The 63,093-nt window shown below is 46.3% G+C and overlaps 15 protein-coding genes across 15 annotated transcripts; 7 read left to right on the top strand and 8 right to left on the bottom strand.

Moving 5' to 3' along the window:
* Nucleotides 1-9,218: 9,218 nt before the first annotated feature.
* CDV56_106442 (ankyrin repeat domain-containing protein) lies at nt 9,219-9,677 on the bottom strand (the record flags this gene model as incomplete). Its single annotated transcript, XM_026760061.1, has 1 exon — nt 9,219-9,677. The coding sequence occupies one exon, from the start codon at nt 9,675-9,677 to the stop codon at nt 9,219-9,221; it is 459 nt and encodes a 152-aa protein (XP_026612727.1).
* Nucleotides 9,678-10,166: 489 nt separating this feature from the next.
* Nucleotides 10,167-10,535, top strand: CDV56_106385 (uncharacterized protein; the record flags this gene model as incomplete). Its single annotated transcript, XM_026760004.1, has 1 exon — nt 10,167-10,535. One exon carries the CDS (start codon nt 10,167-10,169, stop codon nt 10,533-10,535), a length of 369 nt encoding a protein of 122 aa, XP_026612726.1.
* Nucleotides 10,536-18,030: 7,495 nt separating this feature from the next.
* Nucleotides 18,031-18,513, top strand: CDV56_105864 (cell wall cysteine-rich protein; the record flags this gene model as incomplete). Its single annotated transcript, XM_026759483.1, has 1 exon — nt 18,031-18,513. One exon carries the CDS (start codon nt 18,031-18,033, stop codon nt 18,511-18,513), a length of 483 nt encoding a protein of 160 aa, XP_026612725.1.
* Nucleotides 18,514-20,731: 2,218 nt separating this feature from the next.
* CDV56_105676 (uncharacterized protein) lies at nt 20,732-21,160 on the bottom strand (the record flags this gene model as incomplete). The annotated part of the gene is made up of 1 exon (XM_026759295.1): nt 20,732-21,160. One exon carries the CDS (start codon nt 21,158-21,160, stop codon nt 20,732-20,734), a length of 429 nt encoding a protein of 142 aa, XP_026612724.1.
* A 4,363-nt stretch (nt 21,161-25,523) lies between these two features.
* CDV56_105199 (DUF1996 and WSC domain-containing protein) lies at nt 25,524-27,221 on the bottom strand (the record flags this gene model as incomplete). The annotated part of the gene is made up of 3 exons (XM_026758818.1): nt 25,524-26,204; nt 26,259-26,811; nt 26,872-27,221. The coding sequence occupies 3 exons, from the start codon at nt 27,219-27,221 to the stop codon at nt 25,524-25,526; spliced, it is 1,584 nt and encodes a 527-aa protein (XP_026612723.1).
* Nucleotides 27,222-33,455: 6,234 nt separating this feature from the next.
* Nucleotides 33,456-37,064, bottom strand: CDV56_104376 (CocE/NonD family hydrolase; the record flags this gene model as incomplete). The annotated part of the gene is made up of 8 exons (XM_026757995.1): nt 33,456-33,810; nt 33,918-34,152; nt 35,067-35,709; nt 35,762-35,915; nt 35,972-36,161; nt 36,222-36,484; nt 36,550-36,715; nt 36,782-37,064. 8 exons carry the CDS (start codon nt 37,062-37,064, stop codon nt 33,456-33,458), a joined length of 2,289 nt encoding a protein of 762 aa, XP_026612722.1.
* Nucleotides 37,065-37,885: 821 nt separating this feature from the next.
* On the top strand, nt 37,886-38,815 carry CDV56_104205 (uncharacterized protein; the record flags this gene model as incomplete). Its single annotated transcript, XM_026757824.1, has 4 exons — nt 37,886-37,973; nt 38,034-38,362; nt 38,430-38,547; nt 38,613-38,815. 4 exons carry the CDS (start codon nt 37,886-37,888, stop codon nt 38,813-38,815), a joined length of 738 nt encoding a protein of 245 aa, XP_026612721.1.
* Nucleotides 38,816-39,201: 386 nt separating this feature from the next.
* CDV56_103912 (uncharacterized protein) lies at nt 39,202-41,706 on the bottom strand (the record flags this gene model as incomplete). The annotated part of the gene is made up of 2 exons (XM_026757531.1): nt 39,202-41,519; nt 41,577-41,706. The coding sequence occupies 2 exons, from the start codon at nt 41,704-41,706 to the stop codon at nt 39,202-39,204; spliced, it is 2,448 nt and encodes an 815-aa protein (XP_026612720.1).
* Nucleotides 41,707-42,966: 1,260 nt separating this feature from the next.
* Nucleotides 42,967-43,290, top strand: CDV56_103745 (uncharacterized protein; the record flags this gene model as incomplete). Its single annotated transcript, XM_026757364.1, has 1 exon — nt 42,967-43,290. One exon carries the CDS (start codon nt 42,967-42,969, stop codon nt 43,288-43,290), a length of 324 nt encoding a protein of 107 aa, XP_026612719.1.
* Nucleotides 43,291-44,627: 1,337 nt separating this feature from the next.
* CDV56_103508 (uncharacterized protein) lies at nt 44,628-45,550 on the bottom strand (the record flags this gene model as incomplete). Its single annotated transcript, XM_026757127.1, has 2 exons — nt 44,628-45,153; nt 45,192-45,550. The coding sequence occupies 2 exons, from the start codon at nt 45,548-45,550 to the stop codon at nt 44,628-44,630; spliced, it is 885 nt and encodes a 294-aa protein (XP_026612718.1).
* Nucleotides 45,551-47,562: 2,012 nt separating this feature from the next.
* CDV56_103219 (flavin reductase family protein) lies at nt 47,563-48,332 on the top strand (the record flags this gene model as incomplete). Its single annotated transcript, XM_026756838.1, has 2 exons — nt 47,563-47,616; nt 47,670-48,332. The coding sequence occupies 2 exons, from the start codon at nt 47,563-47,565 to the stop codon at nt 48,330-48,332; spliced, it is 717 nt and encodes a 238-aa protein (XP_026612717.1).
* A 6,790-nt stretch (nt 48,333-55,122) lies between these two features.
* On the top strand, nt 55,123-55,643 carry CDV56_102310 (cupin domain-containing protein; the record flags this gene model as incomplete). The annotated part of the gene is made up of 2 exons (XM_026755929.1): nt 55,123-55,228; nt 55,279-55,643. The coding sequence occupies 2 exons, from the start codon at nt 55,123-55,125 to the stop codon at nt 55,641-55,643; spliced, it is 471 nt and encodes a 156-aa protein (XP_026612716.1).
* Nucleotides 55,644-56,256: 613 nt separating this feature from the next.
* CDV56_102075 (amidohydrolase family protein) lies at nt 56,257-57,375 on the top strand (the record flags this gene model as incomplete). Its single annotated transcript, XM_026755694.1, has 3 exons — nt 56,257-56,326; nt 56,385-57,155; nt 57,218-57,375. 3 exons carry the CDS (start codon nt 56,257-56,259, stop codon nt 57,373-57,375), a joined length of 999 nt encoding a protein of 332 aa, XP_026612715.1.
* A 985-nt stretch (nt 57,376-58,360) lies between these two features.
* Nucleotides 58,361-60,495, bottom strand: CDV56_101653 (uncharacterized protein; the record flags this gene model as incomplete). Its single annotated transcript, XM_026755272.1, has 7 exons — nt 58,361-58,748; nt 58,807-59,406; nt 59,458-59,485; nt 59,533-59,845; nt 59,968-60,168; nt 60,220-60,245; nt 60,330-60,495. 7 exons carry the CDS (start codon nt 60,493-60,495, stop codon nt 58,361-58,363), a joined length of 1,722 nt encoding a protein of 573 aa, XP_026612714.1.
* Nucleotides 60,496-61,441: 946 nt separating this feature from the next.
* Nucleotides 61,442-62,714, bottom strand: CDV56_101330 (CRAL-TRIO domain-containing protein; the record flags this gene model as incomplete). The annotated part of the gene is made up of 4 exons (XM_026754949.1): nt 61,442-61,795; nt 61,884-62,267; nt 62,346-62,487; nt 62,578-62,714. 4 exons carry the CDS (start codon nt 62,712-62,714, stop codon nt 61,442-61,444), a joined length of 1,017 nt encoding a protein of 338 aa, XP_026612713.1.
* Between the last annotated feature and the right edge of the window lie 379 nt (nt 62,715-63,093).

Here is a 63,093-nt window from a genome sequence, read left to right as displayed (position 1 = left end):
ATCTCCAGGTGGCTTTTGCGTTTCTCGCTGAGTCTTTTGGTAGGCAAGCCATTCTCAGGTAGTGCCGTTGCCATAAAGGGTAATCTAATGGGAATAGTATCTATAGTTCCTAGTTTCGTCGCTCCTCTTTTGGCGTGGCAGAAATCCCAAAACCATGATAACGTGCAGTGTGCAAAGCGGGGCAATTCATTTTCCTACTCTATTGATGAGCGTTGTCGTTTGCTGTTCTCATGTGTACAATGTTGGTAGTAAACTGGCATAGTAATGATAGCTAATCAACCCAAAGATACCATTAATCTTTGGACTAATATGTCCGCACCCTCCATAAACATTGTTAGAGTATATCTGCACGCCATTTTTGGAGTAGCAAGGTCGCTCCCCGTAAAACTATTCTCCGCACTGCTATCTTAGTGACTATCTTTCTGAATGAGAGACAACACAATGATTAAGAAACAAGTGGATATTCCATAAACCCTTTATTTTTTGCCTTGGTCACCTGAAAAAAGCGGTTTTTTTTTCTATTTTTTCCGTACTCCCATTTTCTAACTTTCAGTGACCACAAGGTGTCTTTATTGCGCCATGAGACACCCTTCCCGTACTACGGCTATATAAAACGTTTTCATCATCCCTAGATTAGTGAATGGAAAAGTTTCTTGTGCAATGTAATCAATTATGGTCTATTACGCAGCTGCTATTGCAGCAGTTGCCGCAATATTCATATTTAAACAAGCCTTTCACACTGTCTCTAATCTCTTCTTTTTCCATATACGCCCCTGGTGCCTCGTAAATTTGGAGTATGCGCATGCAAGCTTACGGCTTTTTAGCATAAAGATGGTGCTTTGATATTGACTTGTTTTTCCCTTTGCGTACTTTACGGGCACCGCGGTCTGTAATTCTGTGGGTGTGCACTCTATCTCCGAAGCAGGGGTGCGTGCCGCCTAAATCTCGATGATAACTCTTCTGTTGCTCTGCTGGACCGGAGATCATGAGATTAGAGCTTTTATTCTGGGCATAGAGCTTATAATGTATCATTTCATCCACTGCATTGCTGCTTTTGTGGCGGTCATTAAAGCAGCCATCCATGTTATCATTACAGCTTAATAGACCCATTTCTCTGCTTCCAACTCTTCTCAATTTTACGGTCTGCTTGTATGCTCGGTCCTCTCTAACTATTCTTAATTATGGACTAAGTCTCACAGGCTGGCTGTATGTTTCTGTCACTATTTTTCCTTCTAATGGTTAAGTGGCGTATATATGAACTTTTTTTAAGGACTCATCAAGGATGCGCCATCTTTGCGCTATATGTGATTTAGAAACATGTCTTATCTTCACAGGGCAAATATTGGGTGCTCCTTCTGGCAATACTATCTGCTGTGACTGGTGCACTATAGTTCATCTGTATCATGTACCGCAACATCCCACATCGCAGATCCGTGAAATTCCTAATAGAGAATTGTGGAGCTGATGCACTCCGGCTGACTTTGTCTTTACCGCGCCCTTGGAGAATTCGCGCTGGATAATGCGTCTATGTTAGTATACCCAGAGTAGGGTTACTATATATGTTCCAGCCGCATCCATTCATGATTGCCTGGTGGGAGGGCGATGGAAACGGCAGCATGTCTTCAATCTCATTGATTATTCAAGCTCAATCAGGCTTTACTAAAAAGCTTCTTGATTGTACTGAATGTGGTTGCGAAGGCTGGGCCTGGATTAACAGACCCTATAGACCCTCGTCTGCCTCCATCTTTAGCTATTCTCCTGAGGTCGGAGATTATGGCCACATACTTATGGTGGCGACGGCTATGGGCATCGTTGCCCAGCTTCCTTATATTAAGGAGCTTGTGGATGGGCAACGCCAAGGTCAGGTACGAACATGAAGGATATTGCTCGTTTGGCAACTCGAGCAGGAGGGCGACTATGAACTTGCTCGCGATTTGCTACAAGCTCTTGTTAAGCATGATGACAGCTATGTCCATAGCTCCTATAATCCGCCTTTTCTTACTCTGCCTCCGTCCCTGCTCACACATTTCTCCTTTGATGATGTCACTTTCCGTCTCGCACCACATCCTTTCTGACCCTCAAAGTCCTGACTTTGGTTTAGAGTACCTGAGGCTAACGAACAAGACAGATGCTTAAGGTCACCGTCTATAACAAGATGGGATCTCCATCAGAGGCCCCAGGAGCAGTTGGTCAACACGATCTTATCGCGGTATACAGTGGGGACGTCAATTGGGAAGACGAGCTGTCAGCTGAGCTAGAGAAATAAATTGGCACGCTCCTCATCACAGGTATTACTTCCGACGGGATTTGATCAATATTTTCGCCGTACTGGACTGACATAGTACGTCGATAAGTTTCCGCGCGGCATTCCATTCAAGATAGCATGAGGAGTATCGTGAAAAAGTACGTGCAGCGGAGGGTAGAGTTCTATGAACTCAAATTCCAGCCGTAGGAGAAGAGCCGCGATTATTTATCATTATTTTAGCCACAGAGTGACGGAGAAGTCGACCGTGTATACATAGTATAGTCCAGTTATCGGTTAACCAGTCAATATATAGCAGCGACTGTCTTTCCGTTTCTCTCAATAACCTCAAGTAACATTGACCATAGACTTGCGTAGGGGCCATAGGACAAAGTATAGACAGTACAGCTAGGCTTGGACTAGGGTCGCCAAAAGTTACTTTGTACACACGTTCTTATAGTAGTGATAACGATCTTTATTAACAGCAGGTCCAAGTCACATTGAACTTCATGTCGATACGATACAACTCGGGGCTTTCCTGTTATCACTAGTCGGCTTACTGGGGAAGGGACGTCTATGTATACTGCGTACCTTGCAAACGGTTGGGCAAATATATTCAGGTGGCAACAGGACGATCCCAAATACCTGCCGCTGCTCTATCATAATCTTTAACATATAGGCTTGGCTAGAAGCCGAGCGTCCAACAATATTGGAGTTTCTTCGAAGAAGATATGGAAAGGATCTGCAATCGCAGGAACCGCTCAAATCTTGATACGGGCGGGGCTGAAGATCAACTTTCAACACCAATAAAGTCGGCTGCGGAAGCCGCGCCAAAAATGGCGTGGCAACCAACACTCAACTAGAGTGGGTGACCTGTCCTGGTATTGAGCAGATGCTTCTCAGGGACAGGCCAGCTTCTGATGTCGGTCTCCCGAGTCCTGGACCGGGCAGAATCCGAGCCACTGTCTCCTACCAAGCGCTACCGTTCTATGGCATTCAAGGGGACAAATTCCTTTCTAGGTATGATATACGAATATATGGCGCAACTTAAGAGGCTTGCACAAACATGAGTTATAGCGCCATGAGCGAAACCTCTCAGAGCAGTTGACCGCCTGAGAGACATTTCTTATCTTGACCTACGGAATATCTAGACCTTTCTATGTAGTATGCCACATAAGGTCATTCATGATTAGATGCTCATGGCTATGTCCTCATATGAAGGGATCTGACATGGGGAGACTGGCTCAGAAGGCATCCAACAAGAGGAAGGCCTTCTTGTGAGAATCACTTGAGAGGGAATCAGGCACGTCAGGTTCCCATCGAGAGAGAATGCCAGATAAGAGCTATCCATCATCCGTCTGAATGCGTTCTAGAACATTTGTCTCATGCCCAATCTGCCAATGATAGAAGCGCATGGGACGAGAGTCCGAGTCTTCTCTAGATACCCGCCTTAGGTTCTAGGTCAAGAACGGCCATAGGTTTCGGTTTCGGGTCTGAACACCTCGAGGGTCTAGAGCGAAGGGCTAGGGTCAGATGCCGACGACCACGGGAGTAAGACAGATGCGTAGGCATTGAGATGTATGACCAGGAGCACGCGACCTAGTGCTTCCGACCTATATGATCGAAAGATCGCGGTCGTACGACCGGCACAGGCAGAGGACCGCCAACTGGCGTCCGTAGGAGGTGCAAGACCAATATGGTGTCAAACATTGACTCCAGCTGGATACATTGGTCCGCGCGGAGCTTCTGTTCCAAACGGGACCCTCACTCCGTAGGGAGGATTGACTCCAGCTGGATGCATGGGTCCGCGCGGAGCTTCTGTTTATACCAAGTGCAAAGACACTTACAAGGCATCGTCATTGATGGCTTGCCCATCGTTTCTAATACTCTCGAGCAGTTGCTGACCGGGAACCCTCGGAGCCCACAGAAACGTGCATTTCGTCATGGTCTCGCACATAACAGCCTACTATGCTCTGCTCTTCAGTTGGATTGTGAGAACTCACAAATACTGCCCCTGTTCTCCTTAAACACAGTTCACACATCCAATAGAATGATTCTTGTTGTTTAAATCATTTTGTGAAGAGAACGCTCTCGGAGGCATAGTTCACAGTTGCAGGGACGCTTGTTAAATTGAACATATCCTGAGGTCCAGCCTAGTACACTTGCTTGGTTTCAGGTGAGTAGAGACAGCTTTCGTACTTTACGCCAGACCATTTGCTTTCTGTCAGACCCACTAAATATTTCGCGAAATCACAGCTCCAGGTATTTTCATGCGAAGCAGCCTTAAAATTAGAGTATGGGCTCCCTATATCTTCTCATCCTGTTATTTCCTTCTACAGCCGTTGTATATGCTCTTTCGTTCATCTAAAATCATCCGCTCCTTTAGTTCAGACAATGGATCAACGTGAGAAACGGTCCACCCGCTTGCCACACGAACTTCAGAAAGCCTCTTGTCCAGGAGATGCTAAAGGCACCTTACAAAACATATTAGAGGAAAAGCTGTCCTCCCTGCACGCCAGCAAAGCCCGATTGACGCAGCTTCAGGGTTCTACCGGACAAGAAAAGGCCAACAAGATTACTAAACCCTACCGTCACACACAAAATCAGTCTGCGCCAGAGCCCATCAAGAACAATGATTTCCTGAAGCGGGAACACCCCTCCAGGAAATATCTCATGACATGGGAGGTGAACCAGGCTAGTATAGGCCGTTTAGGCCTGGAAAATTGCGCTGGTTATAAATCAAGGGTGGTGGTCACAAAAATAATGGCGGGGGCGCAGCATTAATCCAGAAATCTGAGAGCCACCGATGATCAGTATTTGGTCAATTTACAAGAAGTATTTTTCGATCAGGGCTATTACTTCCTTGTCTATCCGTTCCAAGGGTTCACAGTAGACCTGGTGGTCACATGCGCCACACCTTATGTCCAATTCAGTAAAGCAGACATTGCAACAGTTTGTAGAAGCATTCTGAAAGGACTAGACTATATCCATAAGGTTCTTCAGGTAAGTCATGGAAACCTGGACCTCAAGCACATTTTGCTCTCCGAAAACAGTTGCATTAAGATTGGTGTGTCTGCCACCTTTCTCCTTTTCCATTTTTTGCTCACACCACAGGTAGCTAACATTGGAAGAAGTCTGCTGGAACACCAAAGTCTTAAAGGCAGAAGAGACGACATCAAGAGTATCGAGCTGTTTGTGGTCCATCTGAAGGAGCTGGCGACAATCCTGGAAGATAAAAGAACACATCTCTACAATCCACAAAATGTTTCAAACCAGGCAAAGGGATTCATTGAGGAGGCACATACTGCTTCCTGCAAACTTCTACTGCAGGTAGATCTCCCTTCTATTAAAAAGACTTGCGGTGATCACTAAATCTAAATTTCCTAGCATGATTTTCTTCTTCAAGCCAACCCCGATAATGAGACATGGAGCCTCATACCTCATTATTACAACGCCGTACGTTATGCACCATGCACTCCACGGATGATAGAAGGAAGTCGAAAATTTTAGGCCGACCGAGGAGTAAAAGAGGAAAGAGGTAAATAGAGAGGGTGGGGAACAGGGTATTGGACGGGGTCGCTTGTCCGTAAAATCATTAGATTATATGTAGCAATGGCGTTCTGTAAAGGAATGAATATATTTGATAATATCTGAAGGGTGAGACCAGGTGAAACTAGATAAATATGGTCACCGAGACTAAAAAAAAGTGAGGAGAGGATATTTAAGCCAGCCATCTCCCCTCTTTGTCTTTTACCACTCGTCACATGCTGTGATTATGAGTAATGCAGTCCAATACAGATGCCTCAGAAGGAGGAAGCCCGGCCAATAGTCTCACAAACTACCTATGTGGCTTTGCCAAGATAAAACTCCGACACCTATCTGGAGAATATCGGAAGAAGAACATGCTAAGGTTCAAGAGAGCTTTGATGGGAGGCCAATGCTCTCTGCTCGATCCAGAGCACCATATCACCGCCCTCATTGATATGAATACGCTCAATAAGGGTTTGGAGAAATCAGGCATAAATGCTGCCACACTGCTTAATGCAATCGATCCACCACATCTTTCTCTGGAGGACGCCGTCGTCCTTGCGTGTTTACGAGGGCGAGATCTCCTGGAGGCGGCTAGGCGCGTACTACCACCGGGCCAAAGGTGGGTAGTAGTAAAATTATATGTTGACAGTATGTCCTCTCATGCTAGCTTGAGTCCCAGTCCTGGTTGCTACTCTGAAGGTCTTCCTGTCATTTTACGCACCGAAATCACTGAAAGTTTCTCCTGTGTTGACGGAGTATCTAATATAGAGATTTTTGGAACCCTTCTACGTGAATTTTCTGGAATAAAGTTAACTTTCTAGCGCAGCAGACTGCCTTCTAATTCGGATTTCCAATATGTCCAAAGAGTCGCTCAGACCCCCGAGTTACAGGAATCGTTCATGGCTCTGATTCAATTTCCTGGGCTTTGGAGAACATTTACTTTTCGCAAGCTAGAGCATGTTGTGTCCCCTTGGTGCGATGAGGTTAGCCATCTTCCCGGCCTCTTCCATTTGTTACTTTGACTGGAATCCTGCTGAATGAAATGCAGGTAATGGTTCACTACCTGTGGGAGATCATTCGTATTTGGTCACTCCTATTGCCCGGTAGAGCAGGTGAGGCCAATACGCTGTTAGTAGAACTCATTAAAGGGAAGATGCTGAAATACTCCACCCAGGACCGCTCAGATATTATGCGTCTAATTAACGACGGCATGCTCTTCCCGGATATTTCAGATGTGGATAAGCAGGATAGAGTACTGCAGGTCCTGTTTGAAATTCCTAGCAGGGTCCTGTCCCTGACGCTCTTCTTTAATGACGCGAAATGCTTCTCCGGGCCCTCCAAGGCTATGAGGGACCTATTTTCTGTAGGCCCTAAAACATTAATTTATAGCGCGGCTCTATACTGTTGGGACGGAGGTACCCAGGCTTATAACGTCCAATTAACCAACAGCGAGTACGAGACTGTCCCTATCAATGGTATAGTGCCACCAGATGAAGCAGAAAGAGCCATAGCATTAGTTAGCTTGCTATAATTATGGCTGACAGCCTTTCAACACTTCATTAATCCTCGGACGGGGAGAACAAGAAAAGTAAAGAACGTTCAGCCTTTATTTGAATTACGGGGAGAGCCTAAGCTTGCTAAGTCGGCTAGCAGATTGGGTTTTATAATTCTAAGGAATGTTTCTACTGCAGTCGACTCAGTTTTGCTGGCTTTTCATTATACCTTTAAAACGCTCGCAGGTCCTTCTCACAATGATCTTGCACGGAAAACCTTGTATATGTCAAAACGGTTTCTACATATCTTCAGCGACGGGCCTAGATCCCATCAGTCAGATCAGAAAATCCCTGAGCTCTCTGTGAAAACAGATAGCTGAAAGTCAAGTTTCCGAGCTGGATGACCACTCAAAGATGAGTACATAAATGACCGGTCGTTCTTCTTTCTTTGACATATGGTTTTTGATGAGGGAGAGATTTTCCTTTATCCGAGCTCATTTGCCATCATAAGAGACATCTTCTGCTATTTTTTCGGCCGACAACATCTTAGATCTCTCTTGGATCACAACGCCTCCGGAGCCTCTAATAAACTCATATTTGCTGAGGAAGCTCCGGAAGGAGCTATTACGCCTGGGGCCTTGTTACCAGAAGAACCGCAAGCATTGGCAGATAATACAGATCTTCATACTGACTCCGTTGAAAAAGGTGATTCAATAGCGACAAGCCTAATAGAACTTGAACTGCACCCAGATCCAGGGCCCTCTACTCAGATTATGGACAGTGTACAGCAGTCTGTACCTTTAGCTGCAGGTTTTGAAGATGAGCATAGCAAAGCCCTAGTATCTTGGAAAGTCCTAATATCACTCCATCAAAGCGCCATTCATGAGATACTACCATTGTGGTATCAGTCAGATGTCACAAATGTCTTCTACCTGTTCAACTCAAGGGAGTACTACAAGTTTTTTACTGACGCAGAAATGGAAATGCGACTCGTCCTAAACGACCTCGCCCGTGCCCATTATTTCCTCATTGTCGATGAAGAAAAAGTCATCTCTCCAAATATGGCAGATCTAGTCACTGAGGTTCAGCAGACATGACTGCTCTTTATTAGAGCAAAATCAAAACCAGGGGAGCTGGAGACCAAGGCAGGGGGGATTAGCAAGGCTGCTTTGGAGGATTATATATCCAAATATGACGTTCATACAGGGAAACGACGGTTCGAATTCGCTCCTGGTGACACTGATGATGGAGAGCGACCACACTCAACTAAAAGAAGAAACTGACTTAAACCATATGGTCGAGCATCATCGACCTATAAGGGTTCCTCAGAGTTCAGACAGTCTTGTCGGGTCTGGTTGTCATTTCAGACAAATTCATAGATTCTAAGCAGTGCCAATTCCAGGTTTTTCACTAAAATAGACCTAACTGCAGTGTATTTAACGGTTCAATATCAGGCAACCCTTATCAAGCAAAATCCTCTGGGACCAGAGAAACACTTTTGGTAATACACCACAGCGCGACGGCTTTGCCGTATTCCGCTCATTCTTACATAAAGGGCTCTGCTGGAATGCTTGAGAGTCTTATCGAGTGAATTCAGCTTTGGGATTCCGTTTTTGTGATTGAGGTCTGAAGCCGGATAGACAATCTAATATAGGTAGAAAATTTCTCCATTAACTCCGGACGTGTTACGTGTTCTCGACACTGGCGCTGATGCCCTCAAATTTGGAAAAGGATCGAAAAGGATCTATGACTCCCCTTAAGGTTCCCTAAGAGAGTCAAAAAGAAATTGCAGTTCCTCGAGTCCTGGCATCAAAATGAACATTGAGAATCAGGAAAACCAACTCGTGTAATCACAATCCATCGTGTTTATTGGCATGGAGTAAGAATAGTCTCACAATAGATCACGGCCTCAGAATCTACATACAAAGTCCATCAGGACATTCCAATCTTCCTCAAGATCCAACGGCGCCGTTCTTCCTCAGGTAGACTTCAGTCGCTTTTGCTTGATCCGTATGTGGACCCGCATGAATTAACCACGACAAGGGGGTGGAATACATATCATCCGTGGAGTTGATTTTCGCTCCGTGTTCCAAAAGAATCTTCACAGAATCTAAGGCACCATATTCTGCAGCCCAAGAGAGAGGGGTACGCTTGTTTTGGTCGCGATCGTCTTTGGCAGCACCAGTTCTTAGGAGATGACGAAGAAGCTCAGGGCAATCTCCCATGGCCGCGTAGTGAATGAGAGACCTCTTGTAGGGGCCTCGGGGATTTGAAGCGCCCTTTGACTCCATTGAGGAATGCGCATTGTTTAGAAAGGCCATGATATCATCGCTTAGCCTAATCTCCGCGATATTTTTCAAGCGTCGGAATTCGCCATCGATAACGGTTTTGTAGTTGAGGGGGATGCTCATTGCGATAGTTCCAGTACTGAATGCTTGCAATGTGTAGCTGCACATATATATATAACCGCAGGAATATGCTCAAAATAAAATGATGAAAGCGGGAGAGGACCTTAAAAGTAGCGGATACTCCCGGCGAGTACAGCATGTAGTTCATGAGATTCTCTTCATTAGAGCTGAAATGTATTTCCCGTGTTGGGCATCGAAGGGGCAATTTAAAAAACATCCTGCGAATCACGTTCACGGATCTTTGGCAGGGAATAAAGAGCCTTCGGATGTTCCAAGACTGGTAGTGATCAACAGAATCAGAGGGTCGATGGGTACTTGGGCGGTCTTTGACCCGGGGTGCCACGCCATTTTTGGCTCCCCACACGACTCAAAAGCGGCGCGGCACGTCCAGCATTAGATAAAAACAGGCGCGATGTACGGGGTCTAATCATGCTGTCAAGAACAACCTTCAATTTCTTGTGAATTCCGTGAAACTCAGTGATACTGCGAAAAATGGTAGTGACTCCTAAGTTAGGATCTCCAATCGAATTGCCAGTTCGAGGAGTCCCGCGGCATATGACACTACCCCAAACTCTAGACATTCAGTCAGATTTCGTGAAGTCTGGGTCCCCTTACGACCAGCTAAACCGCTTCTTCGTCGGCCTGTCACCGACTTGGGGACCTGTCAGTGCTATTAAGTTTTCTGAAGGCTCCAACTTGGCCTACGTGTACCAAGAACGGATCGAAGAAAGGGACCTACAGGCTGGAGACTTCAAAGAAACATCTCATCTGAATCTGGTCAACTTGAAAGAGGTATTCATTGCGAAACAGAACGTCTTTTTCCTTTATGATACCTGGGGTATCTCGCTAGAGGAGATTTAACAATCATCATCAAAATTTTGCTTGGGCGAGGTGGAGATTGCAACTATCTTAAAAGGGGTATATAAACTTCAGACAGTCCTTTCAGAGAGGAACTACGCTGACATCCCTAGATCCTGTAAGCTTTGAAGTACGTGCATGAAGTGCTTGGCATCTGCCATGGGAATATCACACTTTCCATAGTCTTAATCAACCAAGACGGAGTAGTCAAACTGGGTCAGTACAATCCGAAACATATGCATTGAAAATGACCTGTTATTGACAGGCTTCATAGCCGACGTCAGAAGCAGCCTGATTAGGGAATTAAGGAGACAGCAGAAGAGCAAGGACCTTTAGGCTGTTTGCTTGATAGCTTGCTCGCTATTAAGACTAGATGAGACATCTGTAATTCATGGGATAATGGGACTGCTTGCAGAGGACTTCACCGGGTGCTCTGGGAGAGCAACCGCAGCGGACCTTCTAAAGGTGAGTGGCACTTCAAATAGATCACTGGCAGCCAACTTATCAAGATTAGCATCCTTTCCTACGCATTAGCCTGGGACCGTGGTGTCTGCGTCCAGTAAGTGTCCTCTGTGGGATCGCTCAATGACGAGTCCTAGGAAGGATGATACTGGCCCCACGGCAGGATGAAGGCATAGGAATATTTGAGGGGGACCATGCATTATTTCTCAGTCATAGATTCTTTAGAGTCTGTTTAATACACCCTTGATCATGCTATGTATACTCTGAGAAGCATGATCAACTGAGTCAATAGAGTATATAGGTCTTTTGCAAGGAGAGGAAATTAAATAATTTCCGGTAGAAGCAATCTCTAGATTATGATATCATACCCATAGCAGAATATTACAGGTCACCTTGGGTGAAACACGCACAATAAAGAAGGCTGCACGCCTATTTTGGAGTCATGACTATCTACCTATCCAGCAACATATAAGAAGATCAGAAATTGTGTACAGGTTCTATCGCTATTGCTCATTACAGGCCAGTATAGGTTAAACACAGCCATTTAATAATTTTGAAAGAAACCTGCCCGAGGCTGAAAGTGCTTCAGTTATTAAGACTCATTATGTGCGCATGCTTCTCAAGCTTAACTATATTCTATGGTTCTATAACACCTTAGCTAGTGCTGCGCACTGGGCACTACTTGCTAGATATCTAGTTATTCTGGGAACATTTACTTCTCTTCAGAAGTCCGACTTTCTCATGGAAGGTCTGGAAATGAACCGCACCAGAAAAGCCATCCTCAGCATGATTCAGAATCCACCCCTCCTTGCTATTGCTTGCTTTTTGATGGTTCTGGGCTCAGTAATGATTTCTTAGCTTACCTAGGAGTGAAAGGAGAATTACATATGGCTTATAAACCGGTTGTTTATGTCAGTCTTAGTATCTCTTATTAATTTAAATGCTAATCATTTGATAGACCAGTCCTCTTAAATGTAATAGCTAGGTTACTCACCACTTTCATCAATGTGTATACGGCGCAAAATAGGGAATGGTCAATAATGGCTGTTTTAACCGTTGTTGTCACCGGGGTATCTACAGCAGTCTTATTAAGCTTGACCATAATATACAAGTTCGGAAAGCTAGAGAGGGTGAAGAGAGAACATGAGATGGAAATAAAGGCTGGCTTCCATGTGGTTTCGCACAAGGCTAGCAATCCATCTACTGGCAAAGTGGGACCTGGCGATCTAGAGAAAATCAGTGGCTAGATTTTCATCTCGACTTATCAAGGAATCATCAGCAGGACTGCACAGCACATCAATGTGCTAGGATTGCTGCGTGGTCATTGAAGGATAGACTGGACCTGCCATTTATGAGCAGCTGCTTTGGGGCGAATTTTACTACTAAAGCCAAGCCTGTGTTGGTTAGTTCATTAGTGATTAAGTAACAGGCTATAGGAGTCAATATAGCAACTACTGAGTATCACGCAAGTGCCTTCCAAACCTTTCAATCCCTCCGCTCCAAGAGACTCTTCAAGACCCCGGAGCACACTTTGGCTTGATCTACCAGAAGGAAAATAGTGGGGCTCAACCGTGGCTTGTGAAACTAGGATATTACATCTAGCCAATTCCAACAAATATTAATTTGCTGTCAGGGGTCCTTTCGAAGAGGTGTTCTGGAGATAAGCAGTCATTCTAAGTTCAGGTCTAATAGTGCTCAGATCCCAACCCACGCTGGAATTTACGCGGGGTCACTCAGCATCAGGACACCACCTCATAGTAGTGAGTATGGTATTAAACCTTTAAAAAGACGATTCAATCTCCCTAGATCATAGGCCCAGACCATAATAATAATTTCTTCTTCGCGCTGCGGAATGGGGGCAACCTAGGAAAGGTAAGTCTTATGCCTCTTTATCAAAATAATAGATGCTAAAGGACCTATTTCTAGCATTATGCATACGGACATGGTGACCATTTATATAGATGATGGTGATTTACTATTTTTTGTTCATTCAGGAGCGCTTCAGGCATCTCCACTAGCTATCAAGAAATCCATTAAGGTGTCTAAAAATAAAGAGAAGAATACTTTTGTGCTTCTGGGTTGGATGGATGAGCTCATGTTTAAGCTCTGCTATGAGTTTGTATACACAGGCGATTTTTTTATGCCTGAACCATTCTTAGCAACGGTCGCTGGCTATGCGAAGACGTCATCATCAGGAATAGTCATGTGGCCATATTCAGGCAGTTTCATGGCACAGAATTACCCTCCTAGTTCGGAACAACAATTTCCGCTATTCTCATGGGGAGACATCGAACTCAGTGTTTCCTGCGATGATACTCTATCCAACATACACCCGGATGAAGTTTGCAACAAAATATTCCTAAGTCATGCTCGCCTCTACTAATTAGCTCTAAAATCAGGCTGGTCATCCTTAAGTGCAGCGGCCCTCCAACGTTTAATAATCGCATTGGCATGCTTTACTTGTTCTGAAGAGCACATCTGCAGCATTGTGGAGCTGCTACATGTGTTTAATGGAGATACTGAAGATATAGACAGCTTGCATCACTTGCTTCAAGCATATGTAGTGTGGAATGTGTCTACCCTACAGCCAGACCCTGGCTTCCAGTGATTTCTGGAAGGATGGACAGGTTGACTGTCCCAATGCAAAATCTGATGACAGACTAAATACGAATTTAGTGAAGAGTATGGTAATTTATCCCTTTCAGGCATTTAGTAGTCTCTTATTCAAGTGATATCATGGTGGTAGAGCTGTCTTATCGGCCTTCTGTATACACTTGCCGGCATTCAACAAAACTGTGTAATCTATGTAAGGCCATTCCTTTCCTTAAGATTGGAATATAGACGCTTCTAAATAAAGTATAGTAAATTCTTCCCTAAACAAATAGCATATGACATGCAGTGTTCATAAAAGGTAGAATATCGGCCTGCATTCTCAGCTTCGTCTCCCCGCGTTACCACCACCCTCCATGTGGTATATACCAGATTTCCCATCCTAGGTTCAGAACGTACCCCTTTTTTTCCCGATTTCTTCTGTTGTTGTAGCAGTAGCTAAGTGGACACCCATGGAATCCAGCTCGGATCTCATTTGCACCTTCCTCCTTGTAACATTATGCGTGGTCTCTTGCTACGGACACTTAAAAGACATCTTTTTGATGAGCCCATTACTTGGGATGAAAATCCCACTCCGTGTAGGCATGACTTCTTAGCATTTTTTTCATTCTTCATATTCGCTCCCATGGGTGTCCCATGCCCATTGATCAAAGAACTTCAGATGACGCCAGTGATAGTAAAACTAAAAACTGTGACAGGATAGCTTGACCCTTGCTATTGCCCCTTTAGCCGTAATGAGAAAGCAGTTGTGATCATGGAGGGAGATTTCAGTCGTCAATGCCTGTGCATCAATCAGAGGGATAGAATGCTGCCCTTACCTTACTACCCTGGCTTCATCATCCGTCAGCCACTCAATACTGTAAGCTAGGCTTTGTAGTCCAGTAGCAACCTTGACCTGCACTTCTAGACAGCCCGCAACGTAGAAAGGGGATACTCTATTAGAAGAGACAGTGCCATAGAAAGGGAGGCCTTGAGACAGATTGCGCGTGTCACAATCCTTGATGCTCATAGTTTCAGATCTTGCTCTTTCGGACCCAGTAAGTGTCAGGTGGGAATCTGTCTCGGCAACAGTAGTCTTATGTGCTGTAAGTACAGATGTTTTCAATTCGATTGTCTGCTTCTCTGATGTCATGGATGCTTCACTTGTCAGCGGGAGCAGGCGAATCCCTTCTTCTGATCCATGGGACGGTGGCTGCACTTCAGCCCCATCTAATTAGCATTATGAGGTGGCCAAATTTGTGCTCACGGATACTGGCAACATAAGTAACGTGCTCTCATTAGGACATGGGTAGGTAGTCTGTTGCTGTCTTGAGAAAAGTGTAGACAGGCTCTGCCTTATGTGGGCCTCAAGCGCCTTATTAAAACTCTTTTTCGCTGTGTTCAAAGGCAGGAGAACAGGGAGTTGCCAGCCTGGATATAGTCTCCCATGAGATCCAGGTGTATAGATCTTGCCGTACGTCAGGATGAAGAGATTGCATAGCAAACAGGCTTTTTTGCTGGAGCATATCACTCATGGCGGCAGTGTTGGCATCTGCAGCTCACAATAAGCGATCAGCTGGACCTCAGCGTGGATCTTGCCTTCTTCTAGGATCCTCTGCCGCTGCGCCATAAATCAGGCAGTGGCTTCTTGCTCGGTCGTTTTCAGAAGAGTGAATATCCGCCGAAGTCTTTCCGGCTTGCCGTAAGCCCGATCAATGCGCGATAATGTGCAGCTAAGGTCGCGAGAGAACGCACGGGCTGGAAGGGCAGGGAAAGCTGCCTGAGGAAGGTCAACGAGGACTATCCTCATCTTCCGAGCTATGGCCAACTTTCTCAACGTACGACAGAGCAGCCTAGCTGCTCCCGGTATCTCGACACCTTGCCGATTATATTCATCATAGTGGATTTTGCCGATGGATCAAGCATCCGGTTAGGAATCAAGCCGAGCAAGGGGTTGACGCGTTCGATTTGTCGCAACCGGTTAATTCCCTCCACCAAATCCATCAACCGCGTCGCCGTACAATGTCGAGACCACGAATCAGTCAGGCGCACCATATCTCTCGACCTTGTTACAAAGAGTTTTGCGACTGATGACAAGTTCATTTCTGTGAGTCTCCTAGAATCGATCCCTCTGACAAGTTCTATCACTTCCTGCAAAATGGCTTTGAATGACTTCTTCTTGGGCTTTCGTTTGCTAGGTAACAATCGAAGTCTCTGAAGTATGCAGGTGGAACACATTGATACAATAGCAGCAAAGACATTCTTTTCAATATTCGAGGGTTCCTCCCTGTCTTTTCTGGCTTAGCTAGGTAGTTATGCACCTCTTCGGGACACGTACTCTCTGACATTCTAAGAATTGTAAATATATTCTCAAATCCACGCTTCAAGTCATTGAGAATGACAATGCCATCAGCTTTCTTGGTTTTGTTGATAGCAAGGATGATATTCAGAGATGCAGAACTCGTATCTTGTTCGACACAAACAGCAGGTATGTGATTCGGATCATCTTCGGTTTGTGCGAGAAACGCAAACGTAGCAACCAGGACTTTCTCTCTCTCAAAAGACAGCGGATAACTAGTCAGGCAACTCTGCGGGTACACGGGCAGCGGATTTTTTGAAGGAGGGGTAGGAACCGCTTGGACAGGAGTGGAGTTAGGCACAGAATGAAGCAAGGAAAGAAGGGCGATATTCTCCGCCCAAATAAGGGCAGACACACTAGAAGGCTCGGACATCGAATCACGCTTATAGTTTATAGGGGAATCCTTGATAGTCCCAGTAAAATCGTTCTTTCCGGGGTCCGGCGAGCAGGCGATGCCCCTTGCTTGTGCTGTACTAATGGTAGCTCACAACTGACCAGAGCATCAACTTCGGGCCGCTTTCATTGAAAGATAGAATAGTCTTACTTTTCTGGGGGAGTCGGTCGTTTACATACAGTTTTACTCCTACCATTCCACCACTGTCGATAGTGCGACAATGTCGTGGAATCTGGAGGGATGGGGTACAGGAACCTCTCACATTGAATGCAAGTTCACCAATCACTTCTAGGCGCCGAGCGCCGACACATGCAGCTGAAGTCACTCATCGTCCAGATACTTTGGACTTATTTTGCGCCGATGATTTTAACAAAAAAAAGCTCGTTTTCGTCGACTTTTCGGGAGACACACTGTATTCAGAACACCTTTCCTGGTTGAGACATTGTCCGCATATTCAACTGTCAACGATAAACTGATACTGTTCCTTAGCTTGAATTGGGCAATCTATTGTGATACGCAAGGCAAGGGAGGCACGAAGCTGAACTCTGTAATGCCACGTCAACATTTTTGAGCCTAGACAGGGGTCTGTGAATGCTGCAGGATGATTCCGGACCATTCCCACTTCCCACGCATACATAGCCAGCATACAACAGGCTGTCCTGCTCGATGGCACCTTGTGGACAAGTCCCTGAGCCATAAGATCTGGTCCTAATTAAGTAACGCAAAGTCAGCAATGATGACATTTCTGCCCTCCATTTTTGAGGATGAAAATTGATATGGATGGATATGCGCACAACTAATCATTTTTATGCCTTTGAGGACGCCTTTTTAAGCTTCATTGGTTGGACTTCAGGGATGCTTTGATTTTGTCTAATGTGTGAACTACGTAGTGATAGCTCTTGTACTAGCTATAGCTAAATCGAAGTGATCCCGGAAAAACCGGAGAGATTGAAAGTATTAAGCAAAGTCAAACAAAGTCCATTGCAAGTTATAGAGACAATGTTGAATTATCACAGCAAGGACAAGCCAACAAGAGCCAAATGAAGGGCTAGTATTGGGTCACCTGCAGGTAACAGGAGCCAGAAAAACCGAAATGTGAGCGTGATGTTGAATCACCATAGATAGCGAGAAGGAAACCAGAGCAAGACACCTGGATGATGATGAATACCCATCCATGACATGTAATCAGACCCAGCCACGGAGTGACATTGATTGAACATGACAAATACGACTCTTCGAGTCAGACTAGCAGCAATCAGATACCAGCTTGCCTAGCGATATCTAAAGCTCGATGAAGCCTATCCATGCGGCCTGTAGCTCAGTTCTGGCCGAAGATGTTTGAAAGTTCTCACTTGCGATATCAGCGCCAATGAAAGCTCCTTTATTTCAAAGACATGGCAAAGACAGCATGTGTTCAGGAAGACCAAGTTGGTACTATTCTGGTAATTCATTGCAAGCCCATGGCAGTTTTAGATCATGGGACAGTTCTATTTGCGTCCTTAAACCGCAGCCAGGCAAGCTCTGCCCACCATGGAGCAGTTTTGACGACGACAAATGCTCCACGCCGATGACGGAGCCAATCTCCCAAAAATCACGAACTTCAACGGCGAAGACTATGTCCCGTCCAGCCTGCCTGTGTGTCGCCTGGACATCGCATTGAACGGTCACGTCTACATTCGCAACGACCGTCGGTCATGCCCGCCCAACACGAGCTTCGACGGCCGGGACTTTGTGTCCACGAAGGGGCCGTTGTTCCCTTTGGAACGGCCATGAAGGGAAGCGACTGCATCTCCTCCGATCGGCCCTGGCGCCCGTCTATCAACATCTTCAACGGCCAGCATTGCATGTTCACCAAGCCCCGCAGTGAACCCCCCTCGTCAGCCAAACATGCCGTTACCCCCACCAGCCAGGCTGCCCACCAAACTACACCTACGATGGCAGCAACAGAGGAGCTAACTCCTGCCCGGAATGTCCGGCGGATATCTTTTTGGACGGCCATGTTTGTCCCACCCAACACCTCCTTTGATGGCACAAACTACGTCACCAGCGTGAGACCGGACCGCACACCGGGAATGAGTTTGAGTGGAAAGAAGTGCGTATATGGCAAATCGTCCAACTGCCTGCCAGGCTCCATCTTCGACGGCACCGAATGCGTCTCCTCCCAAACCCACCTCTGACCGCCCGGTACAACTTTGACGGAGAGCACTGTGCAAACCAGCAGCGGCCGGGTTGTCCCACGGGGACAAGCTTCAACGGCCACGCCTGCGTCTCGACAAACCCGCCGCAATGCCCACCAAATACCTCGTTCGATGGCGCAAAGTGTGTATCGAAGGATAGTCCATCTTGTCCTCCCGGGGCGAGGCTGGAGAGGGGAACTTGTGTCGTTAATGATAAGCGAATGTCCTCCCAGAACGAACTTTGATGGCCAGATGTGTGTTATGGCTTTGAGGTCGAAGTGATATGAAATACATATTGGTCCACCCATGTCGCTGGTTGGTCGGCCTAAGCCCGAAAGGGATACGTTCTTCCAATTCCCCTCCCCCCTCTGACCCCTCTTCCTGAGAAGTGGAATATAACGTGGCTTGTTGGTATTGCTCGGGATGAGTGGCATAAAAAAGGGAAAAAGAAACAGCGCAAGATCAACACGACAGTACTTTTCATTTTCGCCCTGTACGACTGACTGCATTGGGGTTGAATTTCAAGTGATGAGAATAATACCTCTATACCTTTGGACCTACTTCAACACGAAATTTGCGAATGCGAATGCGAATATTCCAAAATCTTATGAATATGTGTTCATGCCGACCCCTACCTGGTTTTTAGTAATAATGAAATGAAAATGAAGGGTACCTTAAGATCTCTATCTTAAGCAGGATTGACAGACGTTGTCTGACATATAGCAGCACATTTTTGACTTAGGCCCAAGTTTCTATTACATTGCAGCGAAGGATCAAATTAGCAAGCCAAGCTTTATTGCGTTTAAATCATGTCCTAGCAGAGAGGATTGTCTTTAACTGAAATAACGCAGCCGGCTTAGTCGGCTACTAAATAGACATAGAAACAAGGGCGAGACAGGCAGATAGAAGTCAGCAAAATTGTGTGGTCTTCACTCTCTAAATCTCACTGGACAAATTTCTGGTCCTGGATGAAGCAGTTGCTCCAAATCGGTCACATTTCTGCCATCCACTCCGTCAAATTTCTTCTTAGACTTCTGAAAAGCCTCTGAGTCCATATGTTTTTCAAAGAACTCCAGCATCATTGTAATTTCCGCCGGGGATAATTGCTTATAATCTACTACCTCGCCACTCGAGCTAAACTGGCGGTACACTCCGTCGCTAGCAAGGTGGGAGAAGCCTTTGCCCGATGGCGAGCGTTTAAGGGATGGCCAGGCCTTCGATGCCTCTTCGTCTTTCTATTGCAGTGTCAGTATCGCACAGTGCAAGCTGTCAGAAATACTCTTACTATGCAAGACATGATTTAAGTGATCTGTCTGTGTGATATAATGAAACTCTTGATTGTATTGTATAATAGAGAGAGCGTAGTTGAAAGGTGGTGAAGACTTCTCTGAGAGGCGTGGTGAGGGGAAGCTGATACTCGAGCTAATGCAGAGAGGAAATGGTGATGTGATGACTAGTGGTCACATGCCCTGAAAAGGGGTATAAGAGAGACTTTAAGCTACTCTGTGAACTAGTTTCCTTGTAAAATGCATGACCACTTCAGGCCCATATGTCACATGTGCGTACTATAACCTTCCCAACAGGTTCATTGGACATCTGCTGCTCATCTTATCACTAAAACCCAACTTTTTTTTTTTTTATTTAGAATTATCATGTCCAAATCCATAGGATTCTGATACATTCCGTCTATCATTCTTAGGTGAATTATGTGAAATCACAACACCTCAGTCAAGTATAATAAATAACTTAGCATTGGTAGGTGAGTCAACTATCTAGAAAACAAAGCATGGGAACAGGTGAACATATTCACAGGTAGCTGCTTAGCTGAAGTGCGCACTTGCTTGGTTATGAGTATGTAACCAGTGAGCAAATAATTTCTGCCTCAGGCACTAAGGTGTTGACTGGGAATAATTGTCTCTCATGTAACCTATTTTAATCTTGACAATCTGACACATTGAACCTTCACATCTAAATATTCAGCGTACACCTTTTATAAATGTCATTTAGGCAGTTGCGCAGATCCGACGGCTCTGCTTTGACTAAACTTGAGGAAGGCTTCGGCAAAGAGATGAGTGAAGAATGAAGATAGGTCTGTACCATCTAGGATGTGTATAGACTATCGTTCATGAAGAAGGAATAAGATGAGGGAACAACTGTGGGAAGCACTAGCCTATCTCTGAAGGTGGCAAGGTGCGAGGGCAACAGAAAGTATGCTTCACTAATAGCAAAGACCCGGTGCTTCTGGATAGGTCAAATCCACCCTATAACAACCTCTGCAGCCCATGAATTGGCAAGCTGGATCATCATTGCAGAGTTGGCCTCTGCAGAAATAGTCGGACTGTTGGAGAGGGTCGGCGGCGCGCTTAGACTGAGGTGCCTGACGAGGCATGGGATTTCGAAGCTCAGCAGGAGGGTCAAGCAACTGTTTCTCATCCGTAACTTGACGTCCGTCGACGTCATCAAATACAGCGTGCAAATGATCCGCTTCCTTCTTCCATGGTTCTGGAAGGTTCGCGAGCAGCTGCTTAAGCTGGTCATTGGTCAAGGGAACATAGTCGATAACGGATTCGTTCTCGTCGTAAGCTCGTGCCACTCCGTCATCCGCGATGTGGACATATCCCTGAGGTACTGATTTCAACTTGCTCATGGCCTCGAAGACACTGATGCCCTCCTGAGCGGCTTTCTTGGGAGCCGGTTTCGCAAGATATCCATCTAAATGTAGTAAGGGACTTGGTATTCTCAATTGGGGCGAAGAAAGTACTATCTCTGGCCCTTAGATTCTTAAGACAAACTAATAAGACTATTATGATCCAGGCAATGATCCTTGCCCTTTTGTATACTGCCACCTATCAGCCAATAATGGATCCTTGCTATTGTTGGGGGTGGTAGTGGAGGTTAAGGGTTTTTAATGTTTGGAACACAGCAGTGAGCGGAGTTTAGTATACAGTTGGAAAATAAATAATAGTTATGCATGATCGACATCGAACTTTTCTGGTACGCTGTAACGCTGGGCCCAGGAAGCGGAACCTGGAGTGTCAAGCACTATGCTAAACTAGGTAATGTGTCGCCCCAATCATAACCTGGGCAGGAGGTGCGTGCTAGTCCCAGGGTCTAGAGCATACGTCAGAGCAGGGGGCGAAGTGATGGTTCTTGCCAGAATTGGTTTAGAGAAACCAACACATATGTACAATAATGGTGCCACAGCCTCATTTCAGTACATACTCCTCCACAATTCCTACTGGGGTTATAGGCTTATAGCATGGGTAGTTAGATGAGGCATTTTCCATTTCCTCTTCCTGTTTCTCCCAGGGCTCGAGAGTACACGTCAGAATCCGAGTAGAAGTGTTGGCTCTTGGGAAAATTAGTGTAGAGAAAGCAACAGATCTGTATAGATAGATGAGGCAGTTTTCTTCTTCCTCTTCTTTCTCCCCCTGTATCAGCTGTTTTGGGATTGCATTTTGTAAGGGATTATTCTTTCAACAAATACGATCACGCCACTCCATCGTCAGCGACGTGAAAATATCCCTCAGGGGTCCATTTTCATTTACCAAGATAGCCTCCCAAGGCTCCCCAACTTAGCAAGTACCTTGGGCACTATAGTGATGATGTCACTCTTAAACCTAGCACTGCAATTAAAATAAAATGCATATTAGAAGATAGTACTTTTTTATTTAAGCTTAATTTTGTGTAAAAAGGTTCTTAGATTATACTTATAAAGTCAGTGTTTATATAGGCTCTGAATAAGATAACCACGCCTCCTCGCATATCAATCAAAGTATTATACATATATTGCCTAGTATATGGAAACACGAGGTTTGCTAGGAGCAGCTTCGGATCGAAGGGAAACGCGAGCACTCATATAAAGTACGTAGCCATTGCCATGGGGTGTTTGTTATGTTTCCTTTTTAATCCATACTATAGTCAAAGATCGGAAGCCTCAGGAACTCGGTAAGAGCAATTGGTTCGTCATTCCCCGGGAATAATAGGATAGAATTAGGTCATTCTGGCAGTAGCTAATTGTCCAACACAGACACATTCTAATTGGGTGGTTATGCGACTAACCTCGGGGCACTAGGCTTGAAGGGGGGATATATTTAACTAGAATGAGAATAGCAGAAAAAGAACTCAACAAAGGTCAAGACCAAGCGCTAGCATCCTTCGAGCCTCATCATTAAGCGTCTGTAGATATTCCACCAGGCTGGATAGATTTGCGCCTCTTGCAATTGACAACATACTCTTGGGGAACAAAAGGGAATCTTCAGCGAATTGCGCTGCACATCCAATTTTTTGGATAGCATAACACTCTGCTGTATTAATACTTCCGGGCTGACTCTCTCTGCTATGATTGCAAGCACCCTGAATGGCCTCAAAAACAAGTTCCTGAACCCAGTTGACGGGAAATGCTGGAACTCCCAATGATATACGCTTCATGGTCATCTGAAGTATACGGATGCTGCCTGCTGTCTGACGCCTAGCCGCGTCAAACGCACAGCTCCACTGCTCGCTCATATCAGTGCTATGAAATAAGAGCCAGCTTGTTGCCTCAGCTCGATCATGTCGAGCTGCAGCAAGTAGTGGTGTGTCTAGAGCGTTTTTAATACACGGCAGGCAGTGTCCTTGGCGCAGAACCATTCAAATAGACCTTCTGGACTTAGGTGATATAGAGCAATTTCGGTCCAAGCATGTAAGGGATCAATTTTGAATATGGATGCCAAGTCTAGCCCTCGAGATAGCATGCGATCTGCGAGGTTAGAGGTAGCAAACCGGCAAACATGGGTAAGATGACGTTGGTCGAGAGTTCCCCACAACATCTGATCCAATAGTGACTCAAGCTGTGTCCAGCAGGTATGGAACATCTGTTCATTCCTAACCGCCAGTTCGAAGATCGTCTCTTGGCAATTCCCAGAGATGATAGAAGCCGGGGTCAGGATTTGCTCCGGCGTCATCATCGATACTAGCTCACAAGCAATATTGATTTGATTGTTGCCAACCGCAAGATAGACAAGACTAAGTCCGGCGCTGTTAAAGCAACTTGGGTAGATGAGCCCATGAAGGAGTAGCTTCCTGAAAAGCTCTGGACGGTCACGTAAAGACATAGAAATAACATCAGGATAATGTTCAGAGTGTAGACCGTGTTGGTGGATGATAGTGTGATTGAAATCTTTATACAGTCTCCACTGACTCAGAAGCACGTTACAGGAGTTCTACAGAAGATATTAATTTCCTTTTTGAAGCTTAGGTGGCACTACTGCACACTGTTGCAGGGCAATAAGAGCGTTTAGTGCTCTATGCGAGTTTGAAAGTTCGGGGAGAAGCTTCCGGTATAGTTCGCTCAGAAGTTCATGGCTCAGCGCATTGAATTTTGTGAAGGAACTGTTGTTAATAGCTGAGAGGAGGGCTTCAAGATGGTTTTCATTCATAGTGGAAGTGCAGAAATAGAAGAGGGTAAAATGTGGGAGGACATGTAGTCTGGGGAGACGGGTTAATTAATCCCACTTTCAGGTCATCTTATAGCTTTTGCGACACAGTGACTTATTGTTGGCAACTTAAAAAATTAAGAAAGGCCCTCCTAGCAATCAGATATTCATTTGCGATCTATTACTCCAATTCCTTGAACTTATCGGCTCAGTAGCAATACCAAATCGCTTTTGTTTGGCTGTGCACAGCGACAATAATCCACAATATACACTGTAGCCCCAAAATAGAACTTCCCAATATCAATTGCCGAAGGTACTTTAGATTCCCAATTGATGCATGCTTAAAAAGCATAAAGGAAACTTGCATTATGCTCTGGTCGACATTGCTGCGAGTCAATTCAGTTTGTGAGATCATGAGTCGACCAGGCGAGGTTGTTTCCAAGATGGTAAATGGTATCAATATGTTTTCAGGCCCGTATTTGATTTCACAGTAACACAATTTTCCTTTCTGGGTGTTGTTGATAACTCGCAATCTGTTGCTGCCATGTATTAATTGCCATTCTGTATTACGACAATTCTTCAGGGTATGCAAAAGTATGCTCCAGAAGTATCCACCATGGACAAAAATTAGTAGTAGCACCAAAGATGCTACCGTCACTCACGAAGTCCAGGAGCATCTTATTCTTCCAGAGTACCCGGACACAGACGAGGATGGCATTTTACATATCATCCACGCCTCAGCAAACCCACTCCAAGATATTGAGAGCACCTCTGTGTAAAGGGCAGTATACTGGACAAGGGTCCATCAACTAGGTAAGAAGAAGCAGATGTGATTGAGAAAGGAACAATGGGATCAGATTCAGGACAAGACTGATTCTTGGGGATTGTACTGCACATCTCCCCAAGGCTATTTAACATGGCCGAAGCACAACAATAGCCAGACCAAGGCCGCAACACTACTTGCAAGGAGCAAACATGCAATAATCAGCAGCGGTGGATTCTGTATACATAGGATCTGGAGGGAACGGCGCAAGCCTGCAATTGAGTAATATTGAAGGTGTCTGAGAAGTCTAAGATAACCCCTGAGTAGAAGCGTGCTTTACACGCTTCCCAAAGGTCCATATTACCATACAAAGCTAACGTGTCTCAGGGAGGACGGAGAGCAACAGAAGCTCTCAGTCACCTGATATCTATCAAGGAAGCCTCAGCAGTATTGAAGACTGATGAAACCTCAACAATATATAGTTGCTGTAGCCTGCATATCGCTTTGCGAGGGGTCGGGGTAAATGAAATCATCCATCCTGTATAGACTGAAAGGATGAGGGCAAAGTTCCCAGGAACAATGCTGCTCGCTCCCGGGAGTAGGAATCACGCTCCTAGAGGACTTATAGCTCCCGGCAGTGTATAGCTTGGATCCTGGAGACGAAGAATGTGTTCCTGGCGCAGACTCTCTGAGAAGGCTCCACTCAATTAACACTACCTTACAGTGTAGAAGTATGATTGGTCCGTTTTTACTCCTTTCTCCACTTTAGAGTGCTATTTGAGTCTACGCGTAATTTAACATACCAGATACTCGCTCACGCAAAACTGAAATCAAACATGTTTGCCGTGCACATGTTGAAGAAAGTCCATGCGAGATCTCTTCGATGCAGTCTTCTTAGCCTTCTCAAACACGCTCAATGCCAAGCTGCCACCGCAAATCTGAGAGGTGTCACCCTCGCATTTCATATCGCATTCGTTTGCCGCGATCTTAGAGCTGCCTTCCATATTGTCACCACAGAAGCATTGTCCAGCGTACTCAGTGCCTGCCAGGCTAAAGCCTGCATTTCCGCAATACTCCATACAGCCAGTTGAAGTCACATTGCCAATGCCCAGATCCGCGAATTGGATCCCAGTGAGCGCACGAGTAGACTCATTGTCGGAATAGCAGCCAAGATATGACCAGCCGATGATACTGTTGTCTGTAGTAGAGACTTGAGTAGGTGTGGTAGACAAGGTCTGAGATGCAGACAGTATGCTGGTGGCAGTCGAGGTACTTTCTGGATCGGATGAACTAGAGGATGCGCTCTCGCCTTGACCCCATCCAGTTGGGGGATTGTTGCCTGGCAGCTTCTCGAGAACACCGGAAATCTTCTCGGGGACCAGGTTGGCGATGTTGCAGCTGTCGGAAGAGTCGTTGATTGTGCCAGCGTCGGCGCACTTGTCCATGCCCGAATCGCCGGCATCACAGTTATCAATAATCTTTTGCAAGACGTCCACATCCCAGCCAGAGATCTAGATAAACTTATTAGCTATAGTACCAAGGACTCATCAGGATAAAAAACCCACAAAATCCCCGTGAAGAGAGTACCCAGTGCGGTCGCCATTTGCCAAAATAAAGGGTTGCGTGCCATTCCCTTGCTCCCACATGTCCACAAACAAAGGGGTGTTCCAGTAAACTTCGTACAAGATATGGGGGAGGTGAGTCCATCCTGTCGGACAATTCGCTTTGCCCCCTGTGGTTCCTTTGCTGCTCGGGAACACCATATTGCTCTTGAAGTCATCGAGGCCAGCCTCGGGGTTGTAACAAGAAGGAAAGTGAATATCAGCACGCAGAGGGGATGCATATCCGTCACAGTTCATATGCGGGAAGCCAGCCCCAGCCCCAGCATTATTCGGGTCTTGAATCCCAACACCATGCAATCCATCGGAATCTGCAGGATACGAGGGAGGATCATAGGAAGTCCGTGGGCATGTCCACTGAACTGGTTGAATGACGCCTTCATTCGTGTCCAGGACATTGGCAGCTCCGCCCGGTGGGGGAGTTCGAAGGCTATTGTTCCCACTGACCATGCGGAGGCCGACAGGGAAGGCTTTGATATCATCATCGGTCGGTTCGAAACTGTTCTTTATTAGTCGGCAACTTGATTTCTCAAAAATGCGGGACTTAAAGGCTACGCACAAGTAGTAGACATTCATGTAAAACATGGGAACTGAGATGAAGCTTCCATTTGTGGGATCTTGGAAGTATAATGTCGGAGTCCAGTAATTGCTCTTGTCCGCCTCCACGAGGGAAGAGGTGCAACGTGAGTCCAACAGAACATCGTTACCCATAGTCAAATTGAAGTTACTCCCCCCCTGGATCGCGTGCACATGACTGGATGCAGTACCGGGACTGATGATGGGATCCATACGGCCCATTGTTAGCGGACCCTGGCCATAGAAGTGGTTCACAGCGAATGTTCGAGAGTCCTTGGCAAATGCTGTTGCAGAAAGGGCAGCAAACTGAATAGCTGTAGCTTTGAAATGCATCTTCGTATAATTCAGTCGAAGTACACCGTGAAATCAGTGAAAAGAAAGGGGCCGCCACAGCGGGTAGTACTGTAAGGAATGTCAGCGAGGAAAAATGAATGAACTCGTGAGTAACCAGACTCATGAGAGAAGTGAATGGAAGGTTGTGGGGAACGACTAAATGCAAAAGAAAGAATGTAAGATGAGGGTCCTGTTTTATATATTTTCAAATATCCCCTATCGTGATTTCCGGGTCGCAATTTGTTGACGATAGATGAAGCTCGCTCGACAGTTTCCTTCGACGAGGGAAGTTAGATGTCAATCATATTTTAGGCTTCAAGCCCGAAGCTCTGCGCTTGCTGTGAGTGGGTTATTTCATGCTCTTAAATTAGCATGGTGACGCCAGGGGTAACACCACCAAGATTTCAGGTTAGCCTGCTGATTCTCAAGCGCCATCGCCTGGATTCTTTGAGACCAGAAGGCTTAATACTACGTAATGATAAGTCGAGGTTATGAAGATGTTTCAGAAGCAATTAACTTGAAACAAGGGTCTCCTTTACTCATTTCGAGGAATTGCCCTTTTGTGTACTAAGCAAAACAGGATCTTGGCATGGATCAGTCAGGTTCGTCAGAATCTACTGTGAACTAGTAGTCCCCATAATGAGCTGTCGAAGAATTCTTCAAATTTGACCTGATCCATAAAGGGAGGCAGGGCTCCCTCCCGAGTTCTTTGCGTTCCTATTGGTCCGCGCCAGCCCCACCCCCGCTGAGTTCCACGCACCATCACCATTACCCGGAATTGCCACACACGCGCACGTGACACGCATTAACCAGTCAAATAACAGGAGCACCCCCCCGATTGAGCTTTGTTGACGATCCCCACCACTAACTCCCTTTTCCCGTTTGGCACGTCCGATCCCACGAAAAGGCCGCAATGGAGAATTTTCGCTATCTCCCTGAATATAGAGTGCTGATATGCAAGCTTTGCGGTCGTGCTATTCTAGCTGCGCACCTTCACAGTCATCTACAAGGCCACTGCAAAGAATGGCTAAGCCTTGACTCCGCTGCAGCAGTATCTCAGCTAAAGAAACAGCTCCAAGAACATGATTTAGCCGATCCGTCTCAGGAACAGGTCCAGATCCCACCCCCCTCTGCGTCTGCCTTGCCAGATCTGCCAGTAGAGCAAGGGCTTGGATGCAGGTAATGCCCATTTGTGACTTGCTCTGAGAATTGGATGCAAAAACATGTCCGGACCCATCAGCCTACCCTATAACAGCAAGGGCGACCCCGGAAGTCTACCAGCTCTATTTCATTAGCACAGCGAAAGCCGGGTCCAAATCTCTGGGAAAATATATATTGTCAGCGCTTCTTTATCTCGGGTCCCCAAAGCCAGTATTTTCAGGTTATACCGCCTCTTAAACCGACAGCAGCCCCCGAAACCAATCTTATTCGCGATCAGGTTTACGAGCAGATCCAACAATTAGAGCAGAATAAGGAACAGCAATATCAGATTATCACAACAGACTGTCACTACACTGCTATCAACCCCTGGTTAGAAAGAACCCGATGGCAGGATTATACCCAGGGCTATACCTTCTCGGAACTAGCTGCTCTTATATATATGCCTAATCCTGAGCAAGAACCTCTATTGCAGCTCTGGACCGAGAGCCTTGATACTATTCTTGATCAGGCTGTTCAGTCAATATCCACTCACCGTATCAATGCGTTCGATCAAGCTCGGATCAATAGCTTTGTTGATGATGCCTACCGGCGGCTAAGTCATTGCCCGGTCTTCTATCATCTTCAGCCAGTGACTGAGAAGCATTATCAATGGATTTGGAAGCGCCTCTTCTGTTTTATCTACTGCACTACTCAGCCTGAGCAGTCAATTCAATTAGGCCACCGCTTAACTGAAATACAGGCAGATCTGCTATTTCAAATGATGTAATTCAGTCGGCAGTTACACAAACAAACCTCTTCAGCTATCTCTAATCCCCCTAACGGTCTTGGGCCACCACTCAAATCTGGCATTTAAGACACTTCAGAGAAACTAAATCGAACCTGTCTTCTCTTCTGTATTGCCCTTCTCGATCATATCCTGCGAAGGGATGTCTTTGAGAGTGTGGTAGTAGGATTCTTAGCAATCCTAGGAATTGATGAACAGAAGGAGACCTTTCGTGGTGCCTCTATATATACACCAATCCTTTCGGGATTCATCAAGATTGGGCAGCTGCTGGTGATCCAGAGATCTGTCCTAGCTGTGGAGGAGGGGTCGGTAGATGAACCCTCTAGTATATTGAACGAGATGCGTCAACGATTTCTAATCCATGGATGCGCTACTCCTATCGGTTGGGCCCTCCGGCTGCGCACCTATGGTAAAAAGATCAGGATCCGTCAGACACCGGTTCTTTCTGGACATGTGGATTAGTCTGATGATGGCAGCACGCTTAGCTATAGGGGCCAGTCCCTTTATATGGCAGATCTCCAGCGCTTTGTTCAATATCAGGTTGAGTTGCTGCAATCACAGTTAAACGACCTTCTTCTGCAGACTTCATCTTTGTTACCGCCGACTATCCCTCGGTTCGACCTATCTCAAATCTATGATAATTATGCCAATCTAGCTGCGGGATGGAACTTTCTTCGACATTTACAGAACCAGACCTAGTTCGCAGGATACGAGCGATGGATTCTAGATTATATTATTCACGAACCACATCTCCGAGAACAGTTTCTGGAGATAAGCCAGGGAAGGGAATAATTTGGCTGGAAAATAGCCACTGCCAGAGATTATCTTGTACAGATTGATCGGTTTTTAGAACGGCTGCTTATAGTTTGCCATCTAACCTTGGGCCATCCCGCCTGTGGCACGGGAATCCTTAGCCTGCGACATGTTAATACCGTGCATGGACGACATTGAGGTATCTTCGTGGAGAACGGGCTCGTGGGGTTAGTGATGGCATATCACAAAGGATACCATATGACAGGCTCTACGTCTCTAATCCACCAATATCTTCCGGAGTGTGTCAGCCAGATCCTAGTCTATTATCTCTGGCTAGTCCAGCCATTCTAATGACAGCTGCGGGGCTTAGCATTTCAGGAGACTGCACTGATATCCCCTTTCCTTTGGCCTCCAGGTGCTGGCGGCTTTACTAGTGATCGACTAAGCAAGGCATTACGCCGAGAGTTCCAAGAGTATCTAAAGATCGATATTACTCTCGCAGACTATCGGCATGTCGCGAACGCGATCTCAAGACGACACCTCCGTGTGCGCGGATTCCAGCGAGAGTATGAAATTCCTGTTCACCTAGCGGATATTCAGGCTGCACACACCTCTTGGACCTCTAGTATGATGTATGCTCGACCCCAGAATGAGGCGCTAGGCCACCTAGAGGCAAGGCGGTGGGAGTATCGGGTCGTTAGCCGTGGCTGGCATCATTTACTGGGATTTACGGATAATTTGATTGTTACTAAACGGACGCCAGCTGATCTCAATTCAGACGATATAAGAGACAGTAGCATAGCTCGGAAAAGGCAGAAACATACCCATCTTGATGGAGTAGCTGGAAAGAACTTTCAAAGATTAGAGGCTTTCTGGAACGATTAGGAGGTTATCTCGCGTGTATTAGTATCTTATTAGAAATATAGTAAGATCTATTCTTTTTTCCTCTTTCTTCCCTTATTGATCAAACACTAGTTTTTAGCTTTAAATATATATATATGTATATATATATGTACAGGAAAGTAATCAAATAAGGCTGCTTACCATCCATCAAATATAGATTTTTTTTTCTCTATAATCCAATCTATTAGATTTGGATCTATACCGCGCCTTGCTATCAGTTTACGGTGTCACTAATTGCGCAACTCCTAGGTGTCAACAAGATAAGGGGAAAGGGCTGTAAGTGATAGACTGATAGCAGAATGAACTTATAGCCTTAGAGGCTGCGAGTTTGAGCGACCCTTTCTCTAGCGAGGTTCTGCCGAGCTCCAGCTGATTATTTGTATAGGGCAAGGCCTACAAAACCCATGACACATATCTATTAAATAGTGTTGTTTGTATTCTAAGTGAGGTCATTACCAGTGGGCGGCCAAGCTAGACTTAGAGTAGGTCTCTAAGTTCCCGTCCTGAAGGCTAGTGGGTGCGGTGCGGGTAGAGATAAGCTTATCCACCAGCCCCACTCGTATATAGATCCGCAATATCAGATTCTACCCATTCTCCACCAATTCACCACCGTTTTCAACCGTTTTTTCAGCGTTTTGACCCTACACCCTAGGACGTCGCGGATGAAGGGTTCATCCCACTTCTCCGCCCCGCCATTGGTGGAAGAAATTGAGAGCCAAATCCTTAAGACCTTATCCTTTTTCATTTTATCCTCGAATAATTATTTCCCCAATATTTTGACATATAATAATAATATTATGTACCTATATTGCCTTTTTTTTTTTTCCCTTCACACGCGTTTTTTTCACACGCGTTCCTACCATGGTTTGTTCATCTTCATCTTCATCCCCCCATCGCCCTCTCTCTAAACATCAACAGATCTATCATCCCCTGGCCCTGCACTGCCTAAGATGGATCTCTTTATCTATAATAAAACTCACCGTGTATGGATCTGCCGCCCATGTGAATATGCAGTCCTTGTTCCCCATCTCCAAACCCATCTAGCCACCCGGCACAGGAAGCATCCCTCCGCCGCGACCCCGGCCTTTGTGTTCTGGGAAAGTGATTCCAGGTTTCAACAGTGGATATCCTAGGCCATTGAAACCACCCATTTTCCAGGAATACTTCAAGTCTGCTCGAGGCCCATTCCAGGAGCTTTTGCGCCAACTTCCGCTGGAGGCCTGCAGCGTATACGTGCCTCGAAAGTTACACCGGACTGAATTTTAGTGAACACTCCGTTGGACGTTCACACCATTTCTGGCGGAACTTTAGTAGACCCTGCAGTCGCCACCAAAATCGTTCAACACCTGGACCAGATAAAGTAAGAAAAAAGAGCCACGGAAAAAGAATAAAAAGAAGGAAAAGCTACAGCCGTTCAAAAAATGTGACTCATGTTTATACCCTAATGCACCCCCGCTCAACTTGCTCCGATGCAATGTTAAGCGTTTCAGAAATACGGAAGACTTTTTTTGTGTCGCTAAGAATTGGGATGGAATAGAATCCGAACGAGTGATCTTGCCTATACAGTATCGGTCAGTGTCTAGTCTTTTGGTCGGGAAGTGCTAGCTAACCCCTGTCAATGTTGAACATAGTGGCTATATCTAAGGGCGGGGTTCTTGGATGGCTCAAATAACGACTACCGCTGTGGTAACCAACAACTTTTGTACTGTACCTCTGGGGGTTTGAAAGCCACCATTTGACCGCTCTTCCTGAAATTTGGCCGTTCTTGTTATACATCCTTTTCTTCAAGGTACTTATAATATTGTGCTGGACCTCCCTACCATGAATCACAATGTCGGAGTCAACCTTGGACGGATTTGCCGAAGAGAAGTGGAGCTATCCGTTTTGGAGCTGCACTAATCCCAAGAAAATCTGTAGGTTTCCAACTATCACCGAAATACCAAAAGCAATGAGACGGAGGTCAAAAGGAAAGCTACTGCAACATTTATGTACGGTACCAGGGAATTCCCTAGTCAGAGTTCGCAATGATACCAATTAACTATTCCCAGTGCTGCCTATTCGCATTGCTTACTTGTTGTGGGCTTCACTGGGTACCACTTATGATACATAGAGGACGCTTCAGAAAGCGCTTCCACATCAAGGAATCAGACTACGGAGACTGCATAGAGTCGCTGTGTTGCTCGTGTTGCGTCTTGGTGCAACAAGACAAAGAGTCAAAGATCCAAACCGAGGGATATAACTCTGTCACTGGAATGGAATACCCAAGAAACCATTAGCTCGTCCCGCATTATACTATTGCTAAACTAAATTGAAATAAGGTGCTGCTTCTCATTTTCCTATATGAAGTTACCACGTCCCAAATAGCGTAAAAGCTTCGAATAGTTAGAAGAGTATACTGCACTATAATAGCTTTTCCTTAGGCCATGTCTGCTTCCACAGTGGATTTCGTTCGTGACGTTAGAGAATCCTAGCTCTCGGGAGCTGATTTTCGCACTACCGCCAACTCCAATGCATGACCCTGGCTATGAGGTGGATCCCAGAGGGGTTGATGGTGTATTGGCAGCTCATTTGACCGTTTCTCTGGCGCTGCATCAATGAGCGAATAAGAAGAGCTGCGTCGTACGGTAAAGCGCTTAGGTGGACCCAGAGGATTGGACTTTAATAGCAATAGGCGTGATCAGGATCAAATACAATCGATTAAATATCTCCAAAACAATGACAACAGCGTAGGCCACATCCTCATTGACCTTGTCGTAGTAGCTTTTCGAGTCGCCCAGTGTATCCCACGGCATCGACGTTGGGCTGAGCCAACTCGAGTGCGTGCCGGGGTCGCTGACCAAGGAGACGACGGTGGGCGTGGGCGATTGGGGTTGACAGCTCATCTTGAAGCTGTATTGGGGAGGGAGGGCATACTGCGCGACATGGACGTAGGAAGGTGGGTCTGCGGCCGGACCGGGGTCTGGGGGGATAACTGTGAATGGGGTTGTTCTTGGTGTTGTGGTTGGGTGTAGTGTGTGGATGCAACGTGCTATATGAATAGAGTTGAAATATCAGTTAAGGGAACGGCAATTTATAGAGAGGAGAGAGTAACAGACATGATCCGGCGCACGATGGGAACAGCCTTGCTGCAGAAAGTACTGCTCATCGAGAGCGAGGCGAAGACATCTAACGCCTTGGCGAGGGTTTCCTTGATCATGTCGAACTCTGCTGGACTCTCCGGATAGAACAATAATACCGCCAAGATAAAAGGATCTCTATCGACCGCCGTAGGGGTCGCTCGCGGTCGAAGCGGCCCCGCGGTTGAGAGAGCTGTGAACGGTCCACACCGTACTGTATGTCCAGTCGTACAGCTTCAGTAATTACTCGCCATTAAAGGGTGGACTATCTAGAATACATGCCACGGGTCGTAGCCGACGAAGCTTAATCTCCCAGTTCTTGTTTTTTCGGCCCCACTCTAGTGCGTGATGGATCGGACGTCAAATACCTACTACTGTACCAGGACGTTAAGACCGTAGCTAGATGTGGCCTAGCTAGCCCCTCAGACAGTGCGCCTATCGGACTCGGCGACTGGAGCACTGCAAGAGACTTTGAGACAGCATGTTTGGGAAGATATTCTGGGCATATGCCTAAGAAATGGAGGTTTGTGTGATCGTTGGATAATGGCTCGGTGTCCAAAGTCCGATCCAAAGACTGACCCAAAGTTTGCAGGAGCCTGGAGGTCGAAATTTTGCATCCTCAGCTAAACTGTTTTCCTCAAATCTGAATAAAGGTTGTGGTTTGTACGTGGCAGTATAGTGGGGAGCAGGCCACGCTTGCCGATGCACAAACGAATTGAAGCTACTACTCCAACTTTCACAGTTGACAGGATGGTAAAGTATTGGATTAACTGAGGAGACGACACAACTAAGCAGCATGACAGATAGAAAGAACTGGTCAGATAGTTTCAAGCAACAGGAGATGAATATCCTGTTTACAGGGCATGGAATGCTGGTATATGGAATGCTGGTGTTGAAACAAGCCGGTTGATCCACTCCAAATTTATCAGTAAAGGCACTCTTCTACGACACTCAGTCAACATGCAATGAACAAAGAGGGTAGGATAATATTATCCTTCCTAGCCAACACGAGATCATGCTCTCGACTAAAGGATCCAACTAACGTTTCCTTCCTCTGTGGCTACATGGGGACAATGGGAAAGATGACTTGGCTTTGGTGTTCTGGGCTCATGTGGACGTAGTGGCGACCTTTGTTGCCCGCCTTGAAAGCTCCTCGCAGAGGAACAAACTCAGCCAGTGCCATATGATGTCCAGCAACTTTCAAAACCAACTTTTCGCCCGCCTCAAAGACAATGCCAGTGGGCCAGAGCCCAATTTCCAGACGCACCACCTCTCCCGGCTCCACACGATCTTCATGGTCATGCGTATGGACTGGCCAGTGTGGCTTTGAGAGGCGAGAGTCCAGCTTTCGGTGACTGGCACGCAGGATACCCGTGGGCCCGAGATACTTCAAGCAGTTGATGGTTTCGACCTCGGATGAATGCATTTGCAGATCATTTAGGGGAATGTTGATATTCTGCAGCATCTTGCCAGTGCTGTCCGCTTTGCGGAGCTGAACAAAGACGTCCATGTCATCATGCTCGTTGCAAGACATGTACAGAATAACCTTGGAATAACCAATGAGATAGCTGCGACGTTTGAAAGTGTACTCAAACTGGACTTCCTCACAGTCTGTGTCCATCTGCATTGCGGCAACATCGGACTGATAAGAAAGAGCCAGAGTGCTAGGAGAGGGGCTCTCATTGAGGCTCCCATCGGCAGACAGGTAAAGCAGCTGAGGCCGTGCGTTGGGGATTGGCCAATCATTGAATGCATGATTCAGTTCCGGCTCCTAGGTTGTGTTAAAAGGATAGCGGAGACATGCGTAAATGTGAATAATGTACCTTGTTGAAATGTAATGTAGAGATTCTGACTCGTGGGGTTTGCTCCCATGAGTTCTGGATCCCCTTTGTGAAATGATCAAAGAATAACTGCAGCTCGTTATTCATTTCTAGTTTGTATAGGTCATGCCATTCAAAGGTCGGATGAACCCGCAGCCTGGAACAATTAGTATGCGTAAATTGAGAGGGAATTTAGGGGGAGGTCCACCCTACCATTTATTTTGGTGAGGAAGGTCTTCAAACCCACGGAAGGAGCCAATTGTATGGAGACCGCTGGAGTAGCTTGCCAGCACGTAGGCAGGGACCTTGATATTCTCGATCTTCGCTCTCTTATCTTTCCAGTAATCATTCATCAACGGATATTGATCGAGCATTCCCATGACATCTTCCTGTTGGTTCCGCCCTGTGATCTAACAATTAACATCAAAAATTCTCTACACAGAACATAAAGCAAGACCCTTACCAAAGAGAGCATGACTTCCGAGAAAGCCCCAGAAAGGCGTGTAAGGGACACCGCCTCGACAAAGAGTCTCTCGATAGAAATCACTGACACCCTCTAATGGGGCGATGCAGGCCAGGTGGGGTGGTTGTTCAGCCGCGATAGACCATTGAGTTGCAGCCAGCCATGAATTTCCCACCAGCGCAACCTTTCCTACGCACCAATCCAGCTGGGCAATGTGTTCAATAGCATCGTAACCATCTCGGCCGTCACTTGTTCCGAACCATCTATAAGGCATCAGTACCATGATAATAATCGGTTAACGAGCTATGAATGTTAACTGGAAATATACCTGATGTCGCCAGTAGAGTCGAACACTCCTCGTATGTCCACATTAACGATAGCATAGCCCCGAGACGTCCACTCGGCCGGGTCTGGCGCCTCAAAGCTCTCATACCCGGATAACTTGCTTTGCGGAACGCCAACACGTCCAGGAATTAGGTCAAGAGTCAGAAACCCTAACCCCATCGCCAGGTAGTCAGTTGCCGAAAAGATCACAATATGATGAAAGAAAAGCGACATACCTTGTCCGCTTTTTCCATAAGGGCTCCATGCTATGAGTGCCGGAACCTTTCCACCATTCTTTGGGCGATAAACGTCTGCCCGCAAAATAGTCCCGTCACGTAGAGGAATCTCGATATCTCTTTCAAGAATAGTGTCGGCAACAAATGCTGCATGATTGCTATCTTTTCGATGTCCTTTAGGAAGGAGCACAGTACCGGGCTTACATCCCTGATATTGAGCATCGGGCGAATCCAGCGACGAAGGTGCACATTGCAGCACTTCGATATCTTCAACTCTGTACATTTCTGATCATATGCTCAATTAAACAAATGAAGAATTATTGATGTTTTTGGAAGGGATGAGTGTCTGCAGCTCTTTATCGCGGGCTGTCATCCAATATTTATAGTTTCGACCCCACATGTGGGAACCTCACCGCTGAAACAACAATATTCCCGTGATTACTCGATCTACAATTTACTGACTGCTTTTAGATCAAATTTACGATTGTTCAACGCAAACTTTCTTGCCCCTGTAAGCTTGAGGGAATAAGTAGCTAAACGTTTGTATTTAGCGTAGTGCCCTTACCAGAGATTACAATCGACCGTATCCAGAATTTATCTGACAACGCCTGTATATGTGGGTGAAATTTGGCATATTGGTAACATTGTAATCAGCTTTCACCGTGTCGGACCTGCGCAATTTGCCACCTAGACAGTATGTGTCCGAACCGGCAATCAAAACCCCGCATCGGAAGTATTTTCAGACATGCTTTATAATCCCGATGCTCGACTTAGACCACATTATGCGTACTATAATTGTGTCATGGGACTCGGGTAGAGTGGTTCAGTGGCTCGCTCGCAAGCCCACTTGGGTAATTAGTGACCCGTGCCGTAGGATGGCAGGAAAGTGGACACTAGGGTCAAACAATCCGCGTATCTGCCATTTTGTGCAACTATCTCATACGACCCCTTTTGTCATTGGGCAAACATAACAAATCGATCCTAAACACAGAGATCTATTTAAGAACGCCGGAGATCGTGGACCCCAAGCATCTGATAGAAATCATTTCCTACTAATTTTGACCAATTGTTTCATCTGTGTTTCGATACACTGTACTTTCTAAAATGGCTTCTAAACCCCCCAGTGCTTGTTGTACTACTGGCTTCAGACACGAGGGAAATCCCTCGGGGGAACTGAAGAATGTTGAAGGTGGTGAGTTGATTTCCACCCGACGTATAGACAAGCTGTTGATTTATGCTGGTAATTCTACAGTCAAGACATATATCAGTCATCCTACGGGAAATAAGGCCCCCTCGAACGTGATTATCATCATGAGCGATATTTTTGGTATCTACATCAACAGCCAGCTCCTCGCGGACGAGTTTGCCGCCAATGGATACTTGGCACTCATTCCCGATATACTGCAAGGGGACGCCCTCACGCACGCCGACATGGAGAGTGGAAAGGTTGACCTGAAGGATTGGATTAAGAATCATCAGCCAACACACATTGATCCCATCATCGAATCTACCATCAAGTACGCCAGACAGGAACTGGGTGCAAAGAAAATCGCTGCAGCCGGTTACTGCTTTGGTGCTAAGGTAAGCGTTCTAGTATTTTTTTGGTAGATCTGAGTGGCTTTGTCTAAGATCCGCCTGTTTATTGCAGTATGTCTGCCGTTTTTTGAAGAACAAAAAACTTGACGTGGGCTATCTGGCTCATCCCTCGTTTGTGTCTCATGAGGAACTTGGCGCTATCACCGGTCCTCTCACCATCGCTGCCGCGGGTAAGTTCGTCTTTTTTAAAGACGTCTGGTGCTCATTAGAAGAATATTTAAATAACGTTTAACAGAAATCGATCAAATCTTTACCGCCCAACTCCGCCACGAGTCTGAGGATATTCTCAACAAGGCTGGTCAACCTTGGCAGATTAGCCTCTATGGCGGTGTTTCGCACGGATTCGCCGTCCGCACAGACTTGAGTAACAAGTCTTTCAAGTTTGCAAAGGAGCAGGCATTTGCACAGGCACTCAGCTGGTTCAACCATTATATGTGAAATGAAAGTAGTCATACAATCTTTCCCTTCAGCAGACCTCTGAAGGAAATGAGAGATAATTTCTTGTGTGATGATCGGAGTTCTGTTGCTTTGAGAACCGATGAATTGATAGATGGTTGCCAAATTGCATCTTTAACGTAAATGAGCATATCTGTCCTAGAGATACAGGGATATGATCACAGGAGTTTGTCAGAATTTCAGCACGAGATAGTATCCTTTCGGTAGTGGGCAACAGATAAGCTGGTATATTGATGCTTAAGATGACATTATGGTTGTTCTGAGAAGAAAATGAAGGGCTATTGGAGCTACATTCAGAAAGCTATCTGGGTAGCCCGAGGAATCGAAAACTCCTGTAACCAGCCTTAGTTTCCAGGCACGAATACACTTTAGTTTAGTCTCAGATCTTGTTTCCAGATAGCTTCCTCTCCGTTTCCTAAGATCTCGTTTCCCGGTGATCCCAACAAAAGCCCATTGGCATCCAGTCCGTTCAGTCCGTTACCCAAGTTACCGGTCCACCATAAACCCAGTCTGTCAGGCTGTTGATATATATCAACACCTGGATTGGATTCCCAGGGTGTTGGCATCGGGCTCAGCGACAGGATCTGTATTTTCAGAATAAGGGCAGAGACAGGCTCCCACATGGGACTCATTTTCGGAGCTATCGCGCCGATGTTTTTGAGGATTACGTAAATATTGCCCCTTGGGAGGCAGAACCCCGCGGACCCCGCGCCTGGATTCTCAGGTGACCAGATCTCAGCCTCCCCCTCGGGATAAAGATCAGCCATGGCGCGCATGATCATTCCCGCATAATAAAGAGAGATAATAGGTAGGATATGACGATTGTGATTCGAGTTCGAGGCATTGTTGATCTCATTTCGTTGCAGATTGGTTTCTACCACTTGCCATATTTGGTATGCGTGATGCAGTGCGACCTTTGCCGCGTAGCTGGATGCCCACGACATTATTTTCTTTTCGGCGGTTTGCGTTTCTGCTTGGTTCCTAGATTCCCCGGAACAGCCAAATAGTGTTTGCAGAGCATTAATATCAGCATGAAGGTTAATACACCCTATGTGGTAAAGGAGCCACGGTGCAGGGCGTGTGGTGTGCGGGGGAGAGATAAGATCAAGCACTTCTTGTATGGTTCTCCAGTTGTTCAACGATTGACAAGCTTGTTGATAATCCGCAGGATATATATTTTGACTCGAAACAAAATGTGACGACGCAGAGGAGCTTGAAGATTGGTCTGAGTAGGGAATGCTCGTCCAAGACCGAGGGGACAGATGTTGCTGCGCCATTCCATCGGCCGCAAAAAGGAATGCAGAGTGATGTTGAGGATTCATCATTTGGAAAGCAAGGGTAGAATGCATGATGGAATGACTGTTTTGTTCAGAAACCTCTCGCAGCAACATCTGTAGCCCGCAAAGTATAAGCTCGCTTGATGTGGCATCAAGTGCTGCAGAGTTTCCGAAGGTGCCATCCGTTGCGGTGTGAACGAGGTCCGCGTATAGTGTGTGCGAATTTGCCGCCTGAGAAGCAGTCAACATCTTCTCGCGCCAGTCTGGGCCGACATAGGTCCATAGTTCCTGGCTGCAGGGTATTTTCAAGTCAAAATCGCGATGCGAAACCAGAGGCCGTGTGTGGAAAAGAATGCTGGAGTAAGTTTCGCATTGTAAAAACGCGAAGGCCAGCCGCCGTCGTCTCTCCATGCGGATCCAGCGGAAGAGGCTCTCTTCAGATTGATTGCCATCGCAGTGACCGACAAGACCCCGTTGGTCCGGGAGTTCTGAAAAAAGCTTGATCCTCTGTGCATAGGATACAAGGAGAGTGCTGGCTTCACGAATGTATTTGGATTCCTGGAAGCGACCCAGGTACAACGACATTATCTCGGTCAGGAGGATAGCTTCGAATATCTCTTCCGTTTTGACCGGGGTTTCGGGACATGTCAGACATGCGTTGAGAAGGATTGGGCGCAATTCTTGGTAAACAGCCATACCATATGCAGCTGCATGCGAAGAACCACTGTACATGGCGCCAATGGAAGTCATTGCGAGGTACAAAAAAGGTTCAACAGAGTCATAATCGAAACCTTGTCGCCAGGATATAGGCCAAAGGTCATGGAAGTTTTCGAAGAAGGAGGTGATAAAACCATGCAAAAGATGGGTTTGCCTGTCGTGGGCCACGCTGGACAGGTCAAAGCATGTCTCAACCACTTGCGACAAAGATCTTCGTTTATAACTGCGGGTAACTGCGTCTCTCCGTGGAACGACTGTGAAGTCGGCGGCTGCTTCACACACGATTTCTCGAATAATGATATGCGACTCTTTCTTGCCTGTCGGATAGTCTCCTCCGATTAGAGAATATTCGAACCCGGTGGGGATTGCTTCGCATCCCATCCCCATAGATGAAATTTCAAGACCAGCGAGATCCCCACGCGAGAGCTCCATTTGCTCGGGAAAATATCGTTCCCTTGGAAGGGATGCATGGGTATCAACCAGTCTAGTTGTCAAGTTCTCGCTCAAAGCAGTCTTTCGCAAGCGCTTTTGATCTCGTTCACAGAACAGTGGACTCGATCCTGTATTATCCGACAACGCCTGAGATAATGAAGTACCATCATCTAAACTGTGCAGTGGCCACAGTTCAACTTCGGTCACAAGGCAATGTGCATCCAGTGCAAGGCATTCAGGAACATCCAAAGTCGCGGAGACTAAAGCCATTAGCAATCATCTTCGATCACCCAAAGTCTTATGATCTTCTCACTTACTGTCAGAGGATAGTGACAACAGTGCTCTGTCTTGTGTGGGAGGGAGATCGCCCGCGGACACAAAAGAATTATGGGTTGTATCAGCGCGGTTCGCTGAGAACCCTTGAGCGCTGGGACGAGTTGATTTCATCAAATAAGAACATTTCTTGCCTGCTTGAAGGCAATGATGACACGGAAGGGCACTATTGCAGCGAATTTTGCTTGTCCTACACTCATCGCATGCTCGTATAGTGCGCTGCCTATCGTTATTGCGATTGGCATTAATGTGAATCTGTTTGTGACGGCGTAGAATGTCAATTCGAGAGAATGACAGATTGCAAATGTCACAATGATGCCATCGATTCCGGTCATGACTCTTCTCGTGTCGCGAATAAGCACTATAGCTCATATACTGGCGCGAACAACGGCTGCAGGTAATGAGCGCCATAATACTAGACGACACGGTCGGGGATTCGATAAATCTGACTGGGTCTCAATGGAGTATTTTGGGGGTCACGTGCTGGCTAATCAACGAAACAGCTTTGGAGGTCAATGGAGTGAGACCGAACAGTAGAAGTTGTACCTACAGTATTGCCACTCCATTTATCACTTCCAGGAATAGATGGAGGTGAGGTTCGAGTTTAGCAAAGCAGCAACACAAGTTCACCTCCACCGACACAAAAGCAACCAGAACTGACGGCGCAGCTGAAAAGCCTTGCCAAGAATATCCTCGCTAATTTATAAGTCCGAACCCCGTCAATTTTCGTATAGGTGGGGCTCCGACCATCATTCCAGTCTCATTCCAGTCTAATCCTAAACCCGACAAACCCCGCCCGAACCTCTATTTGTGGTCTGGTTTGCCACTAACTGCATCCGCCCCAGTTCAAAGACCTAAACTTCTGTCTCTATGTAGGGTGGGAATTATCGCCTTTATTTTCAAATCCATTGAACTAATTAACTAACGTAATTCACGGGCGAGCGGCAACACGGTGGAGTGGCATCACGGGCGAAGGTTTAACTCCAAAACACATAGTAAATGCGATAAATTACAACTTCATATCCCAACAACTCTATCCCGTTAGGATAGATTGTTGAAGCCTAGTATTTAAAGAAGGATGTTTAGTATATTATTAGGCCTTAAATTGAAAACTCCACTGAGAAATATATATTTCATGCTTTAGTGTCAAAATTTGTGAAGGAAAGTGTGGAGACCGCCTTGTCAAATGGTCAGGGCGAGGAGATTCCCTTGACCGTGACAGAATCCTCCAGTCTTCAGGACCGTCTCGGACCATTTTCCCCGCCGTCTTGGCATAGAATTCAGATGGCCACGGTCCGAGGACGTTGGGCATCAAGCCTAGCATGGGCCCATCAATTCACCAACCCAGCCAATTTCCCAGATCTCATGCCAATAATGTTCCCACCTGGCGATCCATTCGTGTACTCCACACAGCCCATGTCCACCTTGGAAGCTGACCACTTCCAGCATGATCTTGGAATGCCCGCATGGTATCCCTTCGATTTAGCACGGCAAGACACGGGCATGGGACGAACGACATTAGGCGACCCCAACGTTGTATTCTCTATCCCAAACTTTGGCTTTACTAACCTCCCGGGATTCCCACGCGCAAATCCTCCCGGAATCAAGTCATCGGTTGTCAAGCCACCTCCACCCCGGCCATTCCCAAAGTTTGTCCCGGATCCATTCGCCCATCTCCCTGGGCCATACCTCCCTTAGCCGCCCAGACCTGGTCTCAATCCCGAACCAAACCTTAGTATGGCAGGGATACAGCTTCCAGCCTAACAACCCCAACAACACGCCCACGGAATCTGCGCCACAACGACAAGAGATGTCTGGCCATAGTGGACTACCGAACCTGGGCATAGGCATGTATGAAAATATGGGCATGAATATGGATCTCGGGATCTCGTTCGATGATTTCTTTGGCAATAACTAATGATGATCGGCTTCAGTGGATAAATGCCAACGCTTAATGTATTCTGATTCATTATATTTGTTTGCTTTCCACAAGGATATGTTATTATGAAAGCCAAAAGATCGGGGTAAAAACTGTTGATACCCGGTTGGCGTTTGAGTTGGTGTTAAGAAAGTTGCCTTTTCTTTTGAAATCACCCATGCACATATTTCGTGAATCATTTTCCATTGCTTCCTTCACTCTTCTACATCTAAATACCTATCGCTCCTTCGGGAGTTCCATACATGCAGTCTTTTCGACTTGATGTCCGCCACAGTCTCATGTCTTCTCGCATCCATTGCCTGAATCAACCAATCAAATGATTCTTTAATCACATACTACCTATTTACCGGGCTTTCCTCTCTCCGCCAACCATACATCTAGCATAAAATGCGCCTTCTTTTTTTCTAGCGCTATGAGATAGGATGTAGATACTGTGCTATGGAAAATTTTCTGCAGTGCGCCCCAGCTGGGTAGTTCTACCTAGCGCTTTTGAAGTACTTGCTCGTGAAAGAGTTTCTTCGTCAATCTCAAACTTGCAATCTGTCGGCTTGGTTTCTTGCCGCTACCATTACCTTACTACATCATCTTCAATTTCCACCAGTCCCTGTATCTCCACAGAGTAGTCGAATACAGTCGCGAAAGATTTCAAACAATAACCCAGCATTTCGAGAAGCCGTCCCGATAATAAACCACCTGGGTAGTGATATAAACTGGCTGAGGGGGAAGCGCCTGTCTAGAGGAATCGCGCAGATATCGTGTTTAACTAGTCAATTTTATCACGATTTACTTTTCATCCCGGTGTATCCGTCTCAAGTCTCTCGCTGCCTGCTTCTGCGTTCAGTCTCAATCCTTCTCTTGGCGCCATTGAAGGTAAAATCATCTCTATGACCAAACAACACCCATGTTCCAAATACTCCAATGACCGCTGGATGAATGACCTTGTTCAAAGCCATGAGTCGGTTTTTCCGCTCAAATTGTGTAGTCTCATCAATAATATCATATGATCATACAAAAGTATACTCGTTTGCTGTACATTTCAGTGCAAGCTATAACATACCAAACATACTAAACACGCAGTCGGAAATAATTCTTGCGTTTAATTTGCTTCTTCGACCAAATCCCGAGACAGACTGCTACTCCGGCTCTCGAGATCGTGGCCCCCTTCCCCCTGTCGATTTTGTGCACTTTGCGAGGCCTTCTCATTATCTTCGAGTCCTCTGTAGTGGCAGACCTTTGAGCTTCCATTCGGGACCCAAAACAGTTGGTCAATACGGCCAAAGAGGAAGATCGCCACGACCAAGATATCAATACCAAAGTCAAAGATATAGAAGCAAGGTTTGGTACCGGCACGGAATGAGGCGCCAAGGCAGAGCAATGACCCAACAAGAATGACGAGGAGCACCTTGGCGATCCAGCTGCCCGAGCCAAATTGCTCAATACGCTTCCTGTTTGGAGACAGGACAACAAGCAGAACAAGAGGTAGAGGTAGGAATGAGATGATGGCGAAATATGTTAGACAGTAGAGTTGGATATCGCGATCGATGCGCTGAGTATTTTTGTTCAGAGTGTACATGCTCTGGACAACAGTGGTGATGACCGCGATGATATTCACCACTACCAGGCTGCAAAGCACTTTGAAAGCCGAAGTGAAGCACGAGACCATCCCACCTTGGGATAGACTGCTCGCACCATGCGTTGTGCGAAGATCAGGTTCAAGATGAACATCAACAGTACACCGGCAGCAACGAAGATCTGGGCCGCAATAGCAATACGGATATTTGTGACCCGACATGCCCATGAAATGCGGATGATATTTGCGATGATGCGCGACATGCAGCCGAATGTTATGGCGGATGGGATAAACTTGTGACCTCGCGCGAGGTAGCAGCGGAATAGAGTCATGTGGGAGGCAGCACCGGCAATGAATAGAGCAAGAAAGACGGCGCATATTGGGACGTCGAAGGAGACCGTGGGCCTGCCGCCCAGTAAAGCGTCTTTAGGAGCATATGGTCCTCCCATTCTCTGCAATGGTCGTGTTAGATCTGCTAGGGTAGGGTGAAGAGTCGGAACACGAACTGTAGGATTGTTTGTTTGCCTGTAGTGGGATATAGGAAGTGTCTATGTTTGGTTTAAAAATAGTGAAAAATGCAGTCACTATTCAGGTAGTTTCTTAACCACTTGGGCATGCAATAAAAAGTACAGGGATAGTGTATCCAGGAATCATGACGAGACATATACTCTACGACTATTAAAAAAAAAAATGAAAATCCGTGGCCATCCGAAACCCAATAGAACATATTTTTTTTCACAAATACTGTACCCAGCGCCGGTTCCGGCTGAGCGGAATCCAGGACCCAAAAAATTGAACAGTTTTGGGTCCCGATCAGGTACCGACCGACAGAAGCAATATATTTCATATAAAAGAAACCATCTCCAATTTTTATTAGGCCCTTTTAGGGATTAGGGTATTTATGAGTATTTATGGATTCAAGTTTATATCTAAGATAATGATATAATTGGAACCCACTCAGCTGGACGCTCTATACAGCTCAGACCCTTTAGTCTCCAGCACCAACTTGTGGCTGTCGGGGTCCGGATCTGTCGCGCCTGGCAATAGCAGGCCGGACATCGAAACGCCAACCTCCGCGATGGCACCGATAACCAGACCCCTACTACATTGAAACTTCGGGCTTTGATACTTCATGAGATCGATGGCTGAACCAAGACCAAGTACTGACAATCAAGAGAACCGAAATGAACTACAGTTGTGAACAGCGCTTCAGATATCCTGTCTTTCTTAGATGTTGATATTTCGAGCCCAAACATAGTCTACCAACTACATGGGGTACGGGTAGAAAAGACTGGCGTTCTATTGCTTCTTTTATCAATTATTTCCGAATCTCATCTTGTCTCAGATTCCCACCTACCGTTCATGACTACAAGAGATCCCTCAGCCGTATCCTACCTCCTCAATAATCCCTATCCCTTTGGCCCAACCCCAGATTATAGCCAGCAAACAGCAACATCATTGCCGGACTCTGAATTTTTACAGCCTACCGCTGAGTCTTTTTCTCTGCAACGGGTTAGCCCCGATAAGAAAAACAGCCCTTTGTTCTTTATAACGCGGTGAGCGACTACCCCCACATTTTTTTAAGTCTGGGAAGGAACAAAGCACGCTCTTGGCATCCATTTTTTAGCCAAGCGAGACGGTGGGTCTCCGGATAATGTGACATTGGGTTCATGTCCATTGACTGATTGGATAGAATTCGAGCGGGATCTCCTCCGGTAATTGCGGAACTAATGTAGATCCCAACCCTTTTGTGTGTTTTGGGTTCTTAAGTGTCAATCCTGTGGTACATTAAAACAATTCGCTGATTAGAGTCCACAATCCTAAAGTGGAGAGTTGTCTTGGAATTGGAAATAAATGTCGTGCACCGGCAAAAGTTTCTGAATGATGCCGTTGTATCTGTCGTCTTGGTGTACCTAGGAAGAGAGCGGTTGTTTGTCGTTTGGCCTTCTCATTATTTTACCCCACAACACAATTTCTTCCCTCGCCCCTTCAGTGTCTACACAATGGGCTCGCAATAACCTGAAAATAACCTGAATCCAACCAAGCAGTCACCACCACCGTCCTAGAGTTGTCCAAGTCCCGCCATACTTACTACAGCCTCAAGGCCGATAGTCCTATCCCTATCTGTTTAGATGCTGGTGGATCCCGAGAGCTCGGCATTGATCGGGTATTTTACCTATATATCTACGAATTTGGAAATAAAAGACGCATTCAAATGGTTACATGAAATTCACAAGGCTAAGGGCTTTTCTTGGTGGCTCGGATGGGCTACATACTGTTGACTGCCGAAGGCAAGGCTCACCGTTAATTCTATTCCCGAAACTTTCCAAGGGGTTTATGCAAAACGTGGCGCTGGGTTATAAACTCCGTCCCTTTTCCCTGTGCGCTCAATTATCACAACCAAAAGCAGAAATTCGATTTTCATTGATTAATAGATTTTTGCTTCCTTTTATCGCTCATCATGTTCTACCAACCTGGCATCACATCGCATGGGCTGCCACGGGATCCCTTCAAGGTTCTCATCACCTGTGTTCTTATAAGCCCTCGAACTAACGTCATCATTTACAGGCCTGTGTGGTTCCGCGTCCAATTGGCTGGATCTCCACTCGATCTTCGGACGGCATGGACAACCTTGCCCCATTCTCACAATTCAACAACCTTACATTTGATCCTCCCTACGTCATGTTTTCAGCCAATCAAACCGACCTGGCCGTTCGAAAAGATACTACCGTCAATACGGAGGCAACAGGAGAGTTTGTGTGGAATATAGCCACCTTTGCGCTACGTGAGGCCGTCAATATCACGGCGGAGCAGTTCTCTCCAGGAATTGATGAGTTCACGCGTGCCGGTTTAGCCAAGGAACCTGCCCGACTGGTGAATTGCGCCATGGTGCGTGGTTCGCCCATTCGGTTCGAGTGCCAGTACCATAGTACCTTGAGATTACCTGGGAATCCTCCTATGGGTACTGTTGACGTCATCATCGGTCGCGTTGTTGCGATTCATATCTCTGATGATGTTCTCACTGATGGTCTTGTGGACATTCGCAAAGTCGACCCAATCGCCCGTTGTGGCTACTACCAGTATGCCCGCATCACTGAAACCTTTGACATGGTAATCCCTGGCAATGGAAAGGTCCTCTATGGCCTTGAGGGCAGTGCCGCCCTTAACTCCCAGGAGGCCATGGCACAGGGGATGCCTAATAAACGCAGACCTGCATTTGACAAGGAATGACGCGTGAAAACATAGGTATTAAGCCAATTGGTTTAAAACTGGTGATATTCAATTTCAACAGGATTTGGGAGGTTGAGGAGGGCCTGACATATTTTGTTTGTTGTTTGATTCTGCTCTGATTCCAAGTTATGTCTATCCTAAGTGACCGGTCCAATTACGCAGTCGTTTCAACGCAAAGAAATTATCGTCACTCAATGTTGGGTTACCTATCTTATAATATCTAGAAATACATATATGGTGTACAACATGATGATGATCGGAAGATCCATGGCTTGTCAGCGCTATTTTAGACAGAAGCCGTCGCGTCTCGGCCTCCCATCAAGGGTGCCTAAAAGCCTGATGCAGCCATTTTCGAAGATAATAGGCCCTTTGGGAAACACCTGTCCCTTAACGGTTCCGTAGTACAATTTTTCCATAAGCTCTCTCGCAAGACAGTCCAAGTTAGGCAAGTCTTGCCATTGGCACTCCAGCTCGCCACCGTAATCTTTCGGCAAATTGAGTGGATCAATATACGAGCGTAGAGTCGACTCGGCATCAGATGAAGACAGAAGCAAGATCTTCGATCGAGTGACTGGGTCGAACCATTGACTGATCACGTCCCATATGGATTTAAAGAAAGCGGGTGCACCGACGATCTAGGTAGAGGAGCGCACATGGTCAGCCACAAATCATGTCAGAGAATGGATCTAACTTGTTGTCCGTCTCTGGACTCGGAAGACGTACAAAAACGCGACCAAATGTTTCTGGATAGTGCGCTGTGGCTGTCGCGCTCGCCTCTTGGAGGTTTTTCCGGATACTCCAGAATTGACGTATGCTGACCCCGCTGACATCAACAATGTGTGTGGATGCGCTAACAGGTTTGGATATATCCGGTCTTGGTAGCTGTGAGACAAAGGGGAAGACAAAATGTTGGAGGTTCTCATATAGAGCGTGAAAGTGAAGGTCTCGAGGTGCAATGTCAGACATCTCTTGCATATATGCTTGTGATGTTGAGCAAGAGGATATCTTTTTCAAGTATGCATCCAATCTCTTTATGGTCAGGTGTTTCATAGGAAATATGTAGATGGCGCAACCGTCTTTATCGCGTCGACCGATCCATTGAGGATACGGAATTCAGGTCACCGTCAATATTGCTCTGTCCGTCTATTTATCCACGAAGGAGACAAACCATCTTTCTCGATTCCTCATAATGACCAAATCTACATTGTCGTAAAAAGCCCGGATCTTGTGGTTTTTGCGCCAGGTTTGGGCCATGTCAAATTGCTTGAAGGCAAGATTGATATCCATTTTCTGTGAGCATAAAAAGCGCCTGTGACAGAAGACCAATGTGATCAGCAATCCGAAATCAATCCTACGCTCGAGATAACCTCTGCAGCATGGCTAAGAAATACTCACAATAATGTGGCATCCGTTGCGTTCTCTCGGTTGTGAAGAACGTAGCCATTTTGAACGAGAACCTCTTTAAAGTCCGCCATCTGGGGATGATGGCGCACGAACAGCGTCTGAGACGCTGTGGTGGCTTTCTCCATGGCTTCAGAGTTGCTAGTGTGTCGTGAGTTCACCAGGTTGACTACCATACCCCGAGGTTATTGGGGCGGGTTGATCGCGACAAGGGAGTTTGATTATTTCCTTGTCGGACGTCGTCTGCAGTAGTCCTAAAGCACCAGCACCAGTGGCCGCCACGTCTGCCACCGATCCAACGAGTACATGATGAGGAAAGATGGGTCCGGCGCGTCGTTCACATTCGTGAAACGACCCTAGCCTCTTCGTCTGTAGAGATAAGCCCCGGGCGAATTGAGCGGGAGGTTTGTGAGTATAACTCAATCAAACCTGCGGCTACCACTCGATTGATTACGGACTCGGCCGTTTTACTATTTTTTGAGCATGAGGCAGATGCCCCGAACGACCTATACGTGTTCGGGACGCGTGTTCGCACTATGAAATATCGGCCAAACTACGCCGGAGGCGAATTCAGGTCGACAAGGAAACTAATAGAGAGGCGGAGATGGGATAGGTTGATGAACTTCAACCCAGACGAGATCCACCGACCGCGTGTATATATTCAACGTTGCAGTGCACACTAGCTAGGGGGCTGCATATGGCCCAAGGTGGTGAAAAGCCTGAGGAATTCATCATCATCATCGTAGCAAATGCGATATTTTATAATGTGATATTTCAACCCCCGAGTTTTTGTATAAGACTAAAGGAAGTTCTAGTACTAAATATATCACACCAAGTATTTTTATCAGGTCGGGAAGTATTTTGAGGCACCACAATACAGATATATAAATACATACCCCCCATCGGCGTATATTTGTGGTAAAGCAAGTAAATAAGTATTTCCTCTGCATCTCAGTCAAACTATGCTATTTCATACGCTAAGAAACACTATTCTACCGAAAATCAAGTAATATCAATTTCTCGTTGTTGATATATAGTCACCTGAAATATCACATTTACTATTGCGTTTGGGGTGCTCAGGGGGTCGGGATTCGGGCATATAATCTCCGATTGTAAATTGCGGAACTCTGAGGCGCGATATCAACTTTGAAATCTTTTGGCTTTCAGTTTCTTGTAATATGAGGGTTTGAATAGAAATTTGACAGTGGTTTAATTCAAAGAAGCACGAAGTTGCTCAAACATACACGTAACATTGACATTTGATCTAACTATCCGCGGCTGCATGGCAAAGACTGGCTAGGACAAGTGTAGAAATACATCTTTCACCGGTGACGGAGTTGCTCTGGAAAGTGACTTGTCAATGTTGTATCGCCGGTAACATGTATCTGCCCCTCGCGTGAGAGATATGTTTATACCCTATTTTCAAACGCTCGTCCCCGTTCTCTCCCACGAGAGTCCTTGTTGAATAGGTCCCCTGTGGTCGGAGTGGGTTTGCTAAGCTTCAATGCCCAGCAAATACCAAACTTGACTGGGAGCAGCAGTAAAGAAACCCTGTTGCTCTAAAAACACGCAGTGACCGTCAACATAGCTACCACGGAATCTAGCCAGTAATGGTTTGCTGTAGCCACAATAACAAATAAGACGATGAAAGGATAAATAATGGCGAGGATGATGAACAATATCTGCTTTCCTGGCGATTTCTTGCTTCTTCGGCCGTGTAATCTCTGCACGACGTCAGAGTGATAAAGGAAGGTCCAGCTGATGACAAAGGCAGAAGTGAAGTGCAGACTGGGTATGGCTGCAAACTGATTCATAGACTTGCCACTAACCTAAAGGCTTTCGGCGTGTTCCTGACGAACAGTGTTGTAAAAGTGATAGGATTTGGGTAGCAGGCGTGGGGGCATGCAGGGGTAGATACAAAACGTTATTAATATGATGAAGTTACCCAAAGTCATGGTGCGTTAAATAACACTGAAGGTACAGTGGTCAGGTGTAGCATAATAATACTAAGAAAGAAATCTGGGGGTAAAATAGGATATTAATACAGAGATTTTTGCACTTTTGTGAAAGTAATAGTGTTATGCTTACAGAATAGCCCCCGGGATATGTATGAGGGAGTAGACTCGGTTGAAAAATGTCATCACGGTAGGGTAGTTTTTGACGAAGAAGGCTTGGAATTCGGCTTCTTCGATTGTAAAGATGAAGCGAAAAATTGATCGATGTTCGAAGTCTATTATACTGATGCCGTGATCCTGGGCGACCTGTACAACACCAATGCTTGCTGGTGACAGCTATTGCAAAGTAGCCTTAGTGATTGAATAAAATAAATAGTTGGTTGCCTAATAGAAAATTTCGACCAGAAAAGGGAATTTCTGGATGAACCGGCTGTGGATATGGTGTGACCACCTGGATGAGTCTGGGATTTCGATGGCTCTGCCACAGAAGATGTGAACTTCAGGCGGATGGAGGTGATATTGCGGTGGGCGCTCATTATCCGCAGTTAAGCAATATGGATGACATTCGTTGACTCGATTCTCTAATCCCCTTGATCTTTTTTTCTTTAAAATGCACAAGTTGCGGCGCCGGTTGAGAATGAGGGAGCCAACCATGATGCTAACGACAATCTGAACAGCTCTGTCAGACCATAATCTGCGTAACGGAAATGTTTGCTTCCCGCTCTATAGAATATAGACATACAATGGGCTCGATCCAGGAATGAGATTGGAATTGCGGCTCGCCAAGGTTGGGCTGACTAGCACCAGGCGATGGCGGATTAGCTGGCATAATAGCAGAGATCCTCAATCTGAGATATGTTGGACGGATATTCGTGAACAGGCAGAGAATGAAATGAAGAAAAAATAATAACTGGATTGGCCGTGGTAGGTGAGAGTGTGTTAGACACAGACTGGTCAAGATCACAAGGAACTGAGAGATGTGACAATTCTCGTTCCTAGAAGCCTTGCCATCGCACAAGCGTTAAGAATTACCAGGCCCCTTTTTTCTCATTTTAACCCTCCGAGTTAGCCGGACCACTTACTACCAAGGTCCCGATCCGTGGTATGCTAACCACATATACTGCTGCACTGCTCAAATTCTTGGTTCCTATATTCCCCACCCAGGCCCACGCAGCGCCAGTAAAGCAGGAGTATACCGGAACTCATCGAAATCTGCAACTCAGACGTCGGACACTAAAACCCCGAAAAAGAGGTTCTACTGGTCCCGAAGGCTTTCGCGAAACATTCCCAGCTTTTGTTCGCCTCTGTAATCTACCACTGGAAATGGTTAGCATCAAAATCATGTGAATCCGGTGGTATTTCTGCTGATGAGTATGGCAGCCTTGGTTCTGGAAGAGGCCGGCTCTATGCGCGGCATAAACAAGCTACGTTCTTTCGTCTCTATTTTACCTCTCTCTCTCTCGCGTGCTCGAGTCTGGTGAACGGTGATGGAGGAGGATCCGCATATAGCCGAACTAAACTAAGGTGGACATGTCTTGCTCAGACGAATCAGAACGCACAAATAAAGCTTTAAACCTACCCTGTGTTCTGGACAGTCGGGCCTATTAGCAATTGATGTTGAATTGATGGATGCATAGGGCTATGGGAACTCCGTGCTCAAGCCAGCAGCTCATGCTATGTATCTTGTAGCCAGTAATACCTGTCATTTTGGACGGACTCTAGTTTACAATTCGGCTCTGTTCCGATTCCTCTTTATTCTCTCTCTATCTACCTAATGGGCTCTTGGCCACTACGAGATAGATAATCCTTATCTGTTCGGGCCAGTATTTCGTTCGAGGTTGGGAGCTCGCCAGCCAGGAGACCGCATAACACCCTCTCGCGCCCGCGAGGAATAATCACGTTCTCATAGCATCAAATTGCTTCAGGGAGCCCTTCTCGGGGTGCCACAGATAACGCGCGAGGTTGCAGGCATTTTAATGGCGGTATTAGCGCCGGTGAGTGGAATGTTATCATCACATGAGCAGCATCACCAAGTAAAGTCACATGGCATGAGACCGATGGTACTTCGGGAAGATAATACTCCATGAAGCGAAGTGGAGGTTGCGTCATGCTCTCCGGCTTCGTTGTGCGGATGATGTCGGTCAGAACATTTGGTGCTCTCCACAGCTCTTGGCCACTTGTATTTTGTACCTATGCACTCTCTCACTCTGAGTCTTCGCTTGGATTACAACAATCCCAATCATAACTTGCTTCCAAGAGATCTTCTGGAATCCCAAGGAGGCCGATGAGGTATAGGTGCGTAAGAAAACAGTCCCGCGGTTCCTATCTTGTGAAGAGGCTCTTACTGCTCTTTGGACTGGTTGACCTCTCCTATAAGTGGAATGTACCTGTTATGTATTGTTTTTAGAGAGTCAAATAACTGTAAGGACGGAATGCCTACCAGCACTATGGGCACCATCAGGTCCAACGATGATACCTCCCGTGAAAGCCGTTGCATTATTAAAATACGCAGTGACCCTATTGCCCGATTACAGGTAATGATTAAACTCCTTGTCGTTGCGTAAATCAGTATCCAGGCGCAAGACTTCGCGAACGGCTTGGCAATTTGCACGGAGCAACAACCAGGCAGCGTATACTCTGTCCCATTCGAGGCTACGGGTTTGTTGATTAACACCAGCGGTGGGAAGTTTTCGGGAGATCTCCGTCAGGAGCTCCTCTAGATCTGGAAGGTATCTTTTGGCCGATGTGTCAGTTATCCCGAATGAGAGCGAGCGTTTTGCTAGACTTGAGAGTGAAATGACCATGGGGATAGAAATATCACTTGCTAAATTAGCGCAACTGCCCAATCCTGCTTTCGTGGTTGACTGGCTAATATCTCAAATGGTATGTCATATTTTTGCAAACAGTGAGCGAGTACCAGTCCACCTGGCCCCGCCCCGAGATGAGGACTTTCTGATTGCGCTCTGGGCAACTGTGTAAAGCATTGGGACTGTACAGAGAAGAATGATAGGCATCATCAACGAACTATAAATAACTCCACTGCAGAGCTATGGGACCAAGGTTCTGTCTGCATTTTATTCTATTTCTTCTCGAGTAAAATACAAAGCCCGTTTCCATAGAGGAGGATCCAGTCGTTCGACACTCAACTCTGCGTGATATCGGCCTCGACGGAATTGTTCGGAAGCCAGGCCTGAAGCCTGGTTACCACTTTACCCGAATGATCAGCAGAAGGTCCGCCACTTAATCGTGCAAGCACTTTCGATTCTTTACCAATATGTTGATCACACCACTCATGGATGATGTTTTCAATAAAGTGGCGTTGTCAGTCTGAATTCCGGCCGGTTCCTGAACACCTACCCCGAATATAAACTGAGCGCGAGGCCCCGGCGAGTAAATTGAATAAACCCCGAGAACGTTGCCAGAAGTGCACAATTATGGAAGTACCAGACCGCCCTGTCAGTTTTGTTCCAGCGAAGAGTGGGGAGATCTTAGTGCTGGGCAACTTGAAGCTGCGTGTTATGGAGGATGGATCAAACACAGGTAATTATGCACATCAGAAGACAATATATCAACTCTAACAGAAACATCAGACATGCGGATCAGTTCAGCTGAGCTGATCATTCCTCCTGGCGCTCGTGGGCCACCACCGCATTGGCACGAGATGCACGATGAAACATTCCTGATTACTCAAGGCACCATCCGCTTTCATATACCCGGCAAGCCGAACGTCGACGCCCATGCCGGCGATTATGTCGTGGTCCCAACCCGCAGCCCCCATACCTTCTCCAATCCCGGTGACGTGGAAGCCAGATTCTTCAATACATATACACCTGCGTTCTACATCAACTACTTCAAGCTCTTGAGTGAGATGTCAGAGGAAGGGAAGCCAATGAGCCCGGAAGCAAACCAGAAAGCCATGAGCTACTTTGCAACTCTCCCCATCCCAGAGCCATGATTAGCAGCATATTGATTGAAATTGAAAAGGAGTGGAGCCAAGGTTGGGCAGTTTGCCAGGGTGATGGGATAAATTATCGATTTTCAATCAGTAAAGAATCCAACTTCTCAAGCGCGCTTGGATTTTGTTCGCCCTTTCCTTGTGCGAATCCCTCAAGAGTAATTTAATTTTGAAGTTTTGAAACATATTTTTCTGCTGTCCGCCCAGTAGATCCATCAATACCTAACCACCTGATATCATGCTTTCGTTGATTGCTCTTTCGCACATAAACTGCCTTTTGAAGACTTTAATATTTGATGAACTTGGACCACGTTCAGATTCCCCTCGTCTTCCGTAGCATGACTATAGAGTCTCAGGACACAAATGAACACGAAGTGATTTCGTCTTAAAGCATTGTCCAGTGGACAAACAGGTCAAGTATCTCAATGGATGCCGATCAATCTCCACACATCCCAGGTCACAGCATCTCGCCATACTCTTCGGGTAATGTGGTTTGTAAAGATTCTCCACTCCCGTGGTGTATATATTAATGCACCTAAGCAATTTTGAGTCTTTATCCTTCGACCATTTCGTTTCCAGCATTTACCAGAATTCCAGTGCGCCCAATTTCAAAATGCCGCCGCTCAGCCCTCGGACCAAAGTAGACACGCATCACCATTTTGTTCCTGAATTTTACAATAAAGGTATGGTTGGAAAACTTCATCTAGACCGAAAGAATTTCGTGATTTAAGTATCTCTCAGCTGTTCAGAATGCGGGTGGGGATCCCTCTGGATTTCCCACGCCTCAATGGAGTCCCGAATCCGACGAAGAGTCCATGGAGGTGAACGGAACGAGAACTGCTATTCTCTCTGTCACTGCCCCCGGCCCGGTCATTGCAGGCAGCGATCAGCGTGCAAGGGAACTAGCTCGAGAGTGCAATATCTATGCAGCCTCCCTTCGTGATAAAAACCCCGCACGGTGGGGCTTCTTCGCGGCAATGCCATCGCTTCTGGACACCGAGGGCACGCTCGCCGAGATCAGGTACGCTTTGGACGTACTGAAGGCCGACGGCGTCACCCTTTTCACCCGCTACGGCCCGAAGAATCATTATCTTGGACACCAAGTGTTTAGAGCCATATGGCAAGAACTTGATTCCCGTCGTGCAGTGGTATTTATCCACCCCACCCATCCAATTGACCTGCACAGGGTCAACGACAGTTTTGCGCAGTCTACAGTCGATTACCCTCACGAAACGACTCGCACCGCGGTTGATTTGATTTCTTCAGGCACCAAGCGTGATTTCCCAAACTGCAAGGTGATTCTATCCCATGCCGGGGGGACTCTTCCGTGGCTGATCTCCCGAGTGACGCCATCTCTCCGCGGGGTTCCACATGATCCCAGAAAGGGCACCAAGACATATGAAGAGTGGATGGAAGACTTCCGGTCGTTCTATTACGATCTCGCTCTCTCCAGCTCACCCCTTATATTAGCAGCGCTGCTTGGTTCTGTGCCACATGACCATATTCTTTATGGTGAGATCTCTATTCTTGGCGATACAATTACCTCTTCGCATCACATTTCCTAACCTATCCAGGATCTGATTCACCTTATGCACCGGCGGATAAGATAGCCCGTTTTAAAGAGGATCTTGAGAATTTCCCGATGGACCAAAATCTCAGGGATAAGATCTACTTCAAAAATGCGTTGGCACTGCTGCCTCGGTTGGCTCAAGAGTACTCTACAGCAGAGTGAGCATCGCCCGCACCCCCAGGGTGCCCTGCGCCAAAATTCAGCAGACCGCCAACTTCCAACAAATTACTGTGTGAATCTCTTGAGGCATGAACCATTCCATATTGCCCATAGCAGTACTGTAATTACTAAAAACACTTCTTTCAAACCAAAAATACCTGGTGTTTGTATCGTGATGGATTAACGTAGTGGAACCGTAAGCTGTGCTGGGCCAATGTTCCAAATATCACAGGCTTGGGCTTGCTATGAGAGTCTGCCACTAAAATCAAAGGGGATCAACCGTTTCCTAGAGAAGTCTACAGAAGCTAAGAATATGAAACTTCGCTGCTTAAGTAATTGACGGTGATCGTAGGGCAAGTTTAATATTCAAATCAGGGTAGGACTGCAGCGACAACCCCCCGCCCCCCCCCCGCCCGGCTCCCTGGGGGTTCTTCTGCGTGCACGCCATATTATTCAGGCATTCTAGGCCACCCTGGCCACCCCAAAACACCATACTAAATGCGATTTTTCAGGTCACAATATATCAACAACAAGAAGATTTTTTTGCTTGATTTTTAGTAGGATGATTTCTTAGCATTAGAAAGTGTATAGCATAGCTGACATATTTAGAAAATGATTATTTACTTGCATTACCAAAAATACGCTCCGGTCAAGCGATGTAGATATATATCTCTACATTATCACGCCCCAAAATATTTCTTGACCTAATAAAAATACCTAGAATAATATATTCCATACTAAGATATCCCAAGACTATATATATAGCCTTGAGCGTTGAAATATGAAGTTATGAAATATTGCATTGCATTTAGTATGGTGTTTTAGGGTGGCCAGGATGGCCGTGAATTACGTTAAGTTAGGTTAAGTTAACTAGTTAACTAACTAGTTAACTAACTGTCCGGTTAAGCCTCTTCTTCTCCCAATTTGGTTAGTATGCCGCCAATAGCGTGCATTGCATGCAGTGTCAACCATCCTGGGTACTGATGGCTTAATCGTCACATAAGGTCTGAAAATATCGGTCGGCAGCCAAACTTCTCTTGGCCAAGCCAGCCAATGTATTCTTTCCCTCTATAGCAAGGATGCTGTCGTTGGTCGTTGGTGAATCCGGACTCTCATTAACGAAGAAGAGCGGACAGAGGACAGCAAAATATGTGGTGTACATGTTGAACCTGAATGATCCATTGAGTAGACCTTGTTTTTGCATTGCGGTCGTGATGTGGATGATGTTTCGAGAGGCACTAACGCAGGCGGCCACGCAGGCATAAGACCACTTGTCTGTACCACACGCTTGAGAGCCACCAGAAACGTGGTGGAGGAACGGACGGTACATGACCATCTGCACATGGGCATAGCTGATACGCAGCAATTGTCGGATGCTAAATTGACGTCAGTCGAATTGAAGCATTCTACCAGCATCGTGAACTCAGAACCTACCGTTCTAATTGGGGCGACACTTCTGTGCCCGGTAGCAAGGCTGGAGGCAATTCCTCCATCCAGGTTTGCAAATCCCGCTCAATCTCGCGGATTTTGGAATGACTGACCATATATCGCTGGTCTGACTTTGAGTGGCAGCGAGCATTCTTAACAGGGTAGATGAATTTCACAACCTTCAAAATACTGTTGGAAAGACGAGTGTGCGCATTGCATCCTGCCATCGGCGGTGTATAGTTGGATGGCGGTTGAGTAATTCCTTCCGAAGTAATGAAATCTCCATCGACTTTTATTGGGTACTCTTGATCAATTTCGTCGTCACTCAGCATCTGAAGAAGGCCCAACACCGTGCTCACGTAGATATTTATCTTACGGATGACCCAGAAGATACGCTTTCGAAGTTCTCGTTCAATGGGGTTGAAGTCTGCTGCAACAGAGCGATGAAGACCTAATCGCAGCGCTGAGCGAAGGGCGATTCCCACATATGAATAACAGGTGCTCAACGTGGCAGAAGATTGGAGAAAGAGCAGCATAAAACATATTGCTTGGAGAGAAACCAGGTCACGACAGAGCAGTTGCCGTCCAGCCTTGAAGAATTGAAACCTGTAAAAGTGAGTTGTTGCCAACCAATAAATTATTGCTATATGAACCTACGCTTGGCCAATTGCGCCTTTGTAGTTAGCTAAATCCAAGGTATCTTGTCCTGCTATTTCATCTGAGAACAGACACCAACGGCGATGACGATATACAAAAGCGGTAGGAAGGAGTTTTCCTTGTTCGTGAATTCTTCCGGGTCAGTATCGTAGATGCGATCCAGACTTGCGAAAAACGATGGTTCATGCACAAAGCGCATCAAGCAGCAGGCATGGTTGATGGCATTGTGACACAAACGGCGAACAACCACTCGGGGAAGCAGGTAGTGGGTAGGAGGCGAGGTGGTGTCCTGAGGCGATTTAGACATGGACTTCGGGCTGTCCAACATATGCGCAGAGACTGAAGGACGGGATCGTGCCATTGGGCCCATGGGATTCGAGGCGCCAAGCTGTTTGCGCAACCGTCAGACAAAGATGACACCCGATGTGTGTCCATGGTAGTCCCAATGGCCTTGGTCATCTAGATCTAAGCAGCCTGAATTGTCGACCATGGTCTCGAGCAGCCCCTCACCTCCCCCTCTGGCGCCGGGTCAGTTGGTCCAACTGACGATTCGGGATCTTCGGTTGCTTTCTTTTCCCTTTGAGCGGCGTCGAATCTTTGTGCCGTCGCATGGACATCTAATTGCGGGTCATCGAGGTGGATATTCGGAAGAACGGTTCGAAGAAGGGCTTCAGCCTTCAAGAGACGGTTTTCGAGAGCCTTGACATTTTGCTGGGTAGGGTTTCAACAGCGGTTGGAAGGTTGGTCGTACGAACACTCTACAAAATATCTGTTAGACCACGGTCGGACTGATATGTCTTTTAAGTTTGACGACAGAACAGGGCTCTGCGTATCCTAACTATAGACTGTGCAATGGGTGCATGGCCGCTTACCGTCACACTTGATCTTTTTTCGGCGACACTCGTCGCATGCGCGGCTGACACGCCGCGTTTTCTCCATTGGGTTGTCGTGGTGATCGTCAACGTGCGTGTAGATGAAGTCGTCAGGCGCTAGATCATCCACTTTCTCGTCGGAACGAGGGCTCGTTGTAGTCGCCATGATGGTTTATCTAATGCCCTTCCAGTGCATGGATTCACGTAAGTGGAGATGGTGGTTTTGGGATACTATCCGAAGTGATTATCACTATATCACAATTGTCATGGAGCGCCGTTCTTGATAGTTGCCAGATATGCCGATTCACAACAGAAACTGGAAGAGTCTGGCAGAAAGTATTGGATATGTCCTCAGCGCCTGAGTGGTCCGAGTAGTTCATTGAATATAATTAGGAGGGAGCGTAGGTGGTGATTATTGTTAGTGAAATGAGTATTTTCCGAATGCAGTGTGGAAGATATGAAAGGCTTCACTTTGAAAGGCTTTCACCCTCTCAATATGCCTGAGTGCTCTCTCATTCCCACTATTCGGGTTTTGGGGGAAATCAAGGATTATGATCGTGTTTCCACGCCGGATTGAAACCAGCCAGCTGGTTTAGTCATGAACCCTGCGACTATACGTCTGGGTTTACACCCGCGATGCCGAGAAGTATTTCCATGGTCGGTGGTTTTCGGAATTTTTGAGGTATTTCCACGGAGAGTGGCCCGAGGTGGCCTTGCCCAATGATATCTGAATCACTCGTCAGGTTCTAATGCTTTTTTTGCCGTCCCCAATGCTCCCCAATTTCAGTCTGAATTCGGCTTGGTTGATATGCCGAGGCTTGCTACTTCTAATAACTACCATCAAATGTGCGTATCGGGTCAACAGGTTTGCGGTAGCGATACTCAATTACAAGGCGCTTGAAAGGCTAAGAAGGGCGTGAGGCAGCTTGTTTGCAATTTGACCCTGCTCTGATTTTACATTATGGCTATCCTAAGAAGTGAACTTCCTATTAACAATTGTTTCAACGCTGATGAAATGTCATCTAATCGATGTGGGTTATCTATCTGATAAGCTAAAGGAATACATATATAGTGTACAGCTTGATGGTCGGAAAATCCACGTTATTTCAGTTCTATTTTAAACAGAAGCCATCGCGTCTCGGCTTCCCATCAATAGTTCCCAGAAGCCTGATGCAGCCCTTCTCGAAGAGAATAGGCCCTTTTGGAAATACCTGTCCCCCAGCAGTATCTTGATGCAATTTGTCCATAACTTCTCTCGCGGGGCCATCCAAGTTCGGCAAGTCCTGCCATTGCCACTCCAGCTCGCCGCCGTAGTCTTTCAGCAAATTAGGTGGATCAATGAACGTGCGTAGGGTTGACTCAGCATCGGAGGAAGAGAGAAGAAAGATTTTCGATCGAGTGACTGGATCGAACCATTGACTGATCATGTCCCATATGGATTTGAAGAATGCGGGTGCACCGACAATCTAACTCGGCGAGCGCGGATGGTCAGCCACAAATCATGTCGGAGAAAGGATTTTACTTGTAATCCATTTCTTAGTTTGGAAGACGTACAAAAACCCGACCGAGTGTCTCCGGATAGTGCGCTGTGGCCGTCGCACTCGCCTCTTGGAGGTATTTCCGGATACTCCAGAATTGACGTATGCTCACTCCGCTCACATCAACAATATGTGTGGATGCGCTGATAGGAGTGCTCATATCCGGTCTTGCTAGTTGTGAGACAAAAGGAAAGACAAAATGTTGGAGGTTCTCGTATAGGGCGTGGAAATGAAGATCCCGAGGGGCAATGTCGGGCTTGTCGACCCTGTGTTCGCGTGATGTCGGGCAGGACGATATTTTCTTCAAGTACACATCCAATCGCTTTATGGTTAGGTGTCGCATTGGAAATATGTAGATGGGGTAACCATTTTTGTCCCGTCGACCGATCCACTGAGGATACTAGATCCAATTTATTGTTAGCGATTCAATGTCGCTTGGAAAAGCTTCAGTCAGTCTGAGCGAGAAAGGGGGGCAAACCATCTTTCTTGATTCCTCATAATAATCGACATCAACATTGTCGTAGAAGCTTTGGATGTTGTATTGTTTGCGCCAGGTTTGGGCGGTGTCAAATTGCTCGAAGGCACGATCTAGATCCATTTTCTGCGCGCGCAAGAAGCGCCTGCGGAAGCAGAAGGAGTTTGATCAGCAAACATAAACAAGGTCTCTTTTCTGGCAGATGTTCGTCATTGGATGACCGAGAAATACTAACAACAACGTGATATCATCTGTGTTCCCCCGACCATTGTACAAGACATATCCGTTTTGGACAAGGACATCTTTGAACACCTCCAACTGGCATTGATGAGGCATGCACAACGTCTGGGACGCTGTGATGGTTTTCTCCATGCCTTTGGAGGTTCTAATGTATCGCAAGTCCTCCAATCAGGATTTCACAGATCACAACTTCTCAATCAACAGTGTTGTAGCAGGTGCTGCATGAGAAAAAAGCCTAATGGTGATGCGGAAGGAATGAAAATGAGTGTCAAGTGTACCTAGTCATGAATAGTGACGAAATATTTAATCATTTATTCACGAATTCACGAATTACAAACCCTCTACAAAAGCTTTGCCCCGATATGCTCGGTGCCGAATAAGTAATTAGGGCCATAGAATCTTTTGCATAAGACCATCTGGCTAGGTTATGCAACACGTTACTCAGGACTGGAAAAAATAAGTTTGTTTCGGAAATTCGGCGACCATTCCCTCCAGTCAAACTGGGGCTGAA

Source organism: Aspergillus thermomutatus (assembly GCF_002237265.1).
Source record: "Aspergillus thermomutatus strain HMR AF 39 chromosome Unknown NODE_159, whole genome shotgun sequence".
Classification (NCBI taxonomy): Eukaryota; Fungi; Ascomycota; class Eurotiomycetes; order Eurotiales; family Aspergillaceae; genus Aspergillus; species Aspergillus thermomutatus.
The sequence above is the reverse complement of the archived record's forward strand: the minus strand, read 5'-3'. Positions and strand labels throughout refer to the sequence as shown.